This window comes from Psammomys obesus, unplaced genomic scaffold (genome assembly GCF_907164565.1).
Source record: "Psammomys obesus unplaced genomic scaffold, mPsaObe1.curated_primary_1811, whole genome shotgun sequence".
NCBI lineage: Eukaryota > Metazoa > Chordata > Mammalia > Rodentia > Muridae > Psammomys > Psammomys obesus.
In genome coordinates, this window is record NW_026596326.1 from 1,612,264 (window position 1) to 1,684,352 (window position 72,089).

At 43.6% G+C, this 72,089-nt stretch overlaps 2 protein-coding genes and 1 pseudogene across 2 annotated transcripts; 1 reads left to right on the plus strand and 2 right to left on the minus strand.

The window, feature by feature from the left end:
* Positions 1-4,298: 4,298 nt before the first annotated feature.
* On the minus strand, positions 4,299-20,254 carry Zfp62 (ZFP62 zinc finger protein). The gene is made up of 2 exons (XM_055597209.1): positions 20,203-20,254; positions 4,299-8,073 (listed from the first exon to the last, which is right to left on the minus strand). Coding segments are annotated over exons 1-2 (2,775 nt in total). The 5' UTR covers positions 20,204-20,254; the 3' UTR covers positions 4,299-5,299.
* A 20,105-nt stretch (positions 20,255-40,359) lies between these two features.
* Positions 40,360-56,035, plus strand: Btnl9 (butyrophilin like 9). The gene is made up of 9 exons (XM_055597198.1): positions 40,360-40,465; positions 42,702-43,049; positions 44,368-44,649; positions 49,256-49,384; positions 50,006-50,038; positions 51,538-51,558; positions 51,778-51,804; positions 54,380-54,406; positions 55,364-56,035. Exons 1-9 carry the CDS (start codon positions 40,360-40,362, stop codon positions 55,999-56,001), a joined length of 1,611 nt encoding a protein of 536 aa, XP_055453173.1. The 3' UTR covers positions 56,002-56,035.
* Positions 56,036-64,742: 8,707 nt separating this feature from the next.
* Positions 64,743-65,632, minus strand: LOC129669093 (olfactory receptor 2M7-like; annotated as a pseudogene).
* Between the last annotated feature and the right edge of the window lie 6,457 nt (positions 65,633-72,089).

Below are 72,089 nucleotides of genomic sequence, written 5' to 3' on the forward strand. Positions count from 1 at the left end.
TATTGTCTTTTCCCAATATATCTGATTGTCTTTGCTTGCAGAGTACTGCCCATAAAAATTATTTATGAGGGCCGGGTGCAGAGGCACATACCTCTGAACTTTGGAAGGCAGAATCAGGATTGTAATTTTGGGGCTAACCTGGGATAAAGTAGCTTTGCCACAAAAGGAAAAAAGAAAAGAAGGGGGTGTGTGGTTCACGTGTGACCTGAGATTACATCAAGCTAGCTCTCATATTTGTGCCTGCCATGCACCTCAGGCTGCTGTTACCTAGACCTGAGTAAAACAGTGATACTTTCACTCTTTCTTCTACCACTCTGCCTATTGTTTTGCCATAAGCAGTTTGAAAATCCAACTTTTCAAAGGTCTCCCATTCATCACAACGGTGGACTGGCTCTGAATTTCTCCTAGTCAGAGAGCATCAGCAGTCTACGACAGAGAGTGCATTTTTATTTTACCTTACTTTTGAGGATCCCATTTTTAAAAGGATCTATATTATAATGTGTGCACACACATGCATGCACAATCATGCACATACATGTTGGATTCTAACCACACATGCCTCCTGAGGGTGCCCCATTATTACACTTGTCAGCCTCCAGAATTATGAGAAATAAAGTTTTTTAAAAAAAACTACTAAATTTACAATTTGTTATAACAGCCAAATGTACTAAAGACAGGTTATTATGTGCCTTAAAAATACATTATTTTTCATTTTTAGTGGGGAATTGGCCCAAATATCTTAGCCGACCTTTACCAGAAACAGAATGTGTTAATTTATTACATTGAGGCTTTTCATCCCTGATTTTTAAACTTTATCCTGTTAACACTTGTCTATGACATCTTCCATGCACATTTGACTAAAACCTAGAGTTAAACATCTTGACCCTGTTCCTAGATAAAAGCACTTTAGATCTCAGATCTTCCAGTCTCCAATTTACTCTTCACCATACCAATTCTTTCTTAACCTTGCTAACTTTAAAAATGTATTTTGACTTACTTGCAAGTTAACATTTTCACTTTTTGTTTTCTTCTTGTGTATTGTTTACTAGAAAAGGCAAGGATGCTCACCAATCTCATATCCAGAGACTGGTCCAAGTAGGCTTAGCTACAGTAAACTCATTGAATATGCAGCATGGTATCCCTGTGGGACAATTAGAAACCAGGAAACCCATACACCTCTGAGTTCAGCTGAGTATCATTTATCTAGTCCTAGATATACTACTCAAGACGACACAAACCAAGGACCATGCATGAAGAGGACATAGATCCTCTGCTCAGATGTAGCCGATAGGTAGCTCAGTCTTCACATGGATTTCCTAGTAAGGGGAGCAGGGCTGTCACTGAGATGGACTCTGATGCCTGCTCTTTGATCACTTCCCTCTGGTGTGTGCATTTGTGTGTGTTGGGGCAGGGGTATTGTCAGGCCACAGAGGAGGAGGAGAATGCAAGCAGTCCTAATGAGACTTGATAGTCTGGGGTCAGATGGTAGGGAGGCAGGCTCCCTGTTTCTAAGAAATAGGGATTGGGAATAGGTGGAATAGGGAGAGAGGGTGGGACTTGGAGGAAACAAGGGAGGGGCCTACAATCAGGATGTAAAGTGAAATAAATTATAAATAAATTAAAAAAAACACGTAAGGCCACAACAAGAAGCCACTAGCCTATTTATGTTCTGTCTCTGAATACATGAGGGCTGCAGTAGTTGTCCTTAGCCTTCAGTACACTGGGGTAATCGGGATGCTAGGGAGATGGCTTGGTAGTCACAAACTTGTACTGCTCTCACAGTGGACCCAAATTCGGTCCCCAAATTAGGTATTGTGCACAAATTAGGTATTGTGCAATCTGATGCTTCCAGCTTCCTCAGACACAAGCACTCACAAGTACATATCCCCATATATACACATATTAAGTATTAAAACTTTTAATAAGTGGCTGCAGAGCCAGAGGTATTACCTCACTGGTAGAACTTGCATAGTATGCATAAATTTGTTTGATCCATAGCACCAAAAACTTTACAATCTTTTCTAAAAGGCAGCTAGCCTCAACATTTTCATTTAACCTGTATCATCCCTAAACTAGGTAGTGCCTTAGATCCAGTTTCACAGGAGTGTGAGAAGAATGGGAGTCAAGCCACCGGTATACCAGCTGCTTTGTCCCTAAGGCACATTAAAACCTCAAGTAACAGGAGTGTCTAATATGCCACAAGTGGGCTTTTCTTTAGCAAATGCAACTCCTTTCTTCAATGGCTACTAAAAATGGATAGTCTGTGGTCTCTTTGCCCATCACAAAATAGACACTTGGAGGATTCCTGGACACTGGACACGTGTTCGGCTGTCTTTATTCAGGATGTTCTATTTTACACACCCCAGAAAAACCCAATATTCATACCTGTCATCCTGGTTGGCTATGATCAATTTTCTCTGAACACTTAGCTTATGTGTGTATTAGAGTGGTTTTGTTCAGTCTTAATTCCTGCTCCCACCTTTCTCTTAGTGCCTAGGACAGTTGGTTGTACCTAGCAAATTCTCCAGTATTTTCTGAATAAACTAAATCCGTGGATAAGGGTCAAATTCACCAGTGTCTCAAGTGTGGGCATTGGACTGCACAATGAGTTGCAAGAATGGTTTCCCTTTGTCTGTCCGTCGTCGTGTCCCCCCCCCCGTCAAACCTACTTGTGGGAATTTGGAGACAGAGACACAGTACTCTCTAGTATTCCCAGAGGGAGACATGGGAATTACTTATTGAGATAGGAATCCTATCACAATACTATGGGTGGAGCTCAACTTGGAAGAATCTTTTACTGTTGAGATATCTTGTCTTTGCTGCTGGGCACTAACATTTGGTATTAAATTCTGTTCCTATAGGGTCACTGATCACTTAAACTGCCTACCTGTTGGCTATTTATACCTACTCAAGTGCCTACTGTGAACTCCCTTTGTAAACCCTCAAAGCAAGAAAGTGACCAGGCCCTGGTTCCCTGACTTCCCTGTCATTTTCTACTGTTAACTGTCATTTCCAGCCCTGACGCAGGGGAGTACCCAGACTCCATCCTACAAGAAAAACTCCATCAACTGACAGGAAAACCCACAAATCCTCACCCTGGGAAGCCCCATCCTGGAGAGCTCCACCTCCTAAAAAATAAAAAATCAGGCAGCCACCCCTGGATTCATCCCTCCCAATAAATCTTTTATGAGATTTTGTGCCTGGTGTGACTCTCTCATCGGAAGAAGCTATGAAAGCGAACACGTGGACCAGGGCTGAGGATCCTGAGCTCAGCTCAGGTGGGGACACCCTTCCCTGGAAACTACAACACTGAAGAGGAAAACAGAACTGTTATACTGTAGCACTATAGCTCAGGGATATCCTCCCCAGGGCTGCTTCGCCTCTGCTGAGGAGGCCTCTTCTCAGAGATGTGTTGGAAGAATCCTGCTATTTAAGGTTGCAGTCCTCCCAGTCCAGATAGCCATTCTGAGCTAGATGGAAGACTCCCTCTCCCCTGAAGGGCCTCCTACTCTCTGCCTGACTTCATCTGGAGTGTCTTTAGGAATAGGTGCCTCTAACCACATCCTGATATTATGGATGTGGATATATGGATAAAGGATATATGGATCCTTTTGACAGTTCCCTGCTAGCTCTCTCCTTCCTGAGCCTAAAGGATAATTAGGTACTATGTTGTTCACCACAGGGGCATGCTTTTTAATGCAAATCAAGCATCCTTGAAGAGCTTAGCTCTAACCAATTATGTACACATATCCTAGGCCTCCCTCCCCAAAAGGTATATAGCCTCTGTTCTCCAGGATTAAGGTTGAATTACCTCCCTGAAATGTTCCCAGAGGTCATTTCTGCCCCGTGCCTTGCCTAATGCTGAACTATCTCCCTGAAATAGTTCCTGGAGGTCATTTCTTGCCCTGCACCTTGCCTTCTGCTCCACCTGTCTTCATGGGTTAGTGGCTAACAACTCCCCAACCCCCCAGGGAAGAAAACCAGAATTGTGTGGTCCTGGGCTCCTGAGTTGCAGGATACCTATCCATATGAGCAGGAATGTCAACACTACCCACTCTTAACAAATTATAATCCAGCTTTGTATCATGATCAGATTGCTTACTATGATCTCTTCAAAATTCAAATGTTTTCCCTGAAGATAAGCGTGATCTAACTTCTAGTGAAACCTTGGATATTAGCTTGGTGGATGAGCCTTCACAGTTCAACAGAGAAGCTTCTCTGGCTTAGATAGAGGACAACTTACAAGGAAAGATATGACACAAATGGCTCTCTATCCATCTAAAGTAAGCCACAGCCTATTTACACTTCAGGCATTTCTTTATTGGAGTTTTGCCTTACTTTGCCATAACTAGCTGGCCTATAAAGCAAAGTGAGTTCTGATCACATTCATATTTTACAACAGACAATATACACATGTAATACATGACATCTTTACACTTTCTGAAACACTTTAGATTGTTTAAAAACATGATTTTCCTCTTAATTACTGGTACTTACTTAGCTCTTGTAATATACAATGCCTTCCTTTGAGGCTTTTTTTTTTTTTTTTAATTCATTGGATTCCCTGAATTTTTCTGTAAGGTGCAAATTCATGTTGAAGATGTGTTTCATTACTGAAATCCTTTCCATTCTCTTAGTATGTGTGACTGCCACCTTCCAGGTTTTCGTTTGTTTTATATATATATATATTACTTATTAAGGAAGTTCATTTGAAACTCTAATAAAAGTCTTAACCAGTTCAGTTAGTATAATAGTATATTCCAACTAATCTGCATTTTAAAGTGACTATGTCACAGATTTGACTATGCCTTTTCTTTTCCTAGAGCATCTAAATTGTTTCAGAAGTTGTCATCTTCCTATCACAAACCACTATTGTTAAGTGTATAAATCATGACCACTAATACACTGATATTCCCTGAAGCCATTCTTTCCCTGAATTTGCCTGTTGGAGGCCCTTCTTGGATCTTTTTTCCACTGACCAAAATATAGACTTCAAAACTATACCAGACTTCCTACATTCTTATTTACTTAGTTATCCAAATAGGGTTTTAGAGTGATAAATAGGTTTCCTAACTGAAGTCCATTACCTTCATGTTTTCTGTTCAGAAGTGTTTACATTTTTTAAATATTCCATCACTTTGAAAGGTTTTATATCTAGTGGCATTTTATATTCCTAAAGGGCTCAACTATTGTGACACTAGAACTGTCCTTGCTATGACTGAATCATGTAGAAAGAACTGCTCATTATCATGTAGAATTCTTTCATTTACACTATGAAAACTATAAGCCATGATGCACTTTAAAAATTCTTATATTCATAAAGTTTTTCTTCTATTTGATTTCTTTGAGACTTGGTAGACTCTGCCTCCCACATAGGCATCTGCATCCTGGTCCCATGCAGAGCATTTCCTCCCTCATAGTAGATTATCTCCTGGAATGTGCCACTATGACTTTCCATATTTGCCATATTGAAAGATATCTCTCCAGTATGGATTCTTTTATGCTTGGTAAGATTTGATCTGATGTTAAATGTCTTCCCACAATCATTACATCGATATGGCTTCTTTCCAGTGTGGATCCTTTTGTGTTGGTCAAGGACAGATCTGTAATTGAAAGATTTTCCACACTCACAATTATAGGGCTGCTTTCCACGGTGGACACTTTTATGATTGATAAGACTTGAGTGTGAAATGTATGCCTTTCCACATTCATCACATCCATACGGTTTTTCACCTGTATGGATCCTTTTATGCACTGTGAGGCCTGAACTGTTCCTGAATGCCTTCCCACACCAATCACATATATAAGGTTTCTCCCCTGTGTGAATTCTCTTGTGCTGAGAAAGAAGTGAGCTATAGCTAAACGATTTCCCACACTCAACACACTTGAAGGGTTTTTCCCCAAGATGGACTCTCTTATGGCTTATAAGAGTTCTGCTTGAGAAAAATGCTTTTCCACATTCATCACATGTATACGGTGTCTTGCCAGGGTGTGTACTTTTATGATTAATAAGGCTGGAGTGTGAGATGTAGGCTTTTCCACACACGTCACACTCATAGGGCTTCTCCCCAGTGTGTATTCTTTTATGAACTTTAAGGCTTGAGTTGTTTCTGAAGACCTTCTCACACCTGTCACATTCAAAGGGTTTCTCTCTGGTATGGACTCTTCTGTGTTGAGAAAGAAGTGAGGTGTAGTTAAAAGATTTCTCACACACGTCGCATTTGAAGGGCTTTTCTCCAAGATGAATTTTTTTGTGGTTTAGAAGGGTTCGGTATGTGACGAAGGCTTTCTCACACTCATCACATTTAAAGGGCTTTTCCCCAGGGTGTACACTTTTATGATTTATAAGGCTTGAGAGTGAGATGTAGGCTTTCCCACACTCTTCACACTTGTAAGGTCTCTCCCCTGTGTGAATTCGTTTATGTACTTTAAGGCCTGAATTGTTTCTGAAGGCTTTTCCACACTCATCACACCCAAAGGGTTTTTCCCTTGTATGAATCCTTTTATGTTGTTCAAGGGCAGAGCTGTAGTTGAAGGATTTCTCACAATAGCTGCATTTATAGGGCTTCTCCCCCATGTGGATTCCTTTGTGATTTTTAAGGCTTGAGCGTGATATATAGGCCTTCCCGCACACATCACACTTATATGGTTTTTCCCCAGTATGGAGCCTCCGATGGACTTTGAGGCCTGAATTGTTCCTGAATGTTTTGCCACACACATCACATACATAAGGTCTCTCTCCAGTATGAATGGTCTTATGCTGAAGAAGTAGTGAGTTGTAACTAAAGGACTTACCACATTCCTTACATTCATGGGCTTTCTTCCCAGGATGAATGCTTTTATGAACTGCAAGGCCTGAACTATAGCTGAATGCTTTGCCACAGATATCACACTTGTAAGGTTTCTCTCCTGTGTGGATCCTTTTATGCACTATGAGGCCTGAGCTGTTCCTAAAGGCCTTCCCACATTCATCACATTCATAAGGTTTCTCACCAGTGTGGATGACTTTATGTTGAATGAGAAGAGAGCTGTAATTGAAAGATTTCTCACACTCATCACATTTATAAGGTTTATCGCCAAAGTGGATGCTTTTATGATTTAGAAGTGTCCTACAGGTAATGAATGCCTTCCCACATTCATCACATTCATAGGGTTTCTCACCTGTATGGATCCTTTTGTGGACCCTCAGGCCAGAACTATTACTGAAGGTTTTCCCGCAGATATCACATTCATAGGGCTTCTCCCCTGTGTGGATCCTTTTGTGGACTCGCAGACCAGAACTGTTCCTGAAGGCTTTTCCACACTCACCACATTCATAGGGCTTCTCTCCAGTGTGGATCCTTTTATGCTGGTCCAGAACAGAACTATAATTGAAGGATTTTCCACATTCATCACATTTGCAGTTCTTCTCCCCAGAATGTGTGCTTTTGTGGTTTATAAGGCTAGAGTAGGACATGTAGGCTTTCCCACATTCATCACACTTATAGGGCTTCTCACCAGTATGGATGCGCTTATGGACTCGAAGGCTGGAGCTGCTACGAAATGTTCCCCTACAGTCATCACACTCATAGCGCTTTTCTCCAGTGTGCATAATTTTATGTTGAACAAGGCGAGAATTGTATTTGAAGGATTTTCCACACTCATCACATTTATGTGATTTCTTAACAGCAGTAGAATTCTGCTGTGGAGTAGGATGCAAGTTCCCATTAATGTTCTCCACGTGTTCAACTTGCTCAATACTTTTTGGCTCTGTAGGGATAGTCTGGTACATGAAATCTGCATTTGGGTAGAAACTTTTCTCAGATGCCTCATCATCCTGTTCTATTTTTATATTTGCTGTGTTTTTAGATTTGTCAAGCTTTTCTCTGATGCTACTTTTGTCTTCCTTCATTATTTTCCATTCAGGCCTTTCCAATTTCTTCTCTACCGAATGACTCCTGTCACCGATCTTAGATTTCTGCATATGATCCTTGTGAAAATTTTCCACATATGGGCACTGAGCTTCTGCATTTGAATTATTTTCATTTTTCTTAGTGGATTCCTCATCCTCCATGCTTGTCTTCAAATGTGACACTAGACCAAGAAAATGAAAATGACATGTTTATTTAGAAAAAAACTGGGGGAACAGCAATAGGAAATAACAAAATTAACTTATTCACTTGACATATATTTGCTTGTTGTGTGGCAGGTACCAGTTAAAAAATAATCTTTAAATATTTATGAGTGTTTTACTTGCATGTAGGAATGTGCACCATGTACATGCTTAGTGCCCAATGAGTTCAGAAGAGGTAGTCAAATCCTCTGGAACCGGAGTTAGCATGGTTGGGAGGGCTATGAATTGAACCCAGGTCCTTTGTAAGAGCATCAAGTTCTTTTAGCTGCTAAGTCATCTCTCCAGCTCCACAGGCACCATTTTATTTACTGGAAACACATTGGAAGACATTAATAAGATTTTAACATCTTCAGAATGACTGTTAAAACTATAGCCCAGATTGATAATGATCCACTGAGCTTTTTCATTCCTGTATTGACAACCTAGCATGAAGATATGATAACAATGGGCTGTACTAATGCACAGAATTACAGCTAATATAAATTAGTGTCAATGTCACCTCATAGGAAAACAACAAAAGATGTCTCTCAAAAACAAGTGAAAGAAAAAAAAATTGAACAACAAAGGTAAGGTTATTATTTTTTTTAATTACACAGAAATCAGGAGAGAACAGGCAAAACTAAAGAGGCTAAATCAGTACCCTAGAAGAGGGATCAGGCAGGTAGCTATAGATGTAAGATTATGATGATAATGATCAAGAAATGAGAAGGAAAGAAATCTATAGCTACGGTAAATTAATCTGGCCTTCTGAACTTTTCTGTGTAAGGAAAACACTGTCCTTGGAAAGTGGCTAATCATGAAAGAACTCTGGTATGACATGTTCCAGCCTGCCAAGGAATAGTTATCATTCATATTTATGAATAAATTAGTCATATAGCACATCAAAGACTACAAACAACAAAGTGTACTGTCTCAATCTTGTTATTCTGGCACTTTGGAGACTACAGGAAAGTGACTGCATGTTCCAGGCCAGCCTGAACTACAGTGTAAGACCTTTGTCTCAAGGATGGTCAAACAATGATGACAACACCTCAAGCCATTGAGCAAAGAAATATAGTTGGCCTTCCATACCTGCAGGTTCTGCATTTGCAGATTCAGCCAACCATGGAGCAAAAAGATTCAGGAAAAAAAAAAAGTTACATTTGTGATGAACATATACAGCTTTTAATTTTAATTATTATTCTCTAAATAATACAACATAACAAAGACTCACGCTGCTTTTAGGCACTACAAGTAATTTGAAAATGGTTGAAAATTCACAGGATGATCTATGAAGGTTATATGTAAATACTGTCATTTTAAATAAGGAAATTGAGCATCTATGGTGGACCATGTTTACTGTGAGGTCTTGAAACCAATCTATCACACAGATCAGAAAATGACTAGAATACAGATGAGGTTCAAATACCTACTTATATCATCTTTGAGAAAGCTACTTAACTTCATTGTATAGCAGTTTCTTTACTGTAAAATGAAAGTAATAGTGCCTTTGTGAATACTGGATGATAGCCATATAAAGCTACTAAAAACAGTACTTGTCCCTTGGCCAGGACAAATGCTAATAATATTTATTTCATTATTTATTATTGTATTAAAATTAAGCTACTGGATCAGGATTAAAATGTAGGAAGAAAGCACTTAGTTCAGAAAGGATAAACTTCCCAAAGTAGAATTTAACACCCAAGCAAGAATCCTGCTCTTCTGAAGGCACTTTACATGACTGGTGCTCCAACAATATGCGCTTTCTGACACACTGACTTCTAAAAAGAAACTGTTCTAGCTTATTTTTAAAAAATGAAACATTTATAATATAAAATGTGATCTTTCCCTCCTGCCCTGGGTAACATTTCAGGACATTTTTTGTGAAAATCTGTGAATCTTACTTAGAAAACTATACGTGTAACAATGTGAGGACAAATGGGCAATAAAAGTAAAATACATGCTTTGTAGTAGACAGATGTAAAGAATATTACCCAACTTATTTTCAGAGGACTAATGACCTCCTATAGAAACAGAAAATGCTAGAGATATAGGAGGCCATTTAGAAACTGAACAATCACCCAGAAGACAATACAGCAAAAGTTGATTCAGCTGAGGAAATATAAAATTAAGTCCTAAGTATGAGGTCACTGAAGAACGGTATCCTAGACTAGTTCCCTGATTCCCTGTATTACTTTGGGTAGGACAGCCCACAACACAAAACATGGAACTAATAAGTGGGCTAGTGTAGCTCCAGATGCTTCAGCAGCAGTATACATTATCTGTATTGTACTATTTCCATATACAGCAGAGATTTTCCATCTATTTTCTTTTCAATTTTAGCTCTTCCACTTCAACTTCCTTAGAAGAGAAAAATGTTAAGCGATTAAAAACAAACAAACAAACAAACAAAAAACAAAACACAAACAGAAAAAACACAATTTCCTAAAATAAAAAGTTGCTAAGGAAGAAAAAGAGCTGTGAGTGACTACTCGACATAATGGCTATTAACATATGCTATAATTAAAAATGTGCTTTTATAATTTAAATGTGTTACTGGAATATAAATAGACATATCCAGAAATTATTCCAACTGCACACAGCAATTGATGATGAGGATAGTAAAAACAGTTTTTAAAAAGTGTTATAAAAAATATCAAGCCATCTGGGGAATAAAAAAGATAAAATTAGATCTTTTATACCACACAAAGGGACAAACTCCAAATGGAACAGAACTCTAAATATAAAAAAGCTAGAAATAATATAACAGACACTAGAATAGCAAATACTAGAACAAAACATGAGTTAATGACTCTATGATCTGGGTATAGAGAATGTTTCCTAACCATAACCAAGATGCAATACAAGACTGATGTTTAACTACATACAAGTACTTTTATGATAAAAGCAGTATAAATGGCAGAGATACTGTTAGAACTGTGACAAGGAGAGAGAAAAAAACCTCTCTCAAGAACCCTACCTTCAGGCCCTAAGGTTATATGAAAAGGTGTCTGGAGTCTGTTCAAAGCCTGTATGGCTCACCAAGAGCTACTGGTACTTCAAGATAAACAGTGACTAAAACAAAATCTCCCTGGCACAGAGTGGCTGCTTCAGTAACAGAGAACTGCTTTCAAGGTATAATGATGTGTTGGAACTTGCTATTGGTAGAGTACCAAAGAATGAACAAAGTACAAATGATTCATCTAACTGTACAAAGTACAGCATTCATCCAATTGGTGAATGCTGACTATTTTCATGACAATGCCTCTGAAGACAAGAGATGTGCTAATATATGAACAGGTAGATCTCATCTATCAGCTTAAAGAGACAATTAAATTAGTAGTGTCAGCACCTCTAATGGTTATTGGGACAAAACAATTTGCCATTAACTGGAATATACAGACAAAACAGAAATGGAGCAAATCAAGGTTCTGTGTGTCTGGAAAGACTGGGCAGTTTAGCCCTTAAGCCTGAAGGTCCCTCTGTCCTGATCTTTAAAGCTGACATAACTGCTCTGCAACAGGCTATTACATCTGAATCCTTCAAGAGCATTCTAATTCCCAAGCACCTGATAGCTTCTACTAGTTTAACCTGATAGCTCCTACTAGTTTATCAATGATCAGCCTTTATAGGAAATAAGTTATATCCCAGGGGCTAGAATGAGGTTAAAATCTAGTAGGATAGCTATTCTTTTTATGGCTTCTTAGAAGCAAACCTGTTTCTGGTCATCATGCTCATATATCCAGCACCACTGCCCAGGATTGGCTCATACCAAAACAGACTTTGAAGAATGCTCAGATTTCTTTCTGCCACATATTACAGAGTCCATAGTAATTATCTGGGACAACCTACCTAAAGGGCTTAGAAAAGTGACTCCTAAGACTGGGGCTGAAAAGATGGCCCAGCAGTTAGGAGCACAGTATGCTCTTCCAGAGGACCTGAGTTCAATTCCTGGCAACCACATGGTGGCTCACAAACATCTATACTGGAATCTAATGCCCGTTTCTGGAATGCAGGTATACATGAGGACAGCATCATATGCATAAAAGAAACAAATCTTAAAAAAAAAAAAAAAAAAAGACTCCTAAGGAACAAGATGTCCCTAGAAAACCAGGGTCTCCAACATGTAAGAGCTGTGATGTCACCAGTTTTCTCTACAGCTTTTGAAAAGTGGAAGGTGGAAGACTTGAGCTGGTGGGTGGTTCTGCAAAAACTACATTAACTAGAGAAAATTATGAATGGCAGCTCTAAAATCAGTGAGCTGCTTGAGGAGCCTTACAGTATCAAGCCCAACTGTACCAATTCTAGGGAACCAGTTTAACAATGTAGAGATATTGAAAACGGTGGAACTCTGAAGTGCTTGAATGACAACCTTAGAGGCCATGAAACCGCTGTCCATTCCCAGAACAATCAGGACTGGTTTGTCTAGAACCATTAGGACCCATATGAAAGAAAGGAAGAGGGAGGAGAGAGAGGGTGAGAGGGAGAAAGGGAAAGGTGTGGGGGAGGGTACTGAGAAGTAAGCTCTGTGTAGAATGACTTCTGAAGAAATGATAGGATAAAAGGCTTTTGTGGAACTCAAACTTGCGCAACAGAGTCCCTGAATGTGTAGCTGTCCTTCCAAAAAAGATAACAAGAAAGCTAAGGCACCACTTGCAATGGCTCCTATTAGAATTGCTAATTCTGGAAACAGGGTTTCTGTGTAGTTATGGCTGTCCTGAACTCACTTTGTAGACCAAGCTGACCTTGAACTCACAGAGATCTGCCTGCCTCTGCCTCTCTAAGTGATGTGAGCCACCACACCCATCTGGGCTTTACTAAATAATTTTTTTCAGTGAATATACAGAATGCTTCACACAATAATTAACCATGCCAATATTGTGTTTTTCCTTTAAAAATAAAAAGCAAAAGACAACTATTAAACATCTAAAAAAAACAAAAAACCAAAAATACTTATTTTCACTAAGAGAAATATGTATCGGAACTACAATAAAATAGTTTTTCTCTCATGTTCAACTTGACCATATACCCTGTTGATAAGACTCTGAAGAAAAAAAATATTCTCATAGGTTGCTTGGAATGCAAACTTACACACTGCTTGTGGTGGGAAATCTGTGCTAATACAGGAGTTTTCCCTTCAATCCACAAATAACAATTCTGAAGACATATTTCTAATACTACAAGTGTGTATGTGCACACTCAAAAGAACATGAGTAGAGATAACAGATTATGGAACAATCTTAACTGGAAATCTGGGAAATTACCTAAATCTGCAAGCACAGACTAGTGATGAAATACACATAAAACAGAGTATCTCATTGACAGGCAGTAATTTCCAGGATGTATATAGTATATTATCAAAAAGTGCAAAATTACAGATGCTAAGAAAGGAAGAAAGAAGCAAGTATTTCATCTGTTTATCTTTCCTTATACCAAGAAACCACTGATATTTGCAAAGTGTGGAATAGGAGAATAGGGCATAAAGGAATGGGGCGGTGTGGAGACACTGATTATAGCACTGTAGTTTTTACTTATGAAACCATAATAATGTTCTGCATAATCAAAGAATAACATGAAATCAGTGAAGATGAAAGAAGAGAAACTGCTAACACAGGAAGTAAACAGTGTACTCTCCTTAGAAAGAAAACAAATAAAAGCCTAATCTAGGTAACTTAGGAACACAGTATTTGACTACATATTTGTCTACATTCATGGTAGGAGGTGCAGGAGAGAATTTCAAACAAATTGAACCGGTGAACAATTATTTGTAGTATGAACAAAGCAATTCTGAAACAATTTTTGATGTGGAATAAATGCTTTTGTTAAGAGCCACAATTCTCATGGAGGAAGAAAAGACATACAAATTCTGGACAGGAAGAAGCAAGAAAAACCTTATGTGGGGCTGGAGAGATAGCTCAAAGGTTAAGAGCACTGGTTATTCTTCCAAAAAGGTCCTGAGTTCAATTCCCAGCAACCACCTGGTGGCTCATAACCACCTATGGTGAGATCTGGTGCCTTCTTCTGGTGTGCAGGCATATATGCAGGCAAAACACTGTATAGATAATTTAAAAAAAAAAAAAAAACCTTATGTGGATGAATTAAAACTATCGTGTAAACTCATCACTTATAAGTAATGTATGTGTGTATATAAGTGTAGACATACATACATTTCTATTTCTACACGGGTATCTCTTAGCTCTGGTTGCCAGCAAGCCAAAAAGAAAAACAATACCACAGTGTCAAGCACATCAAGTATCAGTTTCTTGTAGTATCCACTATTAAAAAAAGATCAGTCTTTAGAAAAAAATGGCTAGGAACAGGAGAAGTCCAAGGTGAGCTCTGGTGTGGTGTTTACCAGCAAGGAAAGAACAAAAAAGGTGAAGCACTCTGAAAGACTACAAGAGCTGGCTTGAACATCCAGTTTAGGTACTGTAAGTAAACACTGCAAGTACTAAAAACAGGACTGTACAAGTCCCTATAGATAAAAGCCAGGAAAAAGGAGGCCTCTGGATTACAACAGAATAAATTAGCATTCCATAACTATCGGAGTAATGACTAGATATGGAAAAAAATCACAAATGAATTCTAAGTCTGGAGAGAATTTTTGACAAAGAATGGGCTATTTGCTGGATTTAAATATTCCTTTTCAGAATGCTTATTAGAAAAAAATAGTAATTATGCATGAAATTATGCCATGCTTTGACAGATGTTCTACATTAATATTTCTAGTGGGGGCAGAAAAACATCATATCCCTGTGCAGCCTGAGGACAGAACCTATGAGAATGCATTCTATGAACTGAACCATAATGAAACAGGTTAATCCAAAACTAAGCCTGTTTTCTTAAATATGCTGTGGGAAGAGGAGGAACTCAATTTTCCCAACCTTTATAAGAGAAAGGAAAGTTCTAGAAAAGTTGCAGGCTAGAGACTGGATAAAACATTTTTTTAGGGGTCAGATTTACTTAATAAATAATAATTAAAATAAAAATATTTACTTTTATGTGAATATTGCTTGTACATGTATCTGTACACCACATGTTTGCCTGGAGCCTGAAGAAGCCAGGAGTTTTATCCCTGGCAATGGAGTTAGAGTACCGTGAGCTACCTTGATGGGAACTGAATCCTGGTCTTCTGTAAGAAAAGCCAGTGCTCTTAACATCTGAGCCATCTCTCCAGCCCTCTTCTTTTGCTAGTCTTCTTCTTAGAACTTTTCTGTATATTTAAAATTATCTTCAAATATAAAGTTTTCAAAATATCAAAAACTACACTTAGTTGGAATTCCATAAATTCTACTCCCCTTCTAGGTATTATTCTCACATCCTGCCTTTGTTTAGTGGCCATCTCTCTTTAAGCCTCACTTACTTGACTTGATTTAACTCAGACAGAACTGTACTAGCTTTATCTAGATAAGGCGCTTCCTTCATAGTTGTTGATGCTCAGATGTTCCTGATTCTCTCATTTACTCTTTCCTTTTGACTTAACTATAGTTAAGTCAAATAGTTAATATAGTTAATATGGTTAACTATTCCTCTCTGGACAGACAACTCCATCTAAATATGACTTTTAGCACTCCTTACAGTGTCTACTAGAATTTATCTTTGGCCCAATGCCTTATCCAAACACAGACCCCATTATCCACCCCACTGTCCTCTTTGCCTAAATCAGAAACAGGCTACTCTATTTCATCTACATTGGAAATAGCCTGTAAGACTAACTGATTTTATTGTATGATCACCAGTTTCTAGGCCTTACTTTCAGTCCTCCATAATTCTCTTCTATTGCCCTCTAGTCTTTCTGCCTTCATTCTCACCCACATCCAATTCGTCCTTTAAAAGCTGTACAGTTTTATAAAATGCATGCTTGATCCTTTTCTGCTGTAGTTTAACACCACACTAAAACAAATTTCATGCTTAAATAAATTGCCAATATAATATTAAGCAGGTCTTTATCTTAAAATATTTTTGTTTTGTTTTTGAGGCAAGTCTCACAATGTTACTGTGGTTGGCCTTGAACTTAAAAGTCCCAGGCAAAGAGATGGCCACTTCAGCTTATCAATTATCTGGAATTACAAATGTGTGACACTGTTCCTGGCAGAAGGAGATGCTCCGAGCATAGAGGCACTGTCTTTATGTCACAGTGCATTAATGCCATCATTGTGGGACTGGGTTCCTTATACAGAACTCTTATTATGGCTCTTTCTGCTCTTCTGCCATGCTGTGCCTTCTATCACATGAAGACATAGCAAGAAGGCCTAGAGAGATGCCAACACCTTAATCTGGGGTTTCTCAGGCTCTAGAGTTATGAGGAGTTCATTTTTGTTTGTTGTAAATTACCCAGTCTTCAGGATTTCCTAGAGTAGCACAAAAACAAAAACAAACCCCTAAAACATACCCCAACACCTGGCCAAATCCTCCACATCAAGCTACCTATATGTGTCCTTAGACACAAAATGGGCATTGACTTACTGCTCACACTGCCACTCCCACTCACTACCTCCAGTCTATCTTTTCCCTCAACTACGTGTGTATGGGTGTGTGTGTAATATATTCATATGTGTAAGTATGCATGTATGAGTGTGTGTGTGCAAGTGGAAGCCAGGCGTGTTATGTCAGATGTCTTCATCAATCATTCTCCAGGTATTTTCTGAGATCGGGTTTCTGAGAAATTCAGCTACGCTGTCTGGAAGCTTCAGGGATCAGTCTTTCTCTCCTCTCTACTGCTGGGATTCAGGTATGTGGTAAAACTCCAGATTTTTCACAGGGGAATCTGATCTCAGGTCCTCATGATTGTGACAAACAACAACAACAAAAAAAATATCTCTCCAACCCCATCAATTATTTAACAAACTGATTTCTTATTTTCCTAATGCTTAGTTACTTCATTTCCTTGAGGACTATGATTGGTTACCGACCGTATGAAATCACAAACAACAAATACGTCACTATTTGTCTCTCCAATGTAGTCAGAGGCCAGTTTCCTTAAGTCCCTGTTTGGGCAGGAGCTATTTGGCACATCCAGTAGTTCAATCAAAAATGCAGGCAACAGTATATCAAGACAGCAGTAGCAAATCTGCTGTTAGTATATAAGGCAATCAAGAAAGCGGTATGAACATACTGAGGGTACTTTCTGGTATCATGGGTATCTGAGTGAACGGTAGGTCTTCCCCTGTCCACAGGCTCTGGGCTAGTCCAGAGAATGAACGGATCTACCCCACAAAGCATCAACGCAGAAGGGGGAAAGGTGGGAGGGCTAACCTCTGTCCGGAGGGACTAAGCACTTCAGGAGACTGCACTTTACACATCTGGAACATGGAGGAGCATGCAAAACCACACAGGCAGAGAGCACAGGCTCACCAGGGTCTGACTCAAACTGGAGAGCCCACATACTCCTTGGGAGTTTTAAGTAAAGGAGTTGCATAGGCATTATTAAATCTTGTATTGGCAGTACTTTCCCGTAAAGGGTCAGATAAATATTACTATTTTGGGTCTTTGGAGCCATACTGTTGATTATAAACATTCCATTATAAAGGTATAAGCCCTTCTTAGCTTACTGTGGACAAATGACCACTGGTCTGCCTACTGCTGCTGGATAATAACAATAATATGCTAAAATGGACTGTTATGTAATGGCACTACAGCTGCTAGGAGTATATGTACACTTTAATGACAACTAAAATATATTAGAGTAAAACGAACAGTATCTGGAATCCGCTTTACAATGCTTCAACCAAATAAACAAAAAGCAAAGGTGAGAAAAATGTAGCAAAATTCTGAAACTATGGGCACATAATTCACTGTATTATTTTTATTTTGGTTTTTATTTAATTTTTTTAGGGTTTTTTTTTTTTTTTTTTTTTTTTTTTTTTGAGACTTGACTCACAGACTTCTACCTACCTCTGCTTCCTGGGACTAATGGTACCAGTGCTGCCACCACCACCACTGAGCAGTGGGAGAACGGATTGGGGAAGGGGGTAGGAGAACCAAGAACTAGAGCTCCAAGACTGTTACTATACTCAATAGGATGGACGTGTGGCCATCATGTACCCCTGTAACACAGGGCCAAAAAGGTTTTAATTTCTCAAAACAAAATGGGAAATCTCTTAAGCTAGTTTCTGAAAGAGAGCATGACCTTAACAGGCTGGTAAGAGCAGTGGAAAAGTAAACCATGAAAAAGTTTCTGTCCCTCACAAATGACGTAAGACTCACAAACTCTGGCTATTTCTGTGCTGGTTCACATTCTACTGCTAGATCCTACAAAAGAGCACATGCAGACATTAAGAACCTGCATTTAACTACTGTCTGTTCTGAACAGGGAGGAGTTATTTCTCAAAGGTTAAGACAACTCACAAGAGAACAATCCTGGTTGAATGGGAAATGACTCCCAGGAAAAGTGGCTACAAAAAGAAACAGGTGCCAGTATGCCTGTGGCTATGCTGAATTTCCAGATTTCAACTGTACTCCACAAGGCAATGTCCTATCTCAAGTGTGGTCCAGGGCTTCTATCCCTTAAGCTCTTAGATACCATATTTGATGACTAAATAATGAAATTAAGAGAAAATGTCTGCCAACTCAAGAGCACCTAAGCGGGAGAATGGGCAAATGGAAGATGAACTATATGAGAAGTAATACACCGGCAAAATATAACTTGTGCTCTGGTTATTTTTGCATTTAATTTATGAAAAGCATATATAAATGGTTAACAAGATTTGTTTCTAGTATTTAAAAACTAGGAATAAGAACTGAAGGGATTTTCGTAATGGAATATTCTTAGTAGTGGAGATACTTCTAGCTACTCCGAAAAACAGTATGAAAGGCAGTGGAGAGATTTTTCTGAAGCTAAGGGCTCACTCAGGGACTAGTTTAAGCAAGTAATGTGGCATATTTTAAAACTGAGTTAATGTAAAACAACAACAAAAAAAACTTTAATAGTCTCAGTCCCTCTTAATTTCCTAATTCTTATCCTAGTACATAATCATTCTGCATACTACCCTTTGAGACAAAAACACTAGTAACAACTCAAAGATTGCAAATTCCAGTCTAAAGAGTTATCTAAAACATATTTTTAAATGGCCAATCGACTACAGGTCTGTAAAACAAACAACAAACCCATCCCCTAATAGACATCTGTAAAACAAACTCAGAAGAAACAAAGAAGCAGGATTTGTTATGCTCCCACCTGTCTGAATAAAAGAGGAAGGAACTATATATTTGCTTGTATTTGAATAAAGAAATCCTTGAAGTCTATTCAAAAATCTTAACAGAGGTGTTTACCTTTTAAGGTGGGGCCTACGACAACATCTGAGATAAATTTCTGTTTTTAAAATCTTTATATCTCAGTGTCATGGTCACATGAACATTACATATTCAAAAATTCATACACACACACACATACACACACAGCGCACGCACGCTTCAGGCAGTACATAAACGGTCCTGGCCAAGTAGACTAACAGCCTCAAGATAACACACCAGCCCAGGCACGTCTCCACACGGCCACTGTTTATCTTTCTTTTCCATCACCGCCCCAGCATTTCCCAAAGTTGCACCCCCTGGGTGCAGGTGCCTTTCACCTGCTTTTCCCTGAGGCAACACTTTCTCAATCCGCTGCGGGGGGGCTCGGACAGGTAGGTGGCCTGCTCTGGTCGCACCCACTGGTCTAAGATGCGCCTGTCCGAGCAGAGGGCCGGGAAGTGGGTCTGCTTCCACAGCCGCAGGTGTCTCTCGACACCTCTCCCCCACCAAACCACAGGGGAGGATGACCGAATCAGGTCACCTCTAAGTCTCAGAAACAAACTTAACCGCAGGCACGGCAAAATGTTAAGCGCTAACCACGGGCTTCTCCTCCCTCTAATCCTTACACGGCTACAAATAGTCAGGGAACCCCGGACGGATTCCGGCCCTTCCTCGGCTCGGGGCCAGCGCAGGCGGCAGGAGCTGCCCGCGGGGCCCAGGCCTGGACTTTTCCTCCCCGTCCGCTCCGGGAGGAAGCTCCCCGAGGCGCGTGGAGTCACGCTCTCCCCCAGCACCCGCCCGAGACCCGAGGGCCGACAGGGGAAGGGCGTGGCGGGCCGGGGAGAGGCGGGCGCGCGGGCGGCCCGGGACTCACGTACTGGCTGTGGCGGCGCCGCGGGAGCCCGGCCGCCGCCGGGACAAAAGCGCCGACTGCCCGGCCGGAAAAACCCGCGTAACAGGGGCACTTCCGAGGCCGCTCTGGGAGGCTGGAGGACCGACTCGATGGTCGGGCCCGGTTCGCGCACGTGATCCGCGGTGGGCCTGTTTGCCGCTGGCCTCTAACCCGGGCTGGAGAGGTCCGTCGGCCCGGATACCCAAGATGTGTAGGGGTCGATTTCCTGTCGTCTCGGACTTTTCTATTCCGGGGTGGACTGGGGGCGGGTAATGAAATAATCAAGTGGCGTGGTAGAACAGATGCTTCACTTCCTGCCTGTGAGCCTCACAGCTACCAAGTGAGGCTGGAGAGGGTCTGAGCTCCTGAGGTGGGAATGTGGGAATCCCGAATCCCGTACCCCTTCTTTCTAAAAGACTTCCTCCTCAAAGCCAAGGCCCTCAACTGAGCTCAAAGTTCCAGGAAGCCAGCTATTTGACACTGCAAAAAGGAAGTAACTGAACTTTTCCCCAGATAAGCTGCAGCTTCAGATACAGCTTATCTAGGGAAAAATCGCGAACTTCCCTATGCTGCTAACAATACCTCCTTCCCCGTCTCCTATTTTTAGATAGAAGACTTCAGTTTAACGCCTGTAGTATGCACCCGTCTACACCTGGGTTTTTTGTTTTGTTTTTTATTTCTTTCTAGGCAAGCCCTAACTCACCTTATTGACATGGAAATGTAGACGGAATGGCAGTTTGGGTGTAGTAGTGTCTGATGGCATTTGGGCACCGAGCGACAGAATTCCTATGCATCTCTAAATGAGGCCAGGGCCAGTGGGAAGAGCAGAGTCTTAGGCCCTTGTCAGGCCAGCAAAGCAAGTTTGGGAAAAGAGCGTGGACAGGTTGTGGGAGGATTCTACAACCCAATAAGGAGCTGAGACACAGCAACGGAATGCTTGAAATTTGACCAATGCAGCTGAAGACCAACCCTAACGACATTCCACTGAAACAGCCACATATTGCTAGTATCCTACTGACTAGGTATCACAACTCTGGGAAGAGCTTTGGGCAGTTGCCTCAAGCCTCTGGAAGAATTCACTCTAAGTTAAAGGCTATCATATTTGGCTGGCCTGCATGCTATGTGAATGAAAAAAAATAAAAAGGAAGAGAAAGGCCGTGACTGCTCCTGTGTGTAGTGGAGGAGAAAGCTTATCATGGTATGTGGGAGACCATAGCTAGAGGGAGAACATTGGGAGAGTCCAGAGTGGTCATGACCCTGAACTATGCGAGGAGGAGGAGCAAGGGGAACCAGGTGCAGCAGCCAAGAGGGCAAAGCTACAAAAAGGGGCCTGTAAGGAAAATATCTGGATTATATAATGAAGAGCTTCTGGTGGAAAGGGCAGCCCATCTTTTGGGCTGGGGAGTTGAGGGTAGAGGGCTGGATATGCCAGCCATACTCTCACAGGTAGGGACTGAGGGATGCTGGGAGAGCTTGGAGGCCAGGTCCACCTTTGATTTTTTTAATAGGCACCTTGGACATTTGTTGCAGGTTTGAAACCTAACACCAAGATTTTGGATTTTTTGTTTTCCTTTTAGACAACAAAGTATAAAAATATATCTGGATTGGGACACTTTGTTCAGTGAGAGAGGTCTCATTGGGAAACCTAAATAAATCATCTTGATTCAGGTGATTTTTATTGTGTATAATGGTTTTTCCTTCCATAATTTTTGTTATTCTGCAGGCATTTTTTTTGTCTTGTATACACACACACACACACACACATATGCTCACACATACCCACAGCTCCATACACTTAAGCTCACAAACTCACACACTTATACTCACATTCACACACACATTCTCACACACACTGTCACACACATATACACACTCACATTCACACAAACCTCTCACATTCTCTCACACACATAAACACACTAACATTCTCCCACACACATCACAACACACACATACACACTCCTTTTTCATCACTTGCCCTTTGGAACAGCTACCAAAACAGTGCATGGACCCAGATTACCCACTGTAGAACTACTAGGCACATTTGATGGCTATTAAACACGTGAAACATGGCTACTCTGAACTGACATTTCACAAATTTTACAAATGTAAAATTCACATTTGATATCCAAGCTAATGGAAACAAAGAATGAAAACATTACGTTTGTGCTGATGACATGCTGGAGTGATACGAGTTGGGTCCCATTTGTCACCAATCAGCTGGTTGAGAGTTCCTTTAGTCTAACAGAATGGGAGGCATGGTTAGGGTTTAAGGTCTTGGTTCATGCAACTATAACATCTCTCAGTATTTTGATGGCCATAAGTATGTTAGGCCAGGAGCTCTTTTGTCATAGACCCCGTGTAAGCCTTAGGCATCAGAATGCTTAGGCCTTGGCAGTAGTCAGTGTTACAGTTCTTAGCCTCGGGATACCTTGGCCCTGAAGACTTGATAGCTCTAGGCATTCTTCTGATGGCCAGATGCAACTTCTGCCCTTAGGCTCCTTCCACTCTAATCTTTCTTCAGCAAGCTCCACCTCCTTTTCTTCATCTTCCTGCCACCCTTCTGTCTACTCTGGCTGGTCCCAAACTGTTCAGTTATTTCTTGCCTACTGTCAAGCAGGTAGCTGTCTTACTGCTTTCAGTTTGGTCTGCTAACTGCCCCACCTGCTGCCCCTTCTGCCTTTGCCTTCATGGCTGCCACTCTTCTGATGTCCCTGCTGCTTCTTTTTGTGTTATTAGCCTGCTACTAAGAGCAGGCCAGACCATTAAAGAGAGGGCTTTTACTGAGCCTGCTGTCGCCACATCAGAGGAGATAGACTAGGAGAGTGTTCACTTAATGAGCCTGAACAGCCTGCTTGTATGGCCCGAGAAGGGGGTGTTTGTGCCAATCATAGCTATTATTTGGGGCAATCATAGTCTTGCTTCAAAACACAGTTACTCTGCCAGATCACCAGGCAACTGTCCCCTCTAACCAAGGTGGAAATGGTTGCGGCATCATCTAGAGTTTACTGATGCTTGAGAGAGCAAAAATGCTGGTACAGACTGTTTCGGATAGCTTCCTGGGCCAACCAGTTACACTTTTCTTGGGGTGTCCATACAGTATTTTCTATAGGTACCGGCGTAAGGCCAGTCAACTTGACTGTTAAGAGTTAGAATGTTTGTGTTCAAGGTAGACAGGGCAGAAAGCAATGAGGGAGAGTCACAGCTGCTGACTAAGGAGTAATGTTGCCCCTTCTCCAATTCCCCATTTACAGGAAGGTGAACATTAGAAGGGATATTTTCAATACAAGTGTAAAGAATTTGTTCACAATAAGTGATTACAACAATTTAAACAGTCACTTCATAGTGTTTAAAACTTATTACTGCCTGAGGAAAAGGGGGTCTCATGTTGGTTAAAATAACATGTGTCATGAAAATGAATTTCACATGTTCCCTTTAGCTTTAAATGTGCCAACTAAAAAGAAAAGAGATTTCACACGAGTCATATTACATGTCTATTGGAGATGGATGTGCATCTTCAGAGGCTGGTAAGTGTTGCGATGGTTATGTCCCAAGTCAATTCCTATTTGGAGTGGCTCAAGTATAGCTGTTAAATTTGGCTACAATTTTATTTTTAAAATCTCCTTTCTTGGAATAGCAAAACATCAATTCATCACATAAAATTTGAAACAAAGAGGAAAAAGTCATTTGCCGTTGTGTTGCTGTCTTAGTTAGCTTTCTGTGGCTGTGATAAAACATCATGACCAAAAGCAACTTGTAGCCCATCATCCATCTCACAGCTTGTAGTCCATCATTTCTTAATTGAGGTTTTCTCCTCTCAGATGACTCTAGCTTGTGTGAAGGTGCCAAAAACCCAAACAGGCCAGTTACCTAGCAACACCACAATTAACTTCATTGTAAACATCCTCTTTCTCATTTATTTATTTATTTATTTTAGAACAGAGTCTCACTATATAGTTCTGGGTGGCCTCAGACTTACTATGTGAACCAAGCTGGCCTTGAACTCACAGAGATCTGCCTGCCTGTCCCCATACTGCTGGCATCACATGTGTAAGCCACTACACCAGCCATCCTTTCTTTTCTACCACCAGTGAATGGATGTTTTTCAGACTCTTGCCATCATTCTAACCTATGTACTTTTATAGTGATTTAAAACATAACTAATGATTTCCCGTAATGCTATTTTCTGTGTTGTTCTGTTGAAGTAGAATTTCACTAACCATTCTTCTGTTGTTCATTTATAAGGTGCTTTCTAATTAAGTCTTTAAAAACTAAGTTCTGTAGTAAACAATGCTGTGCAAAGGTTTTGCATGCTCCTTGGAATAGTTGACAGAAAGAGGACATATTTAAGAGTCCTAAAATAAGAACAATAGGGATTGACGTAGTAGTAGGTGTAACAGGGGAAGCACTGAAAACAAAGAGGCAGAAAAAGATGTTAGCCATTACTATCATTATTTCCTGTCGTAGCTGGATAAGAAAAAAAAAAAAAAAACAAACACCAGCATAGAATATAAACAATGCAAAGCAGGGGTATAATTATCCTAGTTTTATATAGGCCCAGGGAATTAACTTGGAAAACGAGAATAAACAATAAAACAACACCGTAAAGTATGTGTTTTCAACGTTAACACAAAGAGAGCAATAGTTTCCTTACGTATAAACTATAATTCTAATAAATGAAGCAAAAGTACATTTATAATAGGAACTACAAAAAATGAAATAGGAACTAACGATGCACATGAACAACTTATTTGGAGAGACTTAGCGATGTTCCTGGGAACACAGAAGTGAAAACTTATGTCAAATTTCCTGCATTCAAATAAGAGGAATGACTCAGAATCAGAATGGTGCCCTTTTTCTCATCTGTAATGACTCTCATAGCTACAGTAACGACTTTCTTTGCAATCACCATTGATCCTGAAGTTCATGAAAAACATGATTATACCTATACTTGTTGCTAGACAGAAAAATGCCTTAGATAAAGAACCAGAGATGGAGAACTTCTGGAACTTATCTGTAGAGGAATTTTAATTCAGAACATGGCTGCTCTGGCAAGAGATTACACCCAAAAACCTTTTATGTCTGTATGATCTGGCTAGAATACAAACATACCTTTAATCCAGGAGACAGAGGCAAACTGACCTTGTCTGGTATAGAGCAAGTATCAGGTAAAGAAAAGCTTAGGTCCAGGCATGGTGGTACATGCCTTTAATCCCAAACAATGAAGGTAAAAACAGTTTGTAGAAGGAAGCACCCATGTTTGAAAGTGAGGTCTAATTGAGTGCAGAAAAAGTGACAAATCAGAGAAAGATTTTACACAATAGGAGATGTACAACTCTCACGAGGAGAAAGAGGAAAGGGAAGCTATTTAATGGGCAAGAGAGAGAGAGGGAGTGAGGGAGGAGACAGTTTTACTGGTAGAGTTTTACAGAGAAAGGTTGAAGAGAGAAAGAGTCAGAGAATATGAAGGAACCAGAAGTTTAAAGCAGATTACTGAAGCCAGTTTGAGGCCAAGCAAAGCAATTCAGAGGCCAAGAAAAAAAGCCTGATTAAATAAATCAGCTGTCAGAGAAGTTTAAGCCAAAACAGCTTAGTTAACCAGCCAGCCCAGCACTCAGTAAAAACAAGAAACAGTGAGCTTATTCAGCTGTAAGTCTCAGAGGCTGAAAACATTCTAGGCCTACGTTAGATTGTATGGAGGCTAGAAGCTTCCAGGACTAGGCCGAGGTTAGCAGAAGGAGGCAGTAATCCTCCCAGACAACTGAAACAGGCGAATAGAAGTTCCCCCTCCACTGATCAGTAATTAAGTGGGCATAGTCCGAAAGCATGTATATACACCCTAATTATAGAGCAGCATAGGGCCGGTATTTAGTATCTGATGGTCATATTGGAAATCAGTGTGGGGGAAGACGGCGCAGGACACCTGGGAAACATTTCACAAATGATAAAATTTGACTTGAACCTGTCCTTATACCAGCCTAAGCTGCATATGTCTATATCTGTCTGTCTAAACTGAGTGTAAAATGCCAGCCAGGAATGGGGCTAAGAAGGGTGAGTGCTTGCAGTCTCAGACACCTAAAAGGCTGAGGCAGGCGGTGAGATGGCTCAGGCCGAGGGTATCAAAGCTCACCTGTGCAACACGGCAAACTCCTGCCATGAATAAATAAGTGTGCGCACATTAACTGTCGACGGCTGTTCCCACCTCACTACAAATGTCAAGAAAACGATCAGAAAAATTCTGGTCATGCTGGAATACAGCAATACTTTTCTTCTTTTCTATTATGATGCAAAAGATAAACAATGGAAAAATAAAGAATGGCAAACTCAAACACACCAAAGTCAAATACTTCTTATGGAAAATCACCACAAGGAAAATAAAAATTCAAATTACTACCTACAAAAAATTTACATCTTACACCACAAAGGGCCATTTCCCCTGAAACACAAGTCTTTCTGAAAGTCGTGAGGAAGATGACCAGCCCACAATAAAGCTTCAGAGAAGGCTACTACAAATGACTCATAAAAAAATAAAACCTTGGGCTGGAGAGAGGGCTCGTAGGTTTAGAGCACTTGCAGAGGTCCAGAGTTTGATTCTCAGCATCCACACAGCATCTTAGAACCATCTATAACTCCAGTTCCAGTCTTCTTCTGGCCTATACAGGAACCAGGAGTGGACACAGTACATTTCCATACACATCTGCAAGCAAAACACTCATACACATAATGTCCTTTTTCAAACAATGCAAACCCAAACTTGGCAGAAGCACCATTTTTCTCCTATCAGTGGCAGGCCCCTAAGTCTGATAAGATACTGGGCAGACTTCTTCTGCCATGTGGGTTGGAGTGCCCTGGCTAAGTCTCTGGGGAAGGCACTGGGCAATATTCATGTACACAGAACCTTTGCCACAGTGGTTCTGCTCTAGACACTCTCTATGTGGCATAGTCATAGTACTCTATTTTGCATCCAAGGTGTCCTGATGAGACTCCTTTGTTGGAGGATTGGTCACCAGACTGTTATTAGGAGGTGGCTGAACTTCAGGGAGGAAGTTAGGCCATTGAGGATGTACCCTGTTAGTGAGTATTGAGATCGAAGCCCCTCCTGTGTTTCTTTGTTTTCTGGCCGACTCAGGGTGGGCAGCTTTTCCTATACTTCATGTTCCTATCGCAGTATTCTGTGCTTGCCACAGGCACAAAGCAGCAAACATGGATTAGAACTTCTGAAACTGCTAGCCAAATTAAGCTGTTATTCTCTTTAATTTGATTTAGCGTAGGTGTTTGTCACAGTGACAGAAAGCTGATTAACACACACACAAACACACTCTGGGAAGTGGTACGGCTGTATTTTTAAGTAATAGATTACAGAAACCCTAAAAGTCCAAAGTATAGAAGAAATTACTGTATATCCACATGTATTTAGTTTGCCTGGGTTGCCATGATAGAACATCACAAACTATGTGGTTTTACCAGCAAAAACTTCCTGTCACACAATGCAGGGAGCTTAAAATCCAAGATCAGACGAGTCTGTAGGACTAGGAAGATGGCTCAGAGCACAAAGAGCCTGCTGTGAAAGTGTGAGCACCAGAGTTTGCATCCGCAGCACACACGTAGAAAGACGAACTGGGCAATATAGGACTATAACCCCAGCACCAGGATACAGAGACAGGCAGCCCCGTGTAGCTGGCCGAATCAGGGAGCTTCAAAAAGTACGGTGGATTCTGATAGAGGCAGACACCCGTTGTTGACCTCTAGCCTACACGCCCATATGTGCCCATTTATATATACATATAAAGGGTTTTTTTTTTTAATCCAGGTGTAGTTTGTCCTGAGCCCTGTCAGACAAAATCTATTCCAAGACCCTTGCTTAGCTCCTGGTGGCTTGCTGAAAATCTTTGGTGTCCCTTAAGAAGACACACTATCCCAGTCTCTTCCTTGTCATCACAGTGTTCTGCCTGCATCTGTACCCATGAGCACATTTCCATCTTTTACAAAGAAACCAGCCAAACTGTGTTACCCTTCTTCAAGAATGACTTCAAATTAGCTGTTTATATCTGAGTTAGATTTATATCCTGGGGTGCTGGGGCTATGATGTCAAGGTATGGACTCTGGGGGTGGGGGTGGGGGTAACACATTCAAACCATAATACCATACTTAGTTATGAAGAAGAAAGAGGGAGCTCTGTATAAGCCAGGTACTGTGGTGTAGATCTGTATTCCCAGCTACTCAAGAAGCTGACGCAGGAGGATCATTTGAGCCCAGAAGTTTGAGCAACATAGGGAGGGAAAGCTTCTTCAAAACAAACAAGAAACAAAATAACAACAGTAACAAAAAAGATTGTCTTAAGAATCCAATATTTTTTTTTAAAAAAACCCAACATCCCAGCCATTAATACTCTGTAATTTGTATAAGAAAGGTAAGTAAACATGGACACATTTTGGCACGCTCATAAAAATATCCCGAAGTGTTTGCATCAGAAACCACTAACACTGGCTGAAGGTGAGAAGGTGCCTTGGTTGCTGGAAGATAGAGCTGGAGCTAGGAGTATTTTCAGTGCCTATCCCTGCACTTCAAACCAGGAGAATATTTTATCTGTGTACTCAAATTTAAATTTAAACTTTAATAAGGTAGCTGGAAGGATGAAAGATTTCACCTTCTCTAATTATACCGGCTTACTCCATACGCCAGCCACAATACACGTGTAACTAGAGTGAAACAGCCACAAAAATATAACAAGTCTTACCCATCCTTGCATACTCAGTGGCTGGAGCCAAGTCAACTGGCATATGGTACCTATCAGATAAATATTTCTAATGAATAAATGCACTCATGAATGAAAATTACAGTCAAACCTAAATTGAACCAGACTGTTAAGCTTCTCTCAAGGGAATCATCTGTATCGGTGAGTAAACCGACCTGAAGCAAAAACGCCTGCTTGGCCCTGTGTTTTGAAGCTGGATTTCTCTCCACATTAGGTGGCTCAGAGTATCTGACAGACATGTGCCTGAAGTCCTGGGCTTGTTCTTCATTGCGTGAGCAACTGCTGCCCCATGGTGAGTCGCCCTAGGTATCTGTGCTGAGCTTTGCCTTCCCCTTCCTTTTCCTTTCGGAGCTGGAAGCTTGCAGTGTGCAGAGTGTGTGGCAGGCGGCGCTGTTGAGCTGTTCGCGGGGAAAGCGGGCTGGACTTAAAAACTTGCCACCTAGCAGCTTTTCAAGGGCAAGTTCCTGAGCAAAGGTCTAGAAGAAACTAGTAGCCTTCCATGCGATCTCCCACAGGACCCACGTGCATCCTTTTCCTCCACAGCCTGGCCGATCTGCGGTATCTACTGATTTTTATAAAGAGGGAAGGAGTCTGTAAAAAGGAAGACGATTGAGCTTGTACACACAGACCAACACAGTTTGGGGAAACAGGAAGCCAAAGATGACCAAGAAGGCAAGCTGCCAAGCCTTTCTGCCAAGCCTCAGGACCTGAGTCGGGTCCCCAGATTCACATGGTGGAAGAGAGAAGAGTTGTCCTCTGACCTTCACATGCGGGATGCATGGCACGCATGCTCACATACACATACACAAAACAAGCAAACAAACTAACGATTTTTTTTTTTTAGAGTAGCTATAGCTGGGATACAAAGTGAATAAACTGTAATTTAGAAAATACATAAATGAATTTTAAAAAAGGAAAGGCTCTATCATTGCTTTCATTGTGTTTTCACCCCAGAATTTGGCTCAGCCCTTCTTTCCTTATAAGAAAAGTCAATGGTGGCGTCCTGCTGCTACATGAGTCTTCAGGAAGTTTTCCCTCAACCCATGGTGAAAAGCAAAACCCCTGTAATTTACTCCGAGAATCCACATGCGAGGCCTGTTTCACGTGGGGCCCTCTCTCATGCTCCAGCCTGATCCACAAGATAGAATCCAGAGTACAAATAGGAGGTGAGTTGTGAAATGACAACGAGGACCAAATGCAGATCTAAGTTAAAGGAAATGCCTTAGAACAGATGGATACAGAGTCAGTCTTCCCACAGGGAAGAAAACTGTTCACTGGAAAAGGAAAACCATTAAAGACCCATATTAGCCAGAGGAGAACTGTAACATGTACATGTCTGGAAAAGAAATAAAAAGATTAAAAAAAAAAAAGCACTGCTATCAATAGATTTATTTCATAAACGAGTTCATTCACCATGAAAAAATAACGTTGAAAATAATGATCTCTTATGATATTAAATATGTCTATGAAGCATATAAAACAAATATGGTATAAAAATAAGGAAACTGGGTGTGATGCTCTCTAAAACTGGTTACATACATAGATGATGTCACAATGTACACATGTGAATTAAAATTAATAAGCATGACCTAGTAGACAGTTTTATAAAGTTGATGTTCCTCAGAAATCACTTTGAAGCACAGGTTGAACATCTGTAAACATTCACCAGGTACAACTGCACACAAAGACTTTCAAGAATTTTCAAGGAATTGATGTTGTTCAAACAATACTCAATAATCACCATAAAGTTATGCTAAGTGACAACAATAAGGATAATTTTTTTAAATCTTCCATTTGAAAATAAAAATATTCTAAACTACAGGAGCTCCACAAGGAGAGCAACAGAACCAAAAACTCTGGGCACAGGGGTCTTTTCTGAGACTGATACTCCAACCAAGTACCATGCATGGAGATAACCTAAGACCCCTGCACAGATGTAGCCCATGGCAGTTCAGTATCCAAGTGGGTTCCATTGTAATAGGAACAGGGACTGTCTCTGACATGAACTGATGGGCCTGCTCTTTGATCACCTCTCCCTGAGGGGGGAGCAGCCTTACCAGGCCACAGAAGAAGACAATGCAGCCACTCCTGATGAGACCTGATAGACTAGGATCAGAAGTAAGGGAAGGAAGACCTCCCCTATCCGTGGACTGGAGAAGGGCATGTGTGGAGAAAGGAGAGAATGGGTGGGATTGGGAGGGGAGGAGGGAGGGAACTACAGGGGGGATACAAAGTGAATAAACTGTAATTAATAAAAATTAAAATTAAAAAAGATATGCCCTCAACTTCCTGCAAAAGAATTTTGAAAAAAAAATTGGGGGTGAGTCATTTGAGTATGCTTTTGTCTTCCTATCACACTGGCTTTGTTCTTTAAGTTGCTTCCCAGAGACTCTCGGCTAAATGCTATAAGAAACATAGCGTGAAGCGAGCTCTTAGTTTATTAAATAATACTGTGGTAAAGCAGTAGTTCATTGTCATGGTACTTCTTATCAATTACTTATCCTTCCTTCCTCCTCCTCACCTACTGGAATTATATATCAACGAGGTCGTTTATTATAGAAATTTATGCTTGTCATAATTCTCTCCTCAATGATCTGTAACTCCTTATTTACAGAAAATTATAGACTTGGCAATGATGGGAAGGACAAGTCTTAACTTACTCCTGAAGAGCCTACAGCAGTGATTCTCAACCTGTGGGTTGCGATTCCTTGGTGTTGCATATAAGATATTTACATTATGGTTTATAACACTAGCAAAATTACAGTTATGAATTAGCAACAAAAAATTATAGTTGTGGGCTGTGACAACATGACAAACTGTTAAAGGGTCGCAGCGTTAGGAAGGCTGAGAACCACTGGCCCACAGAAATCATTGTGCCACTAAAATGCAGGTTGATTATTTGTTCCACACTGATAATATTTGACAGGTTGCATTAGCATGTTACTCGGGATCTATAGATAAACATTATTCTAATGATCTTTTAATATCTTTTGAACACATCCCATTATGTTTAGATACCTAAAATTACATCTAAAAATCCTATAGAGACTGCTTTTAATACTTTTGCAGTTGGATCTTCAAATGAACAAGGAGCTTGTGTTTTATACACAAATTCCACACACTACACACACACACACACACACACACAAAGACTGTACCCACTGCTGGTGATACAGCTCAACAGTCTGAATTCACTATAACCAATCAGCTGTTACTAGATCTTTCTCAGCCATTGAATATTTTAGCTAACTCTACCTATTGTGCTTAAGCTACTTCTCTTTTAGAAACTGCAAGACTTAACCCAACCCCATTACTAATGTTAATTCACAATTATTTCTCTCTTTTCAGATGTCTATAAGCCAACAGTCTCGACATTTTTTCATGACTCATATTCGTGCTCATTCTAATATGCCAGGTCCATTAACATCTGCCAATGCTCAAGCCAATACTCTGGCCTCCTCCCTGCCTTTAACACTATATTTTCAGGATGCTCAAAAAAAAAAAAATTTCATGAACTTCATCAAATACAGGTACAATCTTTTTGCCTAGGGAGCAAGCTGGACAGACCATCTTGTTCTTCTTTCACACTACTGCCATCTGCTGGCAGAATTAATCCTCTAGTGTTGAAACCTAATGGCATTAAGCAAATAGATATTACTCATCTCAGAATTTGGATGTTTAAAATATGTTCATCTAACTGTTGATACTTTTTAAAATATGATTGTCACTTCTGCTTACAGGGGTGAAAAAAAACCTTCAGATGTCATTATCATTCATCACACACCTTTTTCTAGGACTGCCATTACTACTAAAATCTGATAGTGCCCCTCGTTTATGCTAGCACACACTTTAAGAAAATTTGCAATTTATGAAATATAATCATTTTACTGAAATACCTTATCGTCCACAGGTACAAGCTCTTGTGGAATGACACCATCAAATACTTAAGCAGCAAATTTTAAAAATAGAAAAAGGATATATAGGCCCACAGAAATCCCCACTTTCTATGCTACATTTAGCCATGCTAGATTTACTTGTTTTCACTTTAAAGGACAATACTTCTGCTGCCCAAAAGAATTTTTCCCTAGAGGAGACACATCCTAAAGTACATGTTAGATGAAAATAGCTAGATTCTAATCAACGGGAAGGGCCAGCTGTTCTTCTAACACCAAGGTGAGGTTGTTTTTTGTTTCTTCCCAGAGCATGAATGAAGTCTCAGATGGCTTTTTCTCCAATGTGTCCAACCAGGATAACATTCCAGAGACCACCAGACAAATGAAACAGCTGGAGGTAGATGACAAAACCATCAAGGGAAATGATCCAAGGGAACAGTGAGCCAATGACCTGGGGAGACACTAAGACTCTAACTCAAGCCAAGATGTTGGGAAGACAACAAGGACACGGTACTACAGACACAGCGGTACTACAGACACAGAAATGATGCTCTTATCTTTACTGACTTTGCTACATGTGAACTCTCAGCTTGTCAATGCAGAATCCAAATGCTTTTTGTCAGGGGCAATAAAAGCCACTCCTGTACAGGAGACAGTATGATGTTGTTTTGCCAGGCTAAAGATTGTTTTTATCCTTTGGGACCAATGGTCTAGACAAAAGATGTTATACAAATATTGAGTCACAGGAATGGAGGATATTTTGGATGGACTAATCTAATTAATCAGTCCAAATATGATAATGCAGATTTTAGCATAATTAGGTATTCTTTAGAAAGCTCTGATGGTGGAAATTATTGCATGAAGATGAAAAGAGGACTATCGGATGTATTGCTTACCAAAGTTGCTATTATTGTACTTAGAATAGCACTATCTGTTGCCAGTAGGCTAGAAAACAACCTCTGGCTTCGTTTGATGCATGATAGTCAACAATCTTTTTGTATCCGAGGAGACCAATCTATTCCTGGGTTCTTTAAAAAAAAATTATGGCATTGAAGTTACTCATACACGTTAGAATCCACCTGCACTGGTATCCATAGGACTTCCCCTGATATTCTTGTCAACGGTGCTTTAAATTTTTATCTATCTATCTATCTATTTATTTATTTATTTATTTATTTATTTATTTATTTATTTATTTATTTGTACGTTGGTGTTCTGCCTGCTTGTGCATCGCTGTGAGGGTGTCAGATTGCCTGGAACTGGAGTTACAGACAGTTGTGAGCTGCCCGTGTGGGTGCTGGGAATTGAACCCAGGTCCTTTGGAAGAGCAGCCCGTGCTCTTAACACTGAGACACTTCTCCAGTCCTTCAATAGGTTTTGTTTGTTTGTTTGTTTGTTTTTTTAAATCACAATGTTTATGCTTTAAATGTACTTATAGCCCTCCTTATTGTAATTCTGCCTTGAATCATACCCATCCCTCTGGAAAACAACCGCCTTTAGGATGGATCTTTTTATGTGTGTGAAAATGCTACATATACTACGCTTCCTGTGGGTTATATGTGATTATGTTGGATAGGCCGTATTACATACATTTTTGTTCAGTAAATCTCTGGAGTTGGTCAACAGAGTTAAGAGAGCTCCTCCCCCCCCCCCCCAAATTATGATGATTCTTTGCATCTATTGGATCAGGTGAAAAGTTGCATCCACAACAGCTTTCTTATACCAATCCCAGGAATGATTACTGGACTACAGAGAGAGGTTTCAAAAATGGCCTGTATGTTTAGTAAAACTACTAATATTATAGCAAAAAATGATAGGATAAATTAAGCAAGAGATGGACGAATTGAGAGCCTCGGCCTTACAAAACCGAGCCGCTCTACACTATTTGTTGCTGAAGGACAATTTTTTTTTGTCAACAATTTTCTGGCATGCGTTGCTCTAACGTGTCAGATTTATTGCTTCAGAAGAAGGAACAACTGCATAACCCGTTAGCTGCCCAGGCTGGGAGCAGTCATGACGCTGGCCTTTGCACTATCTGTGTGGCTGAGACCCCACCAGATCCTCTCTCATTCCCTTATCATCAGCTTGTTTTTCCTCAGTCAATCTACGGAACCTATTTTTACCCGAAGGCATCACAAATACTTTACAAAGAATTTTGTTGCAGTTGCTTCTGCTCTTTATTTACTTTACTTTGTGTTTTATTGTGCATATGGGATTGAGTCAACTATCACCAGGAAAGTTTTCACCAAATTGTGCTGTGCTTACATATGCCTGAAATAAACTACTCAGGGTCAGACTCCCAAAGTTTGAGCCAATGTCAGCTACTTAGTTGTGTTGAACCTTAGTTGGGTTGAACCAAACTGCCTTCTTGCCTCCTGGGGACAGATACTCTGCTGTCTGTGATGATCTCAAAGACCCCCTTGTCCTGTATGAAGACTGAGAAGGAAGAGGTCAAGTTCAACCATCGGAGGCAGGAATTTTGAGCAGGGTCTTGGGAAAGAGTGCTGACTAACAGAAAAGAGGCTTATAGGATGCCATGTGCACAGACAGTGCATGTTATGGACAGGTTTGCCTCCCTGCTCAGGGGAGAGATTAAGAGAGAAGCCTGGAGAAGCAAGGATGAGGGTTGAAGTTTGTCTGACACAAATGACTGGACAGACGTGGAGAGGAAGGACACACTTGATATAACAAACTCAGGAGAGGAGTGGTTTCTCCACCGCTAGCCTCTCTTCTGTTCCCAGTCAGCCGCATGAGGAGTTCTGCCTCACTAGAGAAATGCTTATACCCCACTATTTCCAAGCTGTATACGAACAGCTGTTCTAAGTGTGCTTGTGGCAATGTTCCCAGGCCATTTCCTCACTGGTGTTTTCCTGCAGAGGTGGGTTAAGTACGTTGGAGCTGGGTACAAGCACTTTCCAGCTTCTAATAGAAGAGAGAGGACTGGCCCAGGACAACCGTCCTGCCTTTCTGCATCTCCAGCTGATCCACACAGAAATCCCAGGTGACCAGCTTGGGCATTCATTCCCTGCTTTTAACCTCTGCGGATGCAGCCTGTTCTAATAATGTTCCAGGCACCTTTGACCTCTTTCTAAGACCCTGGAGGGATATTTTCTATGGGAATTTAACTTGTGATTTTCCTCACAGGGGGCAGGATATGACGGAGACTTCCTCGTTTTGTTCTGTCTATCTTGGTTTTTGTATAACAAAGGGCAGAGCCAACAGCTTCTGTCCTAACATGGAAGGTGTAGGTAATTCAGTCAACAGTGAGCTGCACCCCCCTTCCTGAACTCAGCTGCCAGCCCGTATTCTAAAGGGTTCTAGCATCAGGAACTAACACTTCACAACCAACCCCTCTACAGGGAGGTGGGGTTGCCAGTGTCCCTCCTGCCACGTGGATCTTTTGCTATTACCTGAAAGGTATGTGGCTCCTTTGCAACACCTATATGAACCTTCTAGAAGCAGAAAGCAGAGAAAGACAGAGAAAGGCCCTGGGGGAGGCATATCATAGATGGCAGCTCTTATCACTGCGTTCTGGTATTTTTGCGGGGTGTCTTTGGTGTCTTAGAGGAGGTGCACATTCAAGCTGGCCCCTGTGAGGAGGCAAGGTTCTGATGCATCCTTTTTTCTTGCAGATGAAAGGGGTTCGTTCTTTTGGGACTCCCTTCTTTGTTTGTTTGTTGCTGTTGTTGTTTTTCAAGTCAGTGTTTCTTCGTGCAGTCCTGGTTGTTCTGGAATTTTGCTCTGTAGACCAGGCTGGTCTCAAACTCGTAGAGATCTGCCTGCTAGGATTAAAGGCGTGCACCACCCAGACAAGATTTATTTATTTTTATTTTATGTGTATAGGTGTTTTCTCTGCACCCATGCACCATAGAGGCCAGGAGAGAGCTTTCAATTCCCTGGTACTGGAGTTATAGATGGCTATGAGCCACAACGTGAATGCTGGGAATTGAACCCAGGACCTCAGGAACAGCCAGTGCTTTTACATCTGAGCTAAGTGACCCAGCTCCTTAGAGACTAAGAGGGTGGGAATCCTCTTATAGACCAACTAAAATCACAGCAGTGTAGGCTGGTGAGCAGGAGTGGGCACTGGAGTGGGAAGGGGAAGAGATGCGTATGTCTCATTTGCCCTTTGGGGCTTATGGGGATAGCAGCAAGCTGAAACATACCAGTTGCGGTTTGTGTTGTGTGGTTTGCAAAACAACAATGAGAGGCAGAAGAGATGAGAAATGGGCTTTGACACTTCAGTGTGCATGGGTCCTTTATCCCTCGTGTCATCAGAAAGGCACATCCCAGGGGATCCCCACAGAGCAGAGGAGATGGGGTCCCCCGCCAGCAAGGCTTAGCTAGGTCCGAGACCCCCCTCACAGATGTCTCCATCTTCTTCTCAAATTCAACATGCTTAGCTTCTTCCTTTCTCCAGCCCAACTTCCCCAGGATCCAAGTCTGGAGCCCATGGTGGAAACTAGGAAGTATTTCCTCTTAGGGGGCAGCTGCGCTCCCGGCGTCATCAGAGCCTGTGGAAAGGGGACCGCAAGGCAGCTGTGGGGCGTAGCGTGCTGCTGGGCAACAAAGTCACTTTCGGAAAGTTTCCTCTTTGCCCTTTAAGAAGTTTCCAGACCACTGGCTTCCAATTAAAGTCTATCCATCAGGTACCCTTGACCTTTCAACAGAGACGAAGAGCCCATGGTTCCTGTCAAAGAAGAGGGTAGTGACACAGTCTTAGGGACACTTTGGTTTAAGTTGTTTTTTGTTTGTTTGTTGGTTTTTGTTTTTTTGCAGTAAAATTTAAATTCATTGGTTGATTGGTTTTGTATCTGGATAGCTTGTGACCTAGTTTCTTCTTTAGTGCAGCTGGGCAGAGCCCTGCTTGAGGCTGGGTGCTTCCTAATGGCGTCATTATGGTTTGGGATTATTGATGCAAATGAAAGCTGAAGCCGGACGTGACACAACACAGGCAGTGGGAAGCTGGGTGAGAGAAAATGGGTGCTGCAAACAACAGCTGATGTAGAAACTTCACCCCACCACCTCCAGCTGTGTGTGAAGGTGCCCCGCACGCCTCAGTTTTCCTACCTGTAAATTGGGCTTATTGGTAAAAGTAGTAATAACACTGATGGTATAGGTGTTTGATAAATAAATGCTCAATTTATGTTAGTGTTTATTGCTGTGCACATGAATGTGCATTTCAACACCTTTTTCTGTAGCTGTGGTGGTGGAAATCACATGTGTAAATCACAAAAGAGCAATGACAACAGAGAACTGTGAATCCTGTAGCAATTCCGGAGTACACTACCCCACTTGCTTGCCCCGTGGGAAAGAACAGACTCTCCTAGGCTAACTAGAGCCAGGGTTCATTAGGATTCCTGTCTAACACTCAACATCCTCTCCTGAGTGGACCCACACTCCCACCTAACACAGCTGACTAGTTTCTCACATTGCAGCCCAGACAAATGGACCCATAAGAACAGCCTCAGTCCCACTGCTTTGCATGGTGCTATCTGGGTGATGAAGTGCCCCATGTGGCTTTGCTTTCTTAGGGTCCTAAGCTATGTCCAGTCCACAAGACCACGGCACAAAAATGAAGGAGAGGCAACAAAATGAAAAATGCAAAGCCAGTGTGGCTTCGGATGCCTTGCTGACACTTGTCAGAGCTGTCACAGACACACACATCCACACTTGGGCTGTCATCAGCCCAAACGACAAGAATCTTACTCTCCCTCCAGAGCTTTGATCTGTGAGTACACGCATGAGTTGGTCCAATGCGTGTGTGTGTGTGTGTGTGTGTGTGTGTGTGTGTGTGTGTGCATGCACACATATTTCAACCTCTTTTCCTAACCAGGAACTCTGGTCTTGTTAGTTATTGCATAATTAATAATCTCAATAAGTTGTGGTCGTCAAAACAGACAGGCTGTCTCAGCTTCTGAGGGGTATGTGACCTTCTCCCTCAAGACAATCCATCCAAACAAAATACAAATGGAGTGGCTCCAGCTTACTCCTCTGCCTTCCTTCCTCATCCCCTGAGTCTGAGCTCCGAAGCCCCAGGACTTGGTATATTCCTTTCTCTGACCATTACCCCTCTCATCCCACCACTGTGTTCCTACCAGTCTGGGCCCTTCCAGCACAAAGATAACGCTGAAGCCTTCATGCATTTCTTATATCTCCTTTGACTGCGTTCCTACTGTGAAATCCCACATCTTTGTCAATGGTTTTGCAGACAGCACGGCTAGGGATCAGCAGAAACAAATGCTGTGTGAAGGTCACCAAACAGTGGTGACTATGGTGGCAAAAGACAGAGTAGAACAGTGAGTTGGGCTGGAGAGTAAAAGCCCACTGAATATCCCCTCCCCACAGAAAACTGTTGTGATGGGATGAACATTTTCTGAAAGAAAGTGACAAGATGATGATTTGAAAGTAGAGAGAGAATAAGAAGGTGGTGACTTTTATTTATAGAGAATTTTTGCTATGTTTGAGCCAGGGTCTAGCCAGGAAGCCCAGGTTCTCTTTACATCCGTGATCTCTTTGCAGCCTTCTGCATGCTGGGATTACAGGTGTGCGCCATCACATGCAATGTAAACAAGCATCTTGTCGGCCCGCAGGAGGCTCAAGCTTTTTCCTTGATGTTGGTTCCTACCGTTGCTCAAGCACAAAGACTGCAAAACCTGCTTTAAATCCTACAACTAAATAAAGAAGCTGTGTGAAGAGACTGTGCACTCCCAGATGCACCGACCACACGAGACTCACTGGCTGTTAGGCTTAGATGCTAACACAGGAGACTTGGAGCTAGAGGAGGCAGCCCTGTGTGGGCTGAGTCTCCGTCTTCTGGACCACAGGATGGAGAAGGGATTGCCAGATGGCCTATACGCATCACTTGGGTCTAAAAATACTAGAAAAAACAGGGAGTGGCTAGCCCCCCCCCCCCGCAGAAGATCAGAATGGATAAAATTGTCCCAGAATGTCCCAAAAGTTGGCAAGCCACCACCAGATAAATACACTCTACCCTGGAATGAAACAGCTCTCTGTTCCTCTGTTTTATGAACCTGATGTTCCAGGGCAAAGAAAAGGTGTACACAAGTGGTCAGTTTCAGGAAGGGAGATAAAGCTGCATTTGAGATTCTTCAGAGATTTCCCGTTCTCTGGGGAGCGTCACTAACCCAGAGGAGGGTGACACCGAGTCTCCACACAATGTATGGCTCCATTCCTGACTCTAAACAATACTTGGCTTCCTCTGAGACCCCTCAGCCCTGTCCGTTCACAGCGCCGTGAGTTCCAACTAGCCCAGTGATAAGAGCCTGGCCTGGTAAAATTAGAAGCAGTTCTCACCTCTCACCTCTCACCTCCCACCACGGATTAAAAGCCATGGGCCTGATGTGGAACTCCAGAATCCGAAAATAACTAACTAACTAAGACAACAGCAGATCTCAGGCCTGCTGGGTGATGGCTCACTGGTCACGTCACCCAGCCTGTTTATTATTTCCTAGGTGGCCCTCACTGCTGACAGATGGCAGACTTCTCAGTATTCCTGGGGTTTCTGAAGCAAGTGCCTTGGTGCAGCAGCGTCTTCTTCACCCACCTTCTCTTCCTTCAGTTGGGGGAGGTGAACTCAGGTAGTGTATTTCTTACGCAGCCGTATTCAGCCTGGTAGGGTATGAGCACCTAAACTCTGCCCTTATCTCCGGAGGTGCCCGGTAGGAGTGGGCCCTTTTAACACAGCCCCAGACCACACTAATTGCTAAAATGCAAACATATCCTTATGCACGGTATTGGATTTTTGGTTTTTTTGGTTGGTTTATTTTTATTTGCTTTTTGTTACTATTTTGTTGTTTTGCTTTCCAGACAAGTTCTTGCTCTGCAGCCTAGGGTGGCCTGGAACTCAAATTCCTCTTACCTCACCCCCCCCCCCCCCCCCCCCCCCCCCCCCCCACCCCGGTGCTGGGATTACAGTTCCATTCTACCATTCGCTGCTTCTGTACCAGTTGTTAAAGGACCACACCACTTGATGGTTTCCCATATACACTTCCCAGGAGCAAAGACAAGCACTTGCAAAGGCTTGGAAAAGGCTTTCTCTGGAAAGCCTTGCAAAGTACACATTCCCTGGGAAGAAACTAGATGGAGGATAAAAATGAGACAGTGGAGAGGGGGTGGGGGAGCCAGAGAGATCTCAGATGTGTGAGAAAGACAGTTGAAGAAGCCCTAGAGAGGGAACCTAGTAGGAAAACGATGGGTTGACCGGGATTCATCCAGGAGGCAAGATATTTTGTCCAAAATGACACAAAGCAAGAACCTTCCACAATCTATGGGCAAAGCAAAGGATGACGAAAGAGATTTAGGGTGTTTGAGTTTGAGGAAGAAGTTTTAGCTGAATTTGGAAAGAGACTAATTTGAGGATAGCAGAGGGACCACTTGGTGACACTATGAAAGAAGAAAAAATGATTGAAAGAAAGATCATGAAAGGTCTCTTAACAGCAGGATTCACTAGGCATTTAGGTACTAAAGTAAAAAGGGCAGAGATAACTATAGATCGTGTTTTTACACATTTTTATGGATGCTGTACATGTGTGCTCTATTGATACACACTGTGAGAACTGCCTCCCCTGGCTGCTTTACTGTCGGTTTGACACAACTCAGAGATATCTCAGTGGAGGGAAGCACACTTGAGAAAATGTCTCTACAGGATCGACCTGCACGCAAGCCTGTGGCATTTTAAAATTAGTAACTGACACAGAAGGGCCCAGCCCTTTGTGTGTTTATACACCCTGGGCAGGTTGTCGTGGGGTCCGTAAGAAAGCAGGCTGAGCAATCCACAGAGAACAAGACGGCAGGCAGCATTCCTCCATGGTCCTTGCTTCAGTTCCTGCCTCCAGGTTCTTGTCTGGAGTCCCTGCCCTGTCTTGCCTGTAAGGTGAACCTTTCCTCCTCAGGTTACATTTTGGTCATGGTGTTTATCATGGACAGAATAAGAGAAACCACTGCTATGAGCCGTATGACTTCTGTCTTTCAAGATCTTTCTCTTGGTGCCCTTACCCAAACATGCAGTTCTCTCTTTTATATCATAGGCATATCATATCATTTTCTGGTCTCACGCGTTGAATTTAGTATGTTCCTCTGACCATATTTACACATCTAAATAGCATCTATTCTTGATTGATTCAAACGAATAACTAGTCCAGTCCTGCACAGAGCACCTGGTTGTAATGTGTGTACACGGGTATTTTGATTCATACTCTGGGTTTTTTCGTGACAATTTCTTCTCAAGGAAACCACACAACTTATTCTTGGAGGGCATCTCTTCTTTGTTATTTTGAATAGTTTAGTGTAGATTTCTGATCTACAAAAGGAAGTGGCAACAGAGCTAAAAAATCTGGGCACTGGGGTCTTTTCTGAGACTGATACTCCAACCAAAGACCATTTATGGAGATAACCTAGAACCCCTGCACAGATGTAGCCCATGGCAGCTCAATATCCAAGTGGGTTCCCTAGTAAGGGGAACAGGGACTGTCTCTGACATGAACCCAGTGGCTGGCTCTTTGATCACCTCCCCCTAAGAGGGGTGCAGCTTTGCCAGGCCACAGAGGAAGACAATGCAGCCACTCCTGATGATAGACTAGGGTCAGAAGGAAGGGAAGGAGGACCTTCCCTATCAGTGGACTGGGGAAGGGGGATGGATGAAAAGGAAGGGGGGAGGGTGGGGTTGGGTGGGAATGAGGGGGGGCTGTAGCTGGGATACAAAATGAATAAACTGTAATTAATATAAAAATAAAAAATTTAAAAAAGGAAGTGGCTTTTAAAAAATTACGTTTGAAGTGGGTTGATCTTTGCCATTGTTTTGGGCTGTTGTCCTAGAGGAGGTCAAGGTGCTGGGCCCTGGAGAATCCATTTTGGCCCTCGTTGGGGAAGCAGTGGAGTTCCCCTGCCACTTGTCACCGTACCGGGACGCAGAGCACATGGAGATCCGCTGGTTCAGGACCCAGGCCTCCGACGTGGTGTACCTGTACCAGGAGCCCCAGGGTCTCTCCAGCCCGCAGATGGCGCAGTTCCGCAACAGGACCGTATTCGAAGCCAACGACATTGCGGATGGCAGCGTGAACCTGCACATCCTCAGCGTGGTTCCCTCCGACGAGGGCCGGTACGGGTGCCACTTTCTTTCCGAAGACTTCTCTGGTGAAGCTACGTGGGAGCTGGAAGTAGCAGGTACGTTCCGGAGCCAGGAGCCAGCCAGGAGCAGAGAGAAGGTGAAAAGGATCGGATTGGGTAGAGCTGCTGTGTACTCAAGGAGACAGAATCGGACGGAGAATCCTGCAGATGGAAAACAAACAAACAAACAAACAACAAACAATCAAGCAGACAAACTCAATGTGTTAAGATGTTGAGTGAGGCATAAAGGGATATTTTAGAGGTCTAGTGCTTGCCTAGCACAGGCTGGGTACGATTCTATTCCCAGTAGCAGGGGCCGGGGGGGTGGGGGTGGGGGGGGGCGGGACAGGGGCGGGGTGAGCGAGAGAAAACCTTTTTGTATGTGTGAGCCATTTAGTTTTTATAGCTGTATGCGTGAGGGGCTACTGACAGGAACAGGGATGACACAGATGTAATGGCATTATAGAAAAGCCCACCCCATGGTTGACTACTCACAAAAACTGTACTCCCCTTTCCCCCCATTTTTATTCAATTTACATCTCGGTCATAGGCCCCTCCCTCTTCCTCCCAGTCCCACCCTCCTTCCCTTATTCCCTCTCCCCTATTCTTCACAATAGGGGACTCCACCCACCCACCCAGACACCGACAGAGCTGTTTTATTCCTGTGAAGACTGAGTTTGTCTTCCTCCCCTAAGGCCTGGTAGTGAAGTCCCACAGGGAAGAAGAGATCAAAAAGCAACAAGGTCTATGTAGGCTTGGTAAAGGTCTTTTCCCAATCTGTAGACTGCCGTTCGGTTCTATTGATAGTGTCCTTTGCTTTAGAGAAGCTTTTCAGTTTCACGAGGTCCCATTTATTCATTGTTGGTCTTAGAGCCTGAGCTATTGGTGTTCTGTTCAGGAAGTTGTCTCCTACGCCAATGAATTCAAGGCTCTTACTCACTTTCTCCTCTAGCAAATTTAATACATCTGGTTTTGTGTTGATGATTAATGACACATGATAGCGAGATAGATAACAGAGCTAGCTCTATTTGACTGTGAAAGAACTGCATATGCCATAGGCATTTGAGATCTAGTGAGAAATAATGGAGAAAAATCTACTGGAATTCTGGGTGAGACAATTCTTCATTGTATTGGAATCATGTATTGTACAGTATAACTAAATACACATAGCCCTCCTCTGCATATTTCCTTATCTCCCTGCCTAGTCCAAACTGTCATGGGCAGTTCAGAGTTGGAGGACTGCAAGCTCACATATGTGTTAAGAACAGTCATAATCCCTGACCCCTTATGGTGACCTCAGATGGTGAACAGTGCCATAAATGTCATGCATAGCTTCTAGAAGTGAGAATGACCTTTCCAAGTTCTGCTTTCCCAGGGCTGGGCTCAGACCCACACATCTCCCTTAAGGGCTTCGTCGAAGGAGGCATTCAGCTGCAGTGCAGTTCCAGTGGCTGGTACCCCAAGCCGAAGGTTCAGTGGAGAGACCCCCAGGATCAGTGCCTTCCTCCAGAGTCTGAAGCCATAGTCAAGAATGCCCAGGGCCTGTTCAGTCTGGAGACATCTGTGATTGTCCGGGAAGGGACTCACAGCAATGTGTCTTGTACAATCCAGAACCCCTTGCTGGCCCAGAAGAAAGAGTTTGTGCTCCAGATTGCAGGTCAGTCAGTAGTCACTGGCTCACACACATCCTAATCATCAGAAGTTCTGTTTTGATTGATCCAGAGGTGGTCTGTGAGGACACAAGGATTCTGAGGCCTTGGCTGAGTGTGGGATGGGTTGACTTTGAAACCTGAATCTATTTGGCTAAGAGTAATTCTCTGAGAGGGCAGCTGATGACCAAGTAGTGGGTAAGAAGACCCAGGGGAGCAACATTTCTAGATCAAAGGCCACTCACCAAGCACATAGAGACCAGGATGGGCTCTCATCTGTTCCTAACATCACCCCTCAAACCACCATTTGTAGAGCCCCAATCCCTGCCCTCTGGCTCCCATCCCAGTGAGGGGTTCTGATGACAAAGTGAGCAAATAATACCATGCCTGAGGAGGCAGTAGTGCTAAAGAGAACTGAGAAGCAGAGAGCGGCGCCTGGGAGTAACATCACATATCGCTGGGTTACAAAAAAGTGACTCAGGGTTGAAATTTCAACCATTGCTTGGTTTCAAAGTCTATTGTTTTAATTTTAATTTTATTTTCTGAGCATGGGTGTTTTGCCTGCATGTGGTTCTGCACACCACTTGAGTGCCTGGTGCCCTCAGAGGCCAGAAGAGGTCACCAGAGGCCCTGGAATTGGAGTTACACATGGTTCTGGGCCTTCACTCGTGTGCTGAGAAGCAGATGTAGTTCTTTCGGAATAGCAGCAAGTGTTCTTAACTGCTGAGCCATCTCTCAAGCTCTCAATGTCTTTAATGTTTTAAGCACTGAAGACAAGTCAGACCTATGAGTTATTTTTCCATAAGTCCAAATTAATAGTTATAACAGAAAGCACCATCTTCCTTTGTATCAGGCAGATACAACCACTGCACACCCGACCTCAAGACAGACTGGAACTTGCCCTTAAATAGGATGGCTTGACTGTGTCATTTGTCATTCACAGTTATTCTAAATTCCTCTGGTAACTAGGTAATGAGAGGAATCTGTGCTAGCTCTCTTTATCTAAAAGGAAATTAAGGCAAGCATGAAGTTACGACCTGGAGATGGACCTAAAGTTAAATTCCCAAAGAACACAGGGATGTGGGTATCTTGCTCTTGATATTTGCAGGCCAACTAGATAGTCCTGAAGAACAACAGTCGTAGGTTATAAAGCTATCAAGCTTGTTCAGCTTTCAAATAGACTTACTTGCCTCTCAAAGGAATAAAGAATTTACAAAAAGTTTCCTAAAGCGAACCTTAGAGCTATGAATTTCTTTTAGTACCAGGAAAAACTTGGATTTTCTGCTTTCTTTCTTCTTGGGTTTCCTTTCTAGATCTGTATGTATCTAAATTTATATCATTTATAGTCTATTATTAAGCTCACATATGTAGACCTTTAGAGCTGTACATACTTTCATATGTCCACCACTGTTAACAGTTATCAGGTAGAGAGACCACAGGGGCTGGAATGGAGGGCCTACATCTAGCCACCAAGACAAGGAGACAGCAGGTTGCACGGTAAAAGCTGTATGTAAAAGATAAATCCGGTGTGTCTGACACTTTCATACAAGACAGTAAAAACAGAGTTCTAGAACACTAACATTTCAAAAAAGACCAAAACTGCTAAGCAAAATAAACCAGAACCAAACCAGAGTCAGTAGGCACTGACTCACATTCGTCTTTCTAATCAGAAAGCTCCCTGTGCATTGGGACAAAACACTATGTGACTTCACTTACATAAGTACCCAGAATAATCGAGTTCATATAGACAGAGTGTAATTGTGGTTATGAAGAGCCTAGAGGCCAAACGTGAATGCGGTGTTCAGTGGACAGCCTGGGACAATGAAAACTTTCTGGAAATAGACACTCATGATAGGTACACCACAGTGAGGGTGTACTTAATGTTACTCAACCGAACAGCATGGCTAAGATGAGGGCTGGGGTGTGGCTCCTGGGTACAGTGCCTATGACTCATATAAGAGCCCAGAAGAACATTCAGGGCTCTTAACCACTAAGCAATCTCAGCCTTAACTTACCATAGTTTTTAAAGGTTAAAAATATTTTTAAGAGAAACACCCCTCAAAGATAAGGCATTAGCTTTGAATGATTAGGTCACAGGGACACAAAAGTATCAATGACACGTGTTTTCTGCTCTAGTTTTGTCTGCTCTAGTTATGCTCTAGTTTTGTCTCATCTTTTCATCTTCTGGCCACTGTGCGGGCTGCCCTGGGCTACATACAGAGCCAAGCTGCATCCTGCCCTTGGGGCTTGCTTTAGTTAGGGTTTTATTGCTGTATGAAGGGAAACATTTAGTTGGGGCTGGCTTACAGTGTCCGAGTTTAGTCTGTATCCTCACGGCAGGAAGCATGGTCGAGCACAGCCAGACATGGTGCTGGAGGAGCTGGGAGTTCTACATCTGAAGACAGCAGGGAAGAGAGAGAGAGAGAGAGAGAGAGAGAGAGAGAGAGAGACAGACAGACAGACAGACAGACAGACACTGGACTGACTTGAGCTTCAGAAACCTCAAAGCTCATTCCCAGTGACACACTTCCTCCACAAAGGTCATACCTCCATTAATGCTACTCCAAATAAGCCTACGGGGGTCATTTTTTATTTTAGTTGTCTATTTATACCTCTCTCATATATTACAACCCAACTTCAGTTTCCCCTCTCGCCTCCTCTTCCAGGGGATTTCCCGAGCTCTATCTAATGTCTGGCTGTGGGTCTCTGCATCTGTTTCCATCAGTTGCTGGGTGGAGCCTCTCTGATGATGATTATACTAGGCTCCTGCTGTGTACCTATCATCAGTGTCCATTTCCAGAAAGTTCTCATTACCCCAGGTTGTCCACTGAACACCTCAAGTTGCAATAAGACTAGGCACCTCCCCTCATATTAAGGCCGGATGAGGTAAACCAGTGGGAGGAAAAGGGTCCCAAAGCAGGCAAAAGAGTCAGAGACAGCTCCCGCTCTTCCTGTTAGGAGTCCCACAGGAAGAGCAAGCTACAGGATCACAGCATATATGCAGAGGGCCTAGGTCAGTCCTATGAAAACTTCATGATTGGTTGTTCAGTCTCTGGGAGCTTTGATGGGCCCAGGTTAGTTGATTCTGTGGGTTTTCTTGTGATATCCTTGGCCCTCTGGCTCCTATAAACCTTCCTTCCCCTCTTCCTGGGCATTTCCCAAGTTCTTAATGTTTGGCTGTGGGTCCCTAAATCTGTTTCCATCAGTTGCTAGATAGAGCCTCTTGGTTATGTTAGGGTGCTATCTATGAGTAGGGCAGACTATCGTTAGGACTCATTTCACTGACTTTTTTTTTTCCTTGCCAGTCATGTTTGGTTCTCTCCTAGGTGTCTGGGCTATCTGGCCACTGGTTCCTGGCCCTCCAGACAGTGTCAGGGGAGGGCTCCCTCTCATGGGTCTCTAGCTGGACCAGTCATTGGTTTACTCCCCCAATTTCTGTGCCACCTTTACCACAGCACAACTTGTAGGCAGGATGCAATGTAGGCAGAAGGTTTTGAGGCGTGGTTGGCGTTATGGTGGCCATTTTCATTTAAGCCAGCACAGGGCTTCTTTGGGTTGCTGCCGTGGCTAAGCAACTATTGGCTTTGTTGGAATTCCCCCAGTGGTGTGAGAACTGAGATCTGCGCACTCCCCAGCCAGGTAGAAGAACTCCCTGTTTTTCAAAAACAAAACACTTTGGATACAGGGTTCATTCAAGTGTAGGATCAGAGCTGGAGAAGTGGAGCTGTGGTTGGCCACTTGTAAGTGGTGATGAGGGGAAGAGCAGCCACTGTGGTGGCATCCGAATCCACTGGGGGAAAACAGAGACTTAGACTCGATTTAAATTTACATTAAATGAATTAATTCTTACGGCTAGCAGCCTTAGAGCCAAAGAGCATGCTGTGAGAAAGTGGGCAGAGGTGAGGGGGTGACGAAGATTCGGTTTTAAGGGCAGACATCAAAAAGGTGTGTATTACAACTCTCCGTGGAGTCCACAGCTGCAAATGTTTTACTTCCTGAAGTTGTTTTTTACTTTCCTGTTATATAGTAATAAAAAGACCGTTTCACCCCTCTCCCATAGGGCTGTGGAGCTTTATAGAAGCAAAGGCAGTTAGTGCCTGGCAGCCCGTTATCCCGCCTTATCTTACCTCGCCTGCAGGCCACTGGGTTCTCCCTGGCATTCCAGAACAAAAGGTCAGCGGCCCTTAAGGGATGCCTGGCTCCATTTACGTCTCTCTAGTCATCGCGGGGGCCTGTATAAATTATTACTTAGATCTTGGCACTCTAATGACTGGGATAGAGCAGTTCGTTTGGGGCAGGCGAAAGCACAATGCCATCAGGTTAGGGCTGGCTGTCATCTCCCCTTCCAGGCCCTAACATTTATCTTCAGTTCACAGCCTTCGCTTCTGCCACACTAGTGAGTTCTGCCATTGAACCTGATCCTACTGGGAATGAAGGCTCTGCAGCTGCCTTCATGTCTAGTTCATACTGGCCATAGAAGCTCCCACTGAGCTTGTAACTGACTGCCCTAAGGCCACTGCAGACTTTCTGTGAAGTGGGGTCCAAGATGGTCTTGTTTCAGTGGTCAGTGGGACCTGAGTCAACACAACTAAGGCTGTGTGGCCTGTTTTGCAGATGTGTTCCTACCCAGACCATCCCCCTGGAAGAAGGCATTCCTGGGAACCCTGGTGGTCCTGCCGCTCAGTCTGGCTGTGCTCACAATGCTGGCGCTGCAGTACTTCTACAAGCAGCGGCTCACCCAAGGTATGAGCAGGCCCAGAGCTGGAGTTTCTCCACAGTGGTACAGTCTGAGGGTCTGGGCCAGGTTCATTTTCTCTGACAGTTAAAGAACTAAAAGGCAGGAAAGAGAAACCTGAAGCACAAGAGGCAGCAGCAGAGAAACCTCAACCACTGCAGACAGAATTGGCAGCTGAAAGGGGTAAAGAAACACACTCAGGCAAAAAACACTCAGAGAAAAAGACCCTCCGTGGAGCTAAGGAGGGAAAACATATGTTCTCTTCCAGAGGGCTGGGCTTTCTGCCAATTTTCCTCCCCTACTCTAGGGCTGGTCAGTCTGAGCACAGACAGGATGGTTGATTGGTCTGCAACTATTGTGTGACAGTATCCTAATCAGGCCTTGAACTTGTCTCAAGTCAGGAGGTTGAGGAAGAAGCTGGTCGCTTTGGAAATTTGCCACCTGTTACCTAGCGTGGTCCCTCTCCCTGTCTGCCTACTGGAAAGGAGAGTCTAACTCCAGCCCCTCAATAGGAAAGTGGGAGGGGAGAGGATGAGGGGGGACACAGAGGCAGAAGGCAACCCAGACTGAAACTAGCTCTTGACACACACAAGCACTACTGAGCTCTTCCCATCCATTCTTCCTTTCAGAAAAGCTGATGGAGCAGGGAGAGAAGGACCGAGGTAAGCCAGGGGAGGTGTCCTCTGCCCCCCCCCATCCCGAGCAGTCCTTGAGGAGTGGGAGGGGGCACCCAGAACTAGCAAGGCGGAGAGAAGTACTGGTTTTGCTCCTGCTGACTGTGTCCAGGCACCCGGGCTGGCTCCCAGGTGCACACCTTGTGGGGAGGGCCCTATGTTCATAGTGCGTCTTGTCTGGCCGTCCCCCACTCTGAGAACACCCTTTTTCCTTCTGTCTCCAGGAAGACTGACTGCACGGTTGGGTAAGTGCTGGGTTCCTCACCGCAGGGCAGGCTGCAGGACAAGTGGGCTTAACTGGCCACCTCTGGAGCAGAAAAGGGCAGTCAAGTGACTAGGCTCCTCTGAGGAAGAGAAAGGTGACACCCATCTGGTTCTCCATCCATCCTTGTGCTCCTCTCCTCCCTCAGTCGGACTGGGCTGGGCTGCCTATGGGTGCCCCACTTCAGAGCTCATCCCACGGGAGAATGTCTGAACATGCCCTGCTGGAGTGTTTACTCCCTCTAGTTCACCTTCCTGGAATAGATCTTTCTCTTTTACCTCAAATGCCACTGTAAAGAATGACCCCTGAACTTGTGGTAAGTTGGGAATATGCTGTTAAATTACTTTTCCTCTCATTGGAACACACCAACCTAACCCATGGAGGGGTGTGGTGTAGCAGAGGGCTGTGCAAAGGAAGGCACCGTGGCGAAGGCTGGCAATGCCAGCATTCCACTAGGGAGGCAGACCCAAGAGGCTTGGCAACTTTCAGGCCATGCTACACAGCACATATATGCTACATACTCTGTGTCAAAAAAAAAAAAAGGAGGAGGAGTGACGCCTAATAAAGGAGAGATGGAGAAGGCCCCCATAGTTAGAATGAAGACCCAGAGAACCACAATTTGACTGCCCTGTCCTGACAAACGAGACGGGTAGAGAGCTCTGTCTTACCGTCCACCCAATCCTACCCAACAAGACCACTGCAACGAGTCATCAACATCACAGCCTGAATTAGTATGTGGATTGCTTCTAAAGAGCACGGGAGGTGGAGAGACGAGAGGAGTGTGTTCTAGGGGCAAAATAAAACAAACAAACAAATAATTGTGATAGCCTTCTTATCTTTAAATGAAGTATTCAGCAAATGACCTCAAGAGCCACATAGGCTGTGCCTGGGCTTATTCATGGGTTTCTGTGACCCCCCTCCCCCCCAAAAAAAAAACCACACACATCAGGAAAATCTTGTGGTTTCAGAAAGAATGAACCTTTCTCCAACCAGGTTGGAACCTTGGGAAGAAACCCTTTAGAAACAAGCTTGTTTTCCCTCCCTGTCCCAGTGCCTATTGGTTTCTTCCTCTGAAATGGAGCTAGAATAAAGACCCTGGAATGATGAGGTGAGCCTCATTCTACAGGGCAAGGTGACATGGAGGACAGAGTTGCAGTCAGGAGTGGTTTGAGATTAGGGGATGTGTTTGTATTGGAAGGTTGATGCTCCTCTGTTTTGCTTGCAGAGAAACTTCAGGCAGAGCTTGGTAAGTGCCCTCCCCCCCCCTCAGAACCGTTCCTTCCTGTCCCCTGTTTGCACCTGGTTGTTTATATACCCTCACATGTCCCTACGAAGTATGACACCAGGCTGGAATTGTGGGTGGTGAGGAAGGGAGAATTAGACACCTGTGGCACAAAGTGTGCTGTGGGGTCCTGACTTTCTAATTCCCTTTTTTGTTTCTTTCTTTGTTTGTTTACTGCTTCAGACTGGAGAAGGTCCGAAGGCCAAGCAGGTGAGTAAAGCCCATTTCTCCTCCACTGTTTATCACTGGGCTCCCTGACTTCTGTGATGAAATCCCAACCTTCTAAACCTACTGTAAACTGAAAATGTCCTAAGGTGGAAATGCATTTGATATAGCTACCTGTGATATAACTACCAAACATTACAGGTGAGCAACACAGTGCAGGCGTTTTGGGTGGGGACCTTCTGAGCATGTGGCTTAGGCTATGACTCACTGTGGCTTCCCAGCATCACCATAGAGTAACACAGCACCTATCAGCAGCCTGAGAAATATCAAAATTTTAAGCATGGTTTCTAATGAATACATGTGGCTTCCACAAGCATTGTAAAGTCAAACAAACAAACGAAAACCACCCAAAAACGTGAGTCAAGTTCTCATTAGCCAGCTACTCTCCGTCCTTACAGCATCACAGTTTCTCTGGTGCTTCATATGCTTCATGTGCTGTGCGTATATTTTACTTGGTAGAAGTCAGACCCATGCTTCACTTTTATATTTATATTCATTGCCCCAAGGCTACATTGTTTCCAATCCTGCTTAACCTTAATGAGTGAAAAGTAAATAAATAAAAAGATATGACTGGTCCTGGGTTTTGGCACGAGATGAATGAAAAAAAAAAAAAAGAAAGAAAGGAAAGGACATGACTTAGATAAAAGGGAGAGGGTAGTCAGAGGCAGGGGCATCTGGGAGAGTCCAGAGTGGACATGACTCTGAGCCATGTGAGGACCAGGGGAAAAGAGAGATGTGGAGAGAGAGGAACCAGGTACAGCAACCAGGAGGTCCCAAAGAAAGCTGGTAACCAAAATGGTTGGATTGTATAGGGAAGGGCAGCTGAGGGAAGGGATGGAGAAGTTTAGGGTACGGGGTGGGATAATCCAGCCATACCCTGTGAAAGGTAGGGACTGAGGGATGCTGGGAGAACCTGGTAGCCAAGTTGGTTTTGATATGTTAAATAGGCATACATATATATCCTTATTAATATGTATACATATATTATTGACATTAAACAATGGATTCCTTTTGCTACTATGTCATTTGCTGTCCACATTCCCCTTAGGCTTAAAGAGGGATCGTTACTTGAAGAAGGATCGATAAAGGTTATTTTTTAATAATTTATTTAATATTTATTTTATGTGCATTAGTGTGAGGGTGTCAGATCCCTTGGAATTGGCATTACAGACAGTTGTGAGCTGCCATGTGGGTGCTAGGAATTGAACCGAGGTCCTTTGGAACAGCAGACAGCACTCTTAACCACCAAGCTGTCTCTCCAGCCCCTTGTTAAAGTTTTAATTAATCAAACTTTTACCATATGGCTTATGCTCCTGAACTTCTGTTGAAAATCTTTGCTAAGGATGCCAGAAAAATACTGTCTTATAATTTATTTTATTAATCCGTAGTGCATTTCTCAGCTTTCTATTAGTGTCACATAACTCCTGATGGAGTCAACTTACAATGAGCAAAGGTCACAGTCTCACAGGCCACTTGGGCCTGTGGGAAGGCAGCACATGGCAGCAGGGAGTTGGGAACTGTGGTGGAAGCTGCTGCTTGCCTCGTGGTAGGCAGGAAGCAAGGAGAGAACAAGGAGAGGCCAGAGTCTCAATACTCCGCAGAATGCCAGAAGGCTTTCAACTTGGCTGCCCCTCTTAAAGAGTCCACATAGTGCAGAGCTGAGGACTAAGCCTTTATCTCAGGGCCATGAGAATGTTTCAGGTCCAAACTGAAACATGTTTCATGTATACGTCATTAATCCTGCAGAATTCCCCCACAGGCTGGCTGTGAGGTAAGAGTCCACTGATTTGTCAGTGTGCACTGAATGGGACTTCTCAATGCCACATTTCCCCCGTGAGGCAAGGTTTCAACTTCAGTGCATATTCAGTCCAGACGGGCTCACCTTCCCGCTTGCTTGCTTTCACTATTACGGCTTTTATAGCCTCAGGAAGTTCAGCTTTTCCTTCCCTGTATCTACTTCCCTTTTAAAGCTAATGAACCTTTAAAAATATAAATTTACACAGTTCCTTTAAACATCCTCAACCTCACTTAGACAAATGGTTTTAAAATTTATAGGCAAACTAACATTGAACCAACATGTTGCTAGAACTGAGCTGTTCCATGTAAGAAGAGCTGTGTAGCATTACAATTCCACTGGGCGTTCTGATTGGGTGCAGGGTTAAACCCCACCCCATCCCCAATGCTCTGAAAAGTGCCTTCTGTTGTTTTGGATCAACCCTTTGTTCCAAAGCAGAACAAGCGAAATGGTCCACCCTAAAAGAAGAGGTGGGGAGGGAAGGCACTTTAGAACAGAGGCCAGCTCAGCGGGGCAGAGATAAGTTTTATTTCCATGCTTTAGGGCACCCAAGTTCCTTGCCCCTGTGTTCCATCTTCCCAGTGTATCTTGAGGTTTCACACCGCTTTGGTAGAAGCCAGCACTGCCCATTAGATCGCTGTGCAATCAAAGCCAGAGCTGCGGGATGAGGTCACTTAGTTTGTGGACAGCTCGTGAGCAAGGCAAGCCACCCTTGGGATCCCTGAGTAGCTCTCTGAGCCCCTTCTCCTCTCTCTCTGGTTTCAGAGTGGAGAGCAGCCCAGCAATACGCAGGTAAGTAACTGACGCTGCCGAATGTGAGGGGTTGGGTCTTGCGCAGAAGGAATGGGGAGGGGTGTGAAGCCAGAGGAAGGGTTTTTCCAGGAGCCAGGTCCATATCCTAGAAATGAACACATTATACATATAGCATGCCGCATAACGGTCACATGTGCGCACATGTTCCATACCCAGCTGTTCATACATGGGCCCTGCTTCCTGGGGTTTACTAGGTTCGTTTCCTAAGGGCAGGCGGGCTGCTTCTGGGATCTGTTTGCTGGAGAAAAGGGCAGAGTCTGACAGGAACCTCTCAGATCATTCCACAGAAGGGCTCCTCAGGCAGTCATAATGATACCTATCTGAAATCCCAGTGCTTGGCAGAAGCATCAACCTAGGCTATATAGGGAAAACTTGTCTCAAGAAACGGATGGGCGGGTAGGTGGGTGAGTATCCTCCAATTTCTCAACAATCAGGTGGATGTGTTTGGGGCATGGGTGTTGAAGTGCTGGTCACTGGATTAGGTGATCTCAGAGGTTCCCTGTAATTTTAAGAGTGCTAAAGTTGTTGAAAAGTGGAGACACAACACTGATGTTCAGACAGGGTGGTGGGACCAGTGGAATCAAGCTGCAAACACCTATCTCCTCATTCATTGCTCAAGGCCTGGCGCCATCCTAGTGAATCTACCCATGAACCATTTAGGAACTCAATGGGATTTAGGAACTTTCCCGTTATGAAAAGAATGGTCTGCATTCCGCTCTGGGAAGAGGGATGGTTGACGGGGGAGGAGAGAAGGGAGGCGTGGGGGGGTGAAGAAGTGTTACAATTCCCGCAGTTGTTCCAACCGGGAGAAGAGGAGAGGGGAAATGAAAAAAAGAGAGGAGAGAGCGGGAGAGTAGATAGGAGAAGAATGGAGGGCAGAGAAGGGGAGGCTCCCGAACCTTTCTCCTCCAGCACTAACCCTACGTTTCTGCTCAGTGGACGTGACCTTGGATCCCGCCACGGCCCACCCTAGCCTGGAGGTCTCCAAGGACCGCAAGAGCGTGTCCTCCCGCCCGGGGGAGGCCAGCACCGCGGCGGGCGACCCGCAGCGTTTCTCGGAGCAGACGTGCGTGCTGAGCCGGGAGCGCTTTCCTAGCGGCCGCCACTACTGGGAGGTGAACGTGGGCCGGCGCAGCCGCTGGTTCCTGGGCGCCTGCCTGGAGTCGGTGGAGCGCTCGGGGCCCGCGCGCCTCGGCCCCGCGGCGGGCTACTGGGTGATGGGGCTTTGGAACGGCTGCGAGTACTTCGTGTTAGACCCGCAGCGAGTGGCGCTGTCGCCGCGCGTGCCTCCCCGGAGGGTGGGCATCCTGCTGGACTACGAGGCGGGGAAGCTGTCCTTCTTCAACGCGTCCGACGGCTCGCACATCTTCACCTTCGCCGACGCGTTCTCGGGGGCGCTCTGCGCCTACTTCAGGCCCCGGGCCCACGATGGCAGCGAACACCCGGACCCCCTGACCATCTGCTCTTTGCCGGTTAGAGGGCCACGGGTCCTGGAAGAGAACGACGTTGACAACTGGCTACAGCCCTATGAGCCCTTGGACCCCGCCTGGGCTGATGAAGAGGCCCTGCCATGACCTCAAGGCCCGGTCCGAGCATCTCCCCGAACTAACCCCAACCCCCCCGCCCCCGACAGCGACAGCGCTTTGCTCTCCTGCAGCCAAAGCTGGACGGCTGGAGGACAAAGAGTGCGTTTTTGGCCCGCGCAGCTGCGTGTACATAATTATCTTTAAGGAGCGTGGGCAGATAAGGGATCATTTGTGCTTGTAACAGGATTCTGGAGGAGGCACTTGTGGGAGACGGGTAAGAAAACAGAAGCTTTTGCTGATTTGTGTATATATTTCCTGTATTTTGTGTGCTTGTGTGTGTGTTCCGCAAAAAGTCTAGAAGTAATGACATTTCATAAGCAATGAGTTCGACCATGGCTCAGGTCTGAGTTTTAAATATCATTTCCTGCTGAGACTAAATGGGAGAAATGGCCGATTCCAGGGCCGGGGTAGAGAAAGCCCAAAGCTTGGACCATTTTGTGCTATAAAGTAAAAGTCAGAGACCGACGGGATGCTGCGCGGTTCAGATCTGCTGTGCAAAATGGGCGGCGTGGTTAGTAACTGTGTAGCGCACACTTTAAAACGCGAGTGGATGTTATGAGTTCTCACCATGAAAAAAAAAAAAAAAAAAGGAGGTGAGGTATTTATAATATGCCAGTTGACCTTGGTTTAGCTATGCCAGAATGCACACAGGTATCAAAACGTGCTGTCCACCATAAATACACACAATTTTTGTCTGTCAGTTAAAATGAGTAAATAAACATGAATGCTAAAAGAATAAAAGCAAAAATACATAGCTACAGTTTGTGGTGACTTCCTGACCGCAATGTATGTGGAAATTTGAACTTGGAGGTTAATGATTGGAGTGACGTGGCTGGGGTAGGAGGTCAGTGGCAGGTCAGGGACATCGCACATTTCAGCAGGGCGGGATGAGGGTTCCGGAACGCAGTATCACCCTGAAAACATGCGCACAGGTGACTTGCAGACCGAGCAGGCTGTGTGTAGAAGTATCTACGTATGCACATACGTAGTAACAATTAACTTTTAAAAGGCTGCGGATTTGGGAGAGAGCAAGAAGTGGTGCGTGCAAGGACTTGGTGGGGGAGAGGAAAAGGAAGGCAGGAGTGATGGATTTTTGTTATAATCTCAAAAATTAAAAACAACAATGCAGTATCAAGTAGTAACCAAAACCCAAATGCATGAGTCAATGCCAACACTTTATTTCTTTTTCTTTTGTTTTTTTTTTTTGGGGGGGGAGGGGGGAGCTTTAAGAAATAATCAAATGAAACCTTTCTAAAAAAAAAAAAAGAATGGGGAGGATGGAGTGAAAAAGCTGTTAGCTTTATTTATATCACGGAAATAATTGGTATAGACAAAAAGAACAACGGATGCTAAACTCATTAGGCAAAATCTATTGAAAGAAGAATGTTTTCATGGTCTTTAGTAGCAATCTTACATACTCTTAAAGTAGGGGAATGGAAACATGACTGGAAAAAAAAGGGCAGTGAAATGATTCCTAGTGATAGTCACAGGCTGGAGCCTGGCGTAACTGTCACCAGAGAGGCTTCATCCAGCAACTTATAGGAGCAAATGCAGAGACCTACAGCCAAACATTAGGCAGAGCTCAGGAAATCCCCTAGAAGGTGGGGAGGAAAGTTTGTCGGAACCAGAAGGGTCAAGAACACACACAAGAACATGGCCCACAGAATCAACTAACCAGGGTTCCTAGGGGCTCACAGAGACTGGATACAAGAACTGGAGGGAGAGCCTGCATGGGTCTGACCTAGGTAAACGGGTCTACATATACTCTGTGACTGTGTACTTTGATATTCTTATGGGGCTCTTGAAAGTGGGGGTAGAGTCTGTCTCTGGTGCTTTTGCCTCTCTGGGGGCCATTTCCTCCTACTGGTTTGCCTAGTCCAGCCTTCACCTGAGGGGCTGTGCCTAGTCTGACAGCATCTCATTAGGCTATGTTTGGTTGATATCCCTGAAGAGAAACAGCGGGGGAGTAGATTTGGGCAAGAGGGGAGGTTGGGGGGCAACTGGGAGGAGAGGAGGGAGAAAATTGTGGTCAAAATGTAATATATGAGAGAACAAACACTATTTTTAAGCAGGGGAGGGGCTTCAGGACTCATCATCCTCCTTCTGTTCTTGGGAGTGCTTTTTCCTTTAAGAAGCTGTCTCTTGTTCCTACTCTGTTCCTAACTTAAAAGTCATCTCCTTCCTGAGGTTGCCAGGATTTTCATTTCATCTGTGCCAGTTTGCTTGAAACTCTAAAAAAAAAATGTCTTTGGGCTTCCTTTAGGAAAAGTAGAAGGAGGAGGAGACAGAGAAAAGTCCTATTGCGACGACAACCTACAAGATGAACCAAGTGATGACATTTCCATTTTCAAGGATGAGACAAGACATTAGGTCAAAGGAAAATGAATAGGAGCCCAAAATACTAAAACAAACAAACAAACAAGCACAAATCTTAAGTGAATATTGATTTTATGAGTGAAATGTTAGTGCTGTCATGATGCCGGGAAACATTGCTCTTCTCAGACACCTGTTGAGAGCTTTAGAGACAAGCATGACGGCTAATTCACTGTCAGGTGAACACACACAGAGAAAGCAAAGGTGATGATTGGTAGTGACTCCAGTTAGCTCATCGGCAGGGGCTCAGTATATTTTGCAGTAGGCTGTAATATGTTTTTCCTCCTGCCCTATGCTCCTGGAATAGCGACTCATGAGAGTAAATTATTGTTTTACAAATACCTAGACCGTATATCTAGTCAGGCTCTTCTCTGACTAGTTTATAACTTGAAATAATCCATTTATTCTTATCTACATTCTGCTGTTTGGCCAGTAGCCTGGGCTCAGATGCCACACGTCCATCTTCCTCACATCTTGCCTGCTGAATCTCGCTCTACTGTCTCTACTCCAGAACCTTCTCTGCCTGCCAGATGTCCCACCTATTTCCTGCCTCAGCCATAGGTTTTTATAATTGACAGGCGTTGCATTCCTACAGTACACAAGAGATTTATTCTACAGTTGGCTTCAAGTCTGCCAGATTCAAAGAGTTGTATTGGGGGGGGGGATAACAAACCAAAAGAAAACAGACTCAAAAGTTGAGTGATGGTCTCTGGAGGGGAAATGGTTGGGGACTGTTAATGTTTCAAGTACCTCTTCATAGTTTTAAATGGTCAGAAGCCTGACTGATTAGTTCTGTAGTGAGAGGGGAAAGCTGCTTTGTTGATGTTGGTGAGAAAGGTTCTTACTATGTAGCCTAGAGGGTGGAAGCCACCTATTTGTTACTATACAAGATAAACTTATTCATACTACCCAATATTATAATGCCATAATTTTTATGGTACAAATGTTTTAGGGGCCTGTATGCTCATATGTGTGTGTGTGTGTGCGTGTGTGTGTGTGTGTGTGTGTGTGTGTTTGTGTGTTTGTGTGTGTGTGTGTGTGTGTGTGTGTGTTGGTGTGCTTGTCTGTATATATGTGAAGGCCAGAGGCTGACTTTGGGGTACCTCTCTCTATCACTCTCTTACCTTATGTTTTGAGACAGGGTCTCTCATGGAACCTGAATCTTACAGACTAGCCAGACTGGATAAACGGTTAGTAAGCCCCAGAGACCTACTTGTTCCTGCTTTCCTTCCCCCAGCACTGGCCTTACAGAAGAATGCCACTACACATGGCTTTCGAATGGGTGCAGAGGACGCAAACTTGGGTTCTTGTTCTTGCAAAGTAAACTGAGCCATTTTCCTGATCCCATAATGGGAATTTTTGTTGTTATTGTTTTACAGAGATAATGTACTGCAACTAAAACAGCCAACCCATGCTTTTTCCTTCTGCCTTAGGTTAATAGGAAATAGTCACAAGAAAAGGAGTGTCGACCAAAGTACTAGTGGAGGGAACTCTTGAGGGGATCTCATGACCAGAGAGACCACTGTGCTGACCTACATGTTGAGGAGACTTCATAGTATTTATTGATGTTTTTGGACCAGCCTTCCTAAAGGGCAGTTTTCCTGTCCAGGTGATTTGGATTAACTCTTTAGAGAAGGGACAATAACATGTCTTTGTTTTCTTACTAGAAAGCCATGGTCCCCCAAAAAATAAATGTAACAGATTAAAAGGAATTAAAGAATAAATTTATAAAATAACCTGTTTTGAGCTAGAGAGATGGCTCAGTGGTCACTTGCAGAGGACCCAGGTTTGGTTCCCAGCTGCTACATGGACGCTCATAGTCATCTGTAACCTGCAGTTCCAGGGAACCAGATACCCTATTCCCGTGCCCTAGAGGGCACTAGGCTTACATGATGAACACATAGAAACACACAGGCAAACACTCATCAACATAAACTTTTTTAAAAATTTTACATTAAAATAACCTGTTTTGCCAGGAAGAAAAAAAAATAAAATTAGTTATAAAACAAGCTGCAAAAAAAATTAGTTATAAAACAGGTTGTAGGCTGCAAAGCCCTACAACCTCCACTAGCCTCCCTCTCCCATGGGGATGTCAAATCGTCAAGAGTGACAAATGTCATGTGTTCCCCTTCCTTGAAATTAGTGTTTCTATGGACACAGGAAGTGGGGTCCCAAGCTGACTATGAGGGAGAGCCTGCCAATGACCTTTAAGCTCCCTAATTTCTAAAAAGATGTTGACATTAGGAGTGCAATCTGGAAAGGTGCAGATTCAAGCAATCTTGAAAATGTGTTCATAGGGTTACATTTACATTTGTAAACCACAGTGGTGAGTGGAGCAGGCTACAAATTACATCGCTTGGTAATCAGGGGTTTGGATTGGTGTGTCAATAGTTAACTGTGTTCTAAGGATGGATTGGGTGCCTTCTCAGTGTCTGGGTAGTTTAGGGAAAGAGATCTATGTACTGCTGAGGTTGTACAGCTGTAGTTCATGGGTTGACTCACATTGGGGTTGGGGTGGGCTGGGTGTGAGATTTACACCTGATTTACAAAGGCTTTCTCCTTGCGCTGGAGAAGGAGCTCAGTGGTAGAACGCTTGTCTAGCATGTAGGGGGAGCTAGGTTTGGTGCCCAGCATTGGATTAAAGAAAAATACAAACAAACCAAATAACACGCAGAGCCCCTATTCCATCATAAGCATGCCAAGCTACTGCTAGTCTATCTTGATGACAACAAGGTAGAAAATCCTTTTTATCTAAACTTCAAGACATGTTCAGAGCTATTTCCTGCTGGTTATGTTCCTTTCTACCCAGATACAAATTCCATAACCTCCCACTCAAATCACTGCAGGAAATTGAAACAGGTCAGCTGGGTAAGTTGGTACATACCTATAATCCTAGCATGTGGGCAGATAATGAGGTCAAGGCCAGCCTAGGTTATATAGGATCCGGGTCCCTGGATCCCAAACACAAACAAATCAACCCAGGGCAACTCTTCTTTCTCTTCTTGTTCAGATCTCTAACTCCTCACACTGGCTTACTAGAACCTACAGAGATGGGTGTGGTTCCCTTTGGCCAGCAAATTCTCATTCTCCCTCTGTCTCTCCACTGTAGAACTCCCTTTCAGCTGCCTCTTCTAGCTAGAACACTTTGAATTATGGCCCAGACACTAAACCCTCTAAGGGCTGGATCATGTTTCCTACTTTACCATTATCTCCACACGCTACCTGACGTACCACAAGGTGCAGAGGAACTTGTGGAGGTCTCTTGTGTGCTGGAATAATTATGTATAATGTTTCTTTTGGTTCAATGTATTTAAAGGAGGTCTTTACCGAAAATGTGGATCAAAGAATTATATCTTGACCTGGATATGGTGGCACATACCTGTAATCTCAGCATTTAGGAGTCGGGGTACTGAGGCAGGAGAATAGAATGATCATAAGTTCAAGACTAGACCTCATTTTCATACTGAGATGAGACACTATCTCAAGGACAAAAGACCCGAAGAGTACTTCCTAAGTTGCCCCTGAATATTTGTCTTTATAGGTGTCTGGTGTAGAAGCCCATGTCTATACACATAGAAGAAACAGAAAGACCAGGCATTTGAGGTCGTTGTTGGCTATCTAGAGAGTAGGAGGTCAGGCAGGGTTCCACAAAGCACTATCATCTCAAACAAAGCAAAGCAATACAAAGCACTTGAAACAAAAATTAAAGTGTAATGGGGATTCCTGTCTGCAGTGGTCTCGTCACACGTCATTTCTCTTTCTCTTTTGGCTGCAACCATAAAGAAACATTCTGGGTCTGTGGCTTAGCTTGACATGGGGTTCAGTCCTTAGCATTGCCCCCCAAAATCAGTCTGCCCATGAACTCTCTTGATTGTCAGATGCTAAAGCTGCAACCCTTTAATACAGTCTCTCATGTGATGACCCAACCATAAAAATCCTTTCATTGCTACTTCATAACAGTAATTTTGATACTGTTATGAATTGTAACGTAAATCTTGGTTTTTGCTGATGGTCCTTGGGAGTAGCAACCCACAGGTTGAAAACTACTGATAGAGAGTGGGTTATATTCTCTGTACTTCCCGTAGCTTAGACTTTGGTTGTGAGAGATTGCCACATTCCATCTCGGGTCTTTCCTAATGTGTGTACACAACCACCACTTGATACACCTGTAATACATATCATGTTTACTTGTTACTTATGTCTACAGGGAGGAAAAAAAATCAACCTAGGAATCAATATCCTGTGACTTTCTTATAATTTCCACAGCTTCATTCCATGCTTAAGGTACAAAGCCCCAGCTAAGAGTGCAGCTCCATGGTAGAGCCCTTGCCTGAAGTCCAACACACAAATAGCAACAAACATACAAAGATAAATACATGATAAAAGAACAAAGGCAGGTGAGCATCTGTAGTTCTCCAACAGGGAACACCCCAAGGCGATGAAATAAAGTCTGGACTCCTAACGTGTTACATTAAGAGCATAATGTGTGGTTTCCTCTGCCTCGATTCTTCACATGCTCCATGACTTTGCTAGAAAATGCTGAATTAGCCCAGAACGCCAGAGTGTTTGCAGAGCAACTGTGCTGCCCACCATTAGCTGCCCGCCAGCTTCATGCTAGACAACACTTCTCACGTGTGAATTATGATAATCGTTGCCAAGCTTGTTCTGCAGAATCCTGATTATGTCTTTTGCTGCCTCAGAACCCTTGAGCACATTCTGCTCAACTCTGCACATGGCTGTGCTGACCTTTTAAGAAACGTGTTCTGGTCTTATCAGGACTGGCTGCATTGGCTTCCTCTGTGGTCTCCCCTATCAGTGGGCTTGGAGAGGGGCATGGAAGAAGATGAGGGAGGAAGGGTGTGATTGGGAAGGAATGAGGGAAGTGGCTACAGCTGGGATACAAAGTGAATAAACTGTAATTAATATGAAAAATTAAAATTAAAAAAAAAGCAATGTCTTCTTCAGGACTGCAATGCCCAGTTAACTTGGCTTATGGCCCACTGGAGCTGGCATGTGCTTCTTCCACCTTGACTTTCTGCTTTCTTGTCAACATAAACAGTGCATGTCCTCCAGCCTGTCATCAAGCAGAGATGTTTACACAAGACAGTGGCACCAAGTGAGGAAAGTTCCTGATGAAAGTCCAACTCCAGCGCTCACTTGCCCGTCAAGTACAAGGTCGCAAAGCTTGCACATGAGACGACAACCTTTAGAGACCATGGCCATTTTCAATGGACAATTAACATTCCTCAGCTCATGCCCCCTAGAGTTAATAAAAGCCTGCTTTCCCCTTTTGTCCAGTGAGCAGCAGCCTGGCCTGGACTGAGGCTCAGAGCTCTTTTCAGCTGTAGTTGAGGTCACCCAGATCAGACTGATGTTGCAACACCATTTGCCTGTTTTGCTTGTAATGTGTGAACTGGTCTCATTTCTATTGTCCTGTTACAATGTCCTTCTGTCCAGTATCAGTCCCAGTGACTTCAAAGGACACTGGAGCCCAGGTCAGCCAAAGCAACTCATTGAAAATCTGCCTTTTAATAGAAAATGTAAAGTATGATTGTGGAAAGATACAAGCTATATTTTTTAACAATGAGACAGTTAAAATGGAGTTTCACAGAGAGTAAATGCCTAGAAACTCTGTGGTGATTTTATCAACAATAATGGTTGTACAGAGGAGGAAGGTGAAGTCCACAGAGACATGACCTTGCCCAAAGTTTCTCAATTCTTACATAAACCAAGCTCTGTCTTCCACATTTCAATGTGCAGGTGAGTTGTGAAGAGCTTTCCAGTCTTGAGTCACCGTGGTTTCTTTGGGTTTGTTTCCTTGTTTGTTTGTCTGTAACAGGGCCAGCTCGTGACTTGGGCTTGGAACTCAGTGTATTGGTGAGTATTTCTGGCTCTCCTGCCTCTACCTCAGAAGAGCAAGGATTACAGTCAAGGGCTAACACGTCTGGTTCAGGTGCTGGGGATGGAATCAAGGGCTTTGGACATGCTCAGTAAGCGCTCTACCAACTGAGCCACATCTCCAGCTTAGCATGAAGCCTGCAGGGAAGGCCGTGCCTGCCAACCTCAAGACAACATAGACAGGGTGTCTGCTGGTTCTTAAATCACAGTGGGCTTTGGATCCTCAAGATGGTGGTTCTCATAGGAGGAGAGGGTGGTATGAAGCTAACAAGAACCTTTGTTAGTCTGTCATCCTTTCAGGGGTCCTATATGTTCACAGGTCACTCTCAGCCCACAGCCTAGTCCTACCTAGCCAGAGAGGCCCCAAACAGCATAAAGGAAAAATAGGGATGACAGAGCCTGGACGGAGGAAGGGTCAGATAAGACAAGCAACTAGAGCAAGATGTGCAGGGGATTGGCTACATGCCCCACCTCCCCAACATCTTCCTCAGGGCACTGGTTACTTCCCTATTCCTCAGGCTGTAAATGAGTGGGTTGAACATTGGGGTGAGGATTGTGTAGAAGATGGAGGTGGCTCTGTCTCCCATTGGTGTTCTTGCTGAGGCCCGCTGCATGCAGCTAAATATGGCTCCCCCGTAGTAGAGGCCCACCACAGCCAGGTGGAAAGAGCACGTGGTGAGGGCCTTCTGTTTCCCCTCGGTGGAGGGCATCCTAATCACAGCTGTGAGGACCAGAGCATAAGAAGCCACAATGATCCCAAGAGGAAGCAATAACATTACCACACAGCATGCATAGATGAGGTCCTCAAATAGTGAGGTGTCAGCACAGGAGAGGCGCAACAGGGCAGGAACCTCACAGAAGAAGTGGTCCACCTCTAAAGATCCACAATAGGGGAAGCTGATGCCAAGGCCAGAAAAGAGCAGGCTTTCCAGTTCATGAGCACTGGGTACCTCAGTGGGTGGCAGACAGCCATGTGCCTGTCATAGGCCATGACTGCCAAGAGGAAGCACTCAGCTCCTCCTACTGTGACCACAAGGAAGATCTGAGATGCACAGCCCCCCAGGGAGATGAGCTTCCGGCCTGAGAGAAAGTCGGCTGCCATCTTGGGCACCACTGTGCATGTCATAGTCAAATCCATGATGGAGAGCTGGCTGAGAAAGAAGTACATAGGGGTGTGCAGGCGTCTGTCTGCCTGGATGAGCATCAGGAGGAGGGTGTTACCAAGCACGGCAGTCCCAAAGGCCAGAAGCACCAGGGAGAAGAAGAAGGAGTCATAAGGTGAGTGGCTGAACAGGCCTGCAAGGAAAAAGCCGGACAGGGAGGAATGGTTCCAGAGCTCCTCTGACATGTCCCTGAGAAACAAATAGAAAAAAAAAAAAACAAAAAACAGTTTATTGGACATCTCAGTAGCATAAAAGAAAATATTCTCTTTCCCAAAGGCAGAGACTAGCCTTATAACACTGTCCTATCCTTTCCTCCTGCAGTAAAAATTCATTTCTCTCGGCTGCTTTCAAGAGTGAATTATCCCTTATTTCTGTTGATGGAGGAAGGAATGAGGATGCAGGCAGAGAACTGGAGAGCAAAGGTAGAATCGGCGGTAACTAAATGGCAGGCTGGGAGCAATAGCTTTAATAAAAGGGGCTTTAGGTTTAAGAGACATGAAAATAAAGGATAGGAGGACCAAGAGACAGAAGGAGAAAGAAGAGCCGATGAAGGGGTAAAGGTTATACAATTAAAAATGAAAGGCTGACTTCTTCTTGTTAAGACGAAGGGAAGTGGTGCTGATGAGATGGTAAAGGTGGACAGGGAGGAATGGTTCCAGAGCTCCTCTGCCTGAGAAACAAATAAAGACAACAAACATAACAGTTTATTGGACATCTGTACCTGACATCTGTATCTGAGTGATCTCCAGAGGCCATGCAAAGGTCTAAGGAGAGAAGTGACTCCATAGAGTTGTCTTCTGACCTCCCTAAACATGCTGTGACACATGTGCCAAACAATTACATTATACACAAACACATTCATTAATTTTGTAAAAGACAGTGTGTGTTGGCTGGGGAGACCCCTCTCTACCCCTTGTCTTAGAGTACCTACCATAGAAAAATAAGTACGTTCCTTCTAGGTGTGATGCCAGTCTTTTAAAACCATTTATATTGTTTTTGAAATAGGATCTCTAGCCCAGGTTGGCCTTGAACTTGTTATGTATCCAAGAATGGCTCTGAACTCTTGATCTTCCTTCTGTCCAATTTCTGAGTGTTCCACTGTGGCCTGTTCTTTTAAGTCTTTCAAAAGCTTCTTGCTTTAGTGATGTTTCTGACACAAGAATGTCTCCTTCCAAAACCTAAGATCTATATGCCTTTGAAATGTAGTTATCAGGGGAAAAGGTAGTGGTGCCCACTCTTAATCCCAGTACTCAGAGGGCAAGGCAGCCAGATCTATATGAGTTTGAGGCCAGCCTGGTCTACGTAGTTGAGAGACTGTTTGAAAAGAAAGCTAGAAAGGAAGAGGGAGAGAAAGATGTGGATGGGGGAAGAAAGGTGCTTGGGGTTATATCTCAGTGATTGAACTCTTGCCCAATATGTTTGAGATCTTGAGTTGTTTTCCTTGGGAAATAGGGGCAGGAGAGGAGGGGAAAAAGGAGGAAAGATGGAGAAAAGGAAAGAAGAAAGAAGGAGGGATGTAGTCTTATCTCAGTCTCTGGGGTAGAGTAGGAGCCTAACTGGAGCCTGGCACCTAACAGGAAACAGGACAGGAGCCTACCACAGAGGGCCTCTGAAAGACTCTACCCAGCATTGATCAAAGCAGATGCTAAGGCTCATAACCAACCTTTAGGCAGAGTGCATGGAATCTTATGAAAGAAGGGGGAGATAGAAAGACCTGGAGGGGACAAGAGTTCTACAAGGAGAGCAACAGAACCAAAAAAAACTGGGCCCCGGGGTCTTTTGTGAGATTGGTACTCCAACCAAGGACCATGCGTGGAGATAGCCTAGAACCCCTGATCAGATGTAGCCCATGGCAGCTCAGTATCCAAGTGGGTTTTCTAGTAAGGGGAACAGGGATTGTCTGTGACATGAACCCAGTTGCTGGCTCTTTGAAAGCCCACCCCCTGAGGGGGGAAGCAGCCTAACCAGGCCACAGAAGAAGACAATGCAGCCAGTCCTGATCAGACCTAATAGGCTAGGGTCAGATGGAAGGGGAGAAGACCTCCCCTATCAGTGGACTTAGAGAGGGGCATGAGAGGAGATAAGGGAGGGAGGGCGGGATTGGGAGGGAATAAAGGAGGGGACTACAGCTGGGATACAAAGTGAATAAACTGTAATTAATATAAAAAAGAAAAATTGAAATAAAAAAAGAAATACAAAATTGCTTCTTTAAAGAAAAACATAAGAAGTTTACTTTTCCTTTACTCAAGGCCAATTATTTATCAGATTGTTCCTTCAGTCAGCAAACAAATTGAGGACACAGTATGTCTGACAATGAGACAGTCAAGTCCTATTTTTGAGGACCAGTGTCCACTCACCCTAAAGGACCTGTGTAGGGTGTGAGTGACATCCTGTGTAAATGTGTGATGTTGACATGGGCGTGGCCACATCAAGGACCCCAGTGCCTTAGAAAATAGAAAAGCCCTCCCTGGGCTAAGCTCAGGGAAATGCCACACCTTCCCTCCTAACCCAGGTGCAAATAGTGAAAGCATGTACAGAAAATGCCCACCATAGCTTTCTGCCCCTCAGATGGTCACAGCCTGAAGACTGCTCCCCTACAGAGACTGAACCTACTAAGATGGGGCAGTAAGGAAGATGGAGAGGAGCAAATCCTTAATATGAACTTAAAAGTGTCAGAGCAAGGCACAGAATGCTCAAACAGACTTGAAACGAGAGGTTTATGGGCAGAAGCAGGGTCATCAGGACAGTTTCCTTTGGGGATTGAAGAGTCATCTGCTAGCTTACCAGGCTTATTCAAAGAACAACAAACTTCTTCCATTTCCTAACCACAGACAGCTCTGCACTTCTGAGGGAGGAAGATGTGTGTGGTTCTTAGTTGTACTGTGTCTCTGCAACACTTGGGAACATGTTTTAAAAGAGCAAACAAAACCTGCCAGGCATGGTGATCCACATCCCTAATCTTGTCTTTCAGGAGGCTGAGGCAGGAGAAATGCAGAGTTGCAGGATAGCCTAGGCTACCGGTGCAAGACCTTGTCTACGAAAACTAATAAAACAAGGACAAAAACCAATTAAAGAAGCAAATTTGTTGGTCTATCCTCCCGGCATTCTTCTTTGCTGGATCTGGATGGGACGCCGCCATTTCCTTTCTTTCAGCTCCCGGGGTGAGCTGCAGAGGAAGTGAACAGGTTTACAGACATTGCTTTAGGGCAGTCTGGGTCCATAACTGTTCTCAGTTTGATGGCAGCAGAAAAGCTGGAGAGAATCAGAAGGTTGTGGAAACTGGTGAGGAAAGATCTAAGACACAGCAAGCTGTAGACACGTGACCATAAAAAAGCCAGAGCATAGCCTGGAGGTCAAGACCTGCTCAGGCCAACACCCTGAGGGATTCAGAGTACAAAAGACGCCCATGTGCTTAGGACTCAATGAGTCTATGTGCTGACCCTGGAACTCAGGCCAGAGCCTAAGAGTAGATGAACAAAGACAGCTATTTCACCATTGTGAAAACCAAGAGTACCATCTTCCTGCTTTCCAGTACCTTTGTCAGTCAAAGCAGCCAGCCCAACTTTCTACAGAGACCCTCAACTAAAAGTCAAAGTCAGAACAGCTCTTCCCAATTCCTGACCACCTGTAAGTCCCTCCTCTCTCAGACCCTCCCTCACCTCCTCAACACCTACCACCCCCAACCAGCAGCCCTCAGTTCACCTTCTACTTCACTCTGCACATCCAGTCTTTGGTGTAGTGTGTGAACAAGTGTTGGTCCTGGGAGGGACAATTAGATACTCTTTTTCCTCCACTCCAAAGCTCCAGATGTACATTTATAGATCTAACCACTCAAGGTAGTCTTCTGTTCCTTTAAAAACTGATAATGAGCTCATGTCCCAGGTTTATACAAGGCAGATGTCTTGGGACACTAGGTCCAGATATTAATGAGACCAGGGAATAGGCAAGTACTCTGTGACAAAACAGAAGCCCAAATAATGAATTGGCTCCAGGACAAAGTTCACTCCCCATAGCCCTAACTTTGAAAAATACTCTAGACTCCCATTAAAACACAGAAGCAGACACCCATGGGATATTGCCTGAGATACCACTTATTCTTCCCCACAATCTGTCTTTACCTTGTCCCGGGGTAAGCACTGAGTGCCAGAAGAAATGTCTGACTGCACGCTGGGCCTTTTATTTTATTTTTTAATTAAATTTTTATTTTTTTACATTAATTACAATTTATTTACTTTGTATCCCAGCTGTAGCCCCCTCCTTCATTTTCTCCCAATCCCACACTCCCTCCCTCATCTCTTCCCTGACCCTCTCTAAGTCCACTGATAGGGGAGATCCTCCTTCCCTTCCATCTGACCCTGGCTTATCAGGTCTCTTCAGGACTGGCTGCAATGTCCTCCTCTGTGGCCTAGCAAGGCTGCTCCTCCCTCGGGGAGGGGGGGAGAGGTCAAAGAGCCAGCCATTAAGTTCAGTCAGAAATAGTCCCTGTTCCCCTTACTAGGACACCCACTTGGAGATTGAGCTGCCATGGGCTACATCTGTGCAGGGGTTCTAGGTTATCTCCATGAATGGTCCTTGGTTGGAGAAACAGTCTCAGAAAGACCCCTACACCCAGATATATTTAGTCCTTGTGAAGCTCCTGTTCTCTCCAGGTCATACTAACTTCCCCTTCTTTCATATGATTCCCTGCACTCTGCCCAAGGTTTGGTTAGGAGTCTCAGCATCTGCTTTGATGCATTGCTAGGTAGAGTCTTTCAGAGGCCCTCTGTGGTAGGCTCCTGTCCTGTTACTTGTTTTCTCTTACTTTCAATGTCCATCCCATCTGTCTTTCTAAGTGAGGATTGATCAACTTACCCAGGGTCCTCTTTCTTCTTTATCTGCTTTAGTATATAGATTTTAGTATGTTTATCCTATCGTATAGGTCTAGTATCCACTTAGAAGTGAGTATATACCGTGTGTGTGTTTCTGCTACTGGGATACCTCACTCAGGATGATCTCTTAGAGATTCTGGGCCTTTTATTAATGGATGACCAGGTCAGGCATTCTGTGATCTTTGTCTACAGTTCACACCCCATACTTTTATATACCACTCTTGGTCAACCACTCACTAAACAAATAATCAGTGGGAACTGTGGAAATGTATAAGGACCAATCAAAGAAAACCAGAGTTGCTGTAGCAAGGGAGACAGTTACTGTCACTTTGGTTTTGATTGGCAGTCCGAGGCTTCAAACATGGTAGCAGGGGTTGGGGAAGAAACCTGGGCATGGTGATGCAGGCCTTTAGTCCCAGCACCCAGAAAGCAGAAGCAAGTGGGTTTCTGAGTTTATGGACATCCTGGACCTACAGAGCAAGTTCCAGAAGAGCAGGGGCCCCACAGTGAGACCATTTCTAAAATACAAAAAGGAAAGAGAGAACAAAGTAAGATTCAGGTATGTTCTTATTGCGTGCTGTTGGCATGCAGAGGCTAGATTTGGGCTGACTAGGGGTGAGTTGCCCTATTCACAGGTAGTTAGAATATATATATTTTTGCTTTCACACTTGGTCCTAATGCAGAAGCAGGGGTAGGATTAGAAGAACTGTTGGTTATTTGTCAAGACTTGGCCATTTAGTGATGATCACTACTGTTTAGCTTCCTAGATTATTACTAAAGAGGGCAATCTTGGTGCAGGAGAGATGCCTCAGCAGTTAAGGGCTCTTACTGTGCCATCATGAGGACTGGAGAGCCACATAATAAGCTTGGTGTCCCATCTGCACGAATTCCTGTATCTGCAGCTCCAAGTAGGGCAGAGACGAGAGGCTTACTGGGGCCTGCTTGCTGGCATCCCAGCTATTTTCAATAATGGTTATTAAAAGGGTGGGCATGTAGCTCAGTGGTAGAGTTCCTGGGTGTGCTTGGCTCATAGCTGGTACATAAGTGGTTCTAGGTTTAATGGCCAGAGTGATGTAGGTAAGAAAAGAAGAAGCGGGAGGAGGAGGGAGTGATGGAGGGAGAGAGGGGTGGAGGGGTGGAGGAAGTAGAAAAATCACTGTGAACTTTCACATGTTTATTGGGGAAAGTTTGAATAATGAATAATATGAATACCAAATGTGAATATTGGCAGTGTCTGTTAGCTACTGGGAAATGCACCCCTGCTCCACACGTGGTCCTCCCGGGTTGGTGAAATCTCTGAAGCCATGTGAAAATTCTGTATGAGTATGAGCTGGCTGTGTGGCTCACTGTTGGAGGTCTTGGCTAGCAAGAGCACAGCTGTATGCCTGCACTCCAAAAAAAAATAAAAATTAAAATGTAAAAGATAAAAGAAAAAAAATCACTCTTGTTGAAAGCCAATATTACTTAAGGGAAATCATTTCTCTGCATCACTCCTGCTCTGCCCCAGCCCTGCCCACACAGGCAACAACACTTGGTGCATCTAAGTAGCTCTCTCAATGCACATATGAATTTCTAAATAATAATGGTGATTCTTGGTCAACTTAAAGCACTATTTGCTTCAAATACAGTAGTTGAAAACTTGGCTCTTTGGTGTGTTTCCTTGTTTGTTAGGTTGTTTGAGACCAGTTTTGTTATGTAGCCCAGGCTGTCCTAAAGCTCAGCATCCTCCTGCCTCCCTATCTACAGAGCCTGGGATTACATGTGAGCACCATCA

Coding starts and splice junctions, on each gene's coding strand:
- Btnl9 (XM_055597198.1), top strand. CDS start 40,360: ATGGCAGACTTCTCAGTATTCCTGGGGTTTCTGAAGCAAGTGCCTTGG. Junction 43,050..44,367: donor GTGGGAGCTGGAAGTAGCAG/GTACGTTCCGGA, acceptor CTGCTTTCCCAG/GGCTGGGCTCAGACCCACAC. Junction 49,385..50,005: donor CAAGCAGCGGCTCACCCAAG/GTATGAGCAGGC, acceptor TCTTCCTTTCAG/AAAAGCTGATGGAGCAGGGA.